The sequence below is a fragment of the Motacilla alba genome, chromosome Z (genome assembly GCF_015832195.1).
Source record: "Motacilla alba alba isolate MOTALB_02 chromosome Z, Motacilla_alba_V1.0_pri, whole genome shotgun sequence".
Lineage (NCBI taxonomy): Eukaryota > Metazoa > Chordata > Aves > Passeriformes > Motacillidae > Motacilla > Motacilla alba.
In genome coordinates this window covers 70,307,533-70,377,547 of record NC_052046.1, presented here as the reverse complement: position 1 = coordinate 70,377,547, position 70,015 = coordinate 70,307,533, and the positions used below count along the sequence as shown (strand labels likewise).

The window sequence follows — 70,015 nt, the reverse complement described above, 5'->3', positions numbered from 1 at the left end:
GAAATTAATGAAGAAAACACAAAGTGCCTTCTGAAAGCCTTCTGCTCGCTTCCAAATCCGTTTGCTGGCCAAGCACAAGCCTCGGGCTCATCCCCAATTCCCTCTGGGAGATAGGAGGTAATATTTTGCTGCAGCCAAAAGGTTATTAGAAAAAAGAATGGAAGTTTTTGGTGCTAGGTGGTGTTATATTGTTTTACATTTCTTGCAGTTAATTTGCTGGGTATTGCTGTGAGCTGGAAAAGGGGAGGGGTGGAACACCAGACCAAAGGGAAGTAGGAGAGGAGAGGAGACAGCAAAGGAGAGAATATAGGTTCCTAGTAGCCCGGGAAAGGGGACAGGGATCGCCCAAGGCTGGGAAAAGAAATAAAAAGCAGCATTTTGTTGGCATGGGTGTATGTTCGGCTCTCAGGAGAGGGAGATACAGCCTGCTCAATTGAATCCTTACTAAAAAGAAGGGTCTCTTTTGCTTTAATGACTTTGTCTCCATCGAATTGTTTCTAAGAGTTTGTTTATTTCTACTACCTCTCTCCCAGCAGCTCAGAGCTGCATTGCAGAGCGCTTGCTGTGCGCCAGAGAGCACAAAGCAGGCTGGCCTGGTGGCCCTGAATAGTTCTGCAGAACACTCTGCATCTCACCCCTTTGCTGTGGCTCAGTGCAGAAGTGCAGGATTGCAGGCGCTTCCTGCCAGAGCTGCGTGAGGCACTGGCTCCTGCAGATGTGCCCTGCCAAGCTGTCCCTGCCTGACGCTGGCCTGGGTTTCCCCGGCAGAAGTGCCGTGCCTGAAGGCTGCTGCCCTGTGCTCCAGCCTGCCGAGCAGCCAGGCTCCGTGCCCCGGTGCCCAGAGTGCTGCACACACTGCTAAGCTTTCCCAGCAGCTCCAGGGCAGGTGGCAGAAGAGCAGCAATCCTGAGCCAGGCCACCGGCCCTGGGCTGCCCTTGGCCCTTCTCTGCTCCTGGGCACGCTGCCGACGGCCAATGCCTCCAGTCTGAGCTGTGCCCAGCACGGCTTGGCTTCCCCTCGGGAGCAGCCAGCTGCCACCTGGGCTCTGAGAGCAGAGGATTCACCCGCTGCCAGCAAGAGGCACCAGGGCCCGGCGTCTGCCTCTTGCAGCTCCAAGGGCCTCCTTGCAGCCCGCCTCTGCCCAGGCTCGGGCTGCTGCGGGCTCTGCCGGGGCTCTGCTGGGGCTCCAGCCTGGGCAAGGCCGGGCCCGCTCTCACCTCACAGCCGCTGGCAGCTCTGCACCACAGGAGACCTTCCAGAGCAGCCTCTCTGGTCTTTCTGCTCTCTCACCTGAGCAAGGCTCTCCTTCCGCCAAAGAGATTGCACTTAGGGATACCAATCCAAGTGGCAGGAACCCAAATGCTCTCCAGTTACAGCTGAAGGCCTGAATCCACACAGGATGTCTTGGCTGCCCCACTGCTCCTTTGGTTTTTCCTGCAAATGCCATTGCCCTTTCTGCCTCACCTAGAAATACCACAGCTGGGCCAAAAACTGGCCAGTGGGCCATATTCCAATGGCAGTGTGGTCTGGAGAGGAAGAAGAGCCTTGCCCACTTTCAAACCATACCAAAGAAGCCATAGGTGTGACTTAGCACCAGTAAAAAACAGCTGGTAATTCAGAAGGAAACATTGTGATTTCTGAAGGGGTCAGAAGGAGGGGAATCTTCCAAATGAATTGATATTTTAGAAACTTTATTTAATGACAATCCTAATCTAAAATCCTATTCTACAAACCTATAATCCCATTCTACAAAACTATTCTTAATCTATAATCTATAATCTATAATCTATAATCCTATTCTACAAAACCATTCAACAATCCTACTCTACAATGCTACTCTAAGTTGGTGATGGAGACAAAATCTTGACGGGATCGTTTCTTGTCTCCTCCTTCAGAAAGCTGATGAGTGGTGCCAGGATGGATGTTGGCTCAGCTGATGTTACAAATGGATGATACTGTCCACAGGAAAAAAAACAAAACAACAAAGAACAGTGAATCATGACTTTCCAAGCTCAGTTCTTCACAGGCTCAATCAGGATTGCTCTGGGTCCTCAAAAGTAGAAGGACGGGACCATCTGCTCCTCAATCATCATGTGCAGGACCTTGCCATCACAGGAGAACCTGGCCCAGAATCCCACTCATCCGCTTATTGGGATGTCTTCACCTTGCTGGCATTTTTGCCCTGCCAGTGCTCTAGAAATGGTGCTTTCTGTCCCTGGGGTTTCTTCCTTTCAGGAAATTCCAATGACTCACACAGGTTCCTGCCTTTGACAGGCACTGTGCTGAATTCCACAGGAATTCAAAAAGCAGTGTCTACCTTTGCATGCCCTGCCCCTCCTGTGCTGGACGGCACCTTCCTTGCCAGCAGGGCCAGCCCAGTGGCACTGGGTGCTGCAGTTCCCTCTCTGCCAAACCACCTGGCAGTAACCCTGGCACAGTTCCCATCTGCATGAGTGTGCCAGGCAGCAGATGGGGCTGGGACAAGTCCCTCTCAGCTGTCCCTGTCTGCGTGCCAGAAACCCCTAAGAGTGGGCTGGGGGGCACAAAGCAGGGCCCCTCAGAGGCCCACAGTGAGCCCCCCACAGCCCCTCCTGCCCACAGCCAAATCTCTGACTGGGACTGGCTTCCTTGGGCTCCTCCAACACTGTTTCATGTCTCTGTACCCTGCATTGCTCTACTTCAATTCTTTTGCCATTAGAGAAAACTCAACACCCCACCAAATTACAAAAGAGGGTAACAGACAGAAACAGCCAGAAAACAGAGCACCTGTCCTCTCAGGAAATGCGGAGAGAGGTGGAATTCTTCAGTTTTGTGAAGAACAGGCCCCAGGGAGACTTCATTGCCACTTTCCAAGACTTCAGAGTGGCTTTGAAGAAAGTGGGGGACACCTTTTTAACAGGTCCAGTTACAATAGGATGTGGTGAATATTTTTAAACACAAAGAAGATCAAGTCAGAGTAGGTCGAAGGAAGAACTTGTTTACTTGGAGCATGGTGCAACACTGGCACACGTTGCCCCAAGAGCTTGCAAGTGCTCTGTCCCTGCAACCATTCCAGGTCAGGTGGCAAAGGGCTCTGAGCAGCCTGATCTCTTTAACGATGTCCCTGCTCACGGCAGGACAATTGCACCAGAGGACCTTTACAGGGCCCTGCCAGCCCAGCCCAGTCTAGGATTCCTCACCATTTTCATTTGAAGAGCACCAAGAGTGGAGGTGAGGAGGAAGAGGGCTCATCTGATGCCTTGGACTTCAGTGGAGGAGGAGCCCATCCTACAGACCCTAATTTACCTGCAGGAGCTCGTCGGCAGACCAGCGCCGCTCCTCGTCCGTCTGCAGGCAGCAGCTCAGGAAGTCACGCAGCAAAGCCGAGACGAGCTTGGGCCACCTGAGCTGTGGGGTCCCTCCTGTGGCTATCAGGCGTTTAGCCTGGAGAAAAAGGAAACACGAGGATTCACACCAGGAGGACAGGCTCTTTGGAAGAGGGACTTTACTATACTAACTAATTCCAAGGATTAGGACATGAAAGGCATCTCTGCAGTGCTTCTTGGTGCCTTAAGCACAGCTGCCGTCGAATAAAACTCATCAAGCTTTTTGCATTGTTCTTGAAAACAATGAAAATTGGATGAAAAGAAAGGCAATCCATCAGTTAATCCCCAGGTAGGGAAACAAACATGTACAATCTCTTTTTCAACACAGACACATTAAGATGCCTGCACAAATGTATTGGGATGAAAATGCCTGCTTGGGCACACAGGAGCCACCTGCAGCTCTGTCTCTCAGCAGTCTGAAAATTTCTGCTTCCACTATGCAGCTAAAGAGAAATTTTCATGGTCAAATCAGAAGGAGAGGGTGGCCATCCCTATGGTCACCCTCTGTTCATTTGGATACTCAAGTCAATGCAATAATGGTAGCCCATCCCAGAAAGTGCCAGGAAACACTGGGAGGGTTTGGCAGGCTCTCCACATCACCAGGCTCTGGCTTGGTGATGTGGAGAACATGGCTTGGGCTATGAGAGAAACACGGTCACTACATGTTTCAGCAGCACTGCACAAGAAGCAGAAGAGACTCTGGGGCCTTTACACCCTCATGCCCAGGTTTCAGGCAAGCTTCCCAGGGAGAAGAAACTGCTCAGTGGGTTAGGTTCCTCTCGAAAAACCACAGTTGTAGCAACTTTGTTGGGTTGGGTTTCCTTCCTTCATTTCTGGAAAGAGAACCGCAGTTCTAAGATGCTGGTTCCTGTTATTAGGGCCATCTACACAGACAAAAGAACTGGAAGCACTTACAACCCAAAGGAAAGTGTTGCCACTGAATGGAGGTTGTTTGCCTGTGGGAAGGCTTGAGTTCCCCCACTACAGCAGATGCTGATGTGCTGCAGGGACATTTTTAGGAGGGGACCTTGATGGAAGTGATGCTAGCAGATGGCAATGGGATTTTGTCCAATGGCACGCAGGACATGGGACAGGTGAGAAAGACAGCGGGATCAGTGAGGATTTGCTCCTTACCGAGGCAGGACTTTGGTTCCAGTGAGGAGGTTCATGTTCTACCATTTCGAAGCCCACGATTCCAAACGACCATATATCCACTTTGGGGCCATATGGTTGACGCATCACCACCTCAGGCGCCATCCACCACGGAGTCCCGGTTACTGTGCACTGTCTACTCTTCTCAGGGGTGAGCTGAGTCGAGAGGCCAAAATCACCTGAGGAGAAAGCAAAACACTGTTTTTAATTCTGTGCAATTAGGAAACCAAGCAAAAGAATTCCCCAGTAGAAGTTTGAACATGTGCAGTTGAATCTCCTGGAGAACTGTCCCTGCTCTGTTTTCTCAGGACTTTAGCCAAGGAAATATGGCACTAGTGACTTAAAAAAACCCCACATTTTTTACACTGCCTCCAGCAGTAGCTTTTGTTCTTTGGAAGCTTTAGACTTGGAGCTCCCTCCCTCTGGAAGGGTCACACACAGAGCAACACCACTCTTGGCTGCTTGTACCTTGTCCTACCTCTGTACATGTTGCAACTGCGTCACCAGCTCACAGCAGGTGTCCCTGCACTGCCGTTTTTGGGGAGCTGCTGGCAGTAACTCAAAGCAGCCCCACGCCCACATGCTTGGAATGCTTCACCTGACCAAGAATATACTGACCCAGCTTGACAGAGCCGTCGGTTCTGAGAAGGATGTTGCAGCTCTTCACATCTCGGTGGATCACGTGGTTCAAGTGAAGAAAATCCAGTCCTTGCAAGCACTGAGAGAGAAAAGAGAAAGAGGAGGGCAAAAATGAGTGATGTGATTTCATCACAGAAGAAAGGAAACAAAGAATCTAAAAGATTCCCCAGGGGAATGGAGAGTAATGGCAGACTACAGTGCCACTGAGAGGAAGAGCTTGCTGCTGCAACACTTGCAGAGCAGGACCTTTCTGAGGAAAGGCATGTCAACTTTTGAAAGAGCAACAGCACCTGCTGTGGTAGACTGTCCCCTGCAAACCAGCCAGGATGATTCCTGCTGCAGGGGATGTGCTCAGAAGTAAAGAGCATTTTGGCTGCATTCCTATCCTTTCTAGCTGAGGACTGAGAGAAACGAGTCTCTCTTTTTCCTTTGCTGTTCGTTTCAAATCCTGCCAGCAGCACCTTTGCTTTTATAGGCAAGGAATTCAGTGAAGACAGACAAAAGTTTAGGGAGGCAAGCTGGAGAACAGCAAATACAAGAGGCAGAGCAAGAGTACAACAGCAGGAGATAAGAGTGCAAGAACTGAGCACAGTGAGTGCAGGGGCACTGGGCAGGCCTTTCACTTGAGATGCTTTTACTTGCCCATAGCATACCAGCAACACCGAAACAAAGCCTGGCACATGAAAGCTCTCCTGAGCTCCTATTTCCCAGGCAATCCTGCCTAAGCCCTCGGAAGCACAGATGGGATTGCTGACCTCCCGACTGATGGCTGCCATCTGATCTTCAGACAGGTGGGTCTGGCTGATGACATCACTCAGAGTGCCTCCGTCCATGTACTCCATAACCAGCCAGAGCTCCTCACCCAGAAGGTAGCTGAAAGAAAGAGACAAGGGCATGGAGATAAACATGCATGGCTACGTTGATTTTTTCCTTCCGGGTTTCTCGTTTCCAAGTCCCTTTGTGACAAGGATGGAATCAAAGGAACAGACATTGCCTCTCGGCTGTGCATTGTTAGCAATCTGTGCAGTCTTGAGGACAAAGGCACAGCTGTGAAAAAGGAGATGTCTTCGATGGCCAGCAAGGGAAAAGTGCAGCTTCATAAGAGCCGAGATAAAAAGCCTGTCAGGCATAGTGTTTCTGGAAAGAAGCACCTAGTCTTGCTGGCAAGCATAGCAATGGCAAAGAGAAGCAAGGATTTCAGGGAAATCTACTTCAGGATGGTTCATCAGCACTTAAGAAACTTTAAAAAATCCCTCCCAAAAAATGTGGAGGCAGGGAACGTTGACGGTATTGACTTAGTAACATACAGCTGATGCAGGTTTTGAATAATTTTGGAATCATTTTCAAACTTCCCTGTGCCAGGGAAGGCACATGCAAACAAGATGCACTCTGTTCTCATCCAGTGGAGATGAGTAGAGAAGTCTTAAAAAATAAGAATTAAAAGCTCTACTTTCTGCCACTGACCAAAGTGGGTTTTTAACCTCTCATGTTTACCGTGTATAAAGGCGCATTCATGGGATAAGACCATGATCTCTCACCTGTCTAAATAATTCACAACACTGGGACTCCGACACCTCTTCATGATCATGATTTCATTAAGGGTTAGTTGCTTCCTCCTCAGTCCTTGAAGATTGATTTTCTTGATGGCCACCTGAAATGACATGGAAGATCAGTAACGTGAGAAGTTGGATGCACGAGATCATAACGCACATGGAGCGAGTGATTCTGCGATGACACAGCTGAGCTGTGCCAAACGGCCTTGTGATTAGGCAGTGCAGGAATTAGGAGCTGACATTGCAACAGCCCATTTCTCTGCTCCCTTGGGGGGCAGCTACAGGACGCTGGCATTTTGCCACTGACGTTTTGCCTTGTCCACTTGGTAACAGTGGTGTGACCACTATTACCCCCCCCCAACTTCTGACCACGCTCTCTGCTGCTTTGTATGGGATTCAGAAGAAGTAATCCATGCCTTAATCCTCTGTGGATCCATCTTGGGCTGTGGGCAGGGCTTAGGGCTTTTAGGGACGCCTTGCAGGTCTCTCCCTAGGTGCAGTTGCCAAGTGCAGCACTGCAGGTGGCTAAGGAACTACCAGTAACTTTCAGAAGTATTTGCTGGCAGGCAGAAATGAGAATTCAGGACTCTGTAGCCCCAAAGAACAGGGAGGTGCTCTAAGGCACCCCCTTTGTTTTTGCAATGGAGAGCGAGTGAGCGCGTCCTTCTCTGCAAGGAAGCGCTGCCCCTCCGTGCCTTCCTTCGGGCAGCTGAGGAGGACAAAGTCTGTCCCAAATGTGTTTTGCAGGCTGGTGCCACTCTGTGCTTCTTGTGCCTTTTCAGCACAGCTCCAGCCAAAGCTCCAGCCACAGCTCACACCAGAGGGGAAAGCCCCTCAAGAGCAGCAGAGTCTGAGGGGACTGTTGACATTTACCTCTCCTCCTGTGGCATTGTTGAGTGCTCTGACCACTTGTCCAAAACCCCTAGAAACAAAACAGAAGCAGAGAAAGGAGAAGATGTTTAGGTCTTAGAGTGAAAGCCAGCCCAGCCAGGAGATCTCTGCTGTAAATGCCAAAAACCTGCAGGATGCAGGAGGGCTCTGCCAGAAGGCAGATGATGCATTTTCCTCTCAAGGGCATGGGCACTGGGCCTGTTCCTGAAGCATTGGGCTTCAGCTTCTAAAGGGAGTTGATTCTTTCATCTTGGGTTTCAGTTTCTAAACTCTGGGGTTCCTCTCCTGACCATGGGGCATTTCCTTCCCCAAACCATGGGAAAGAAATGTTCCTGAGAACTGTTATGTGACAGCTCTGATAGGGGGTTGGTTGCTCTTTCAGGCAAGCAAGATTCTTCTTTTTTCATTCGTGGGGTAGTATGATTTTGAGACCTAGAGAAACGCTCAAGAAATTAACACAGAGCTGTCCCACACTTGAAAGACAAGGAGATCTTCCAGGTCCTGTTCCTTGATGCAGGCAAGATCTTGGCAGCATGGAGGTGTCTCTGACAATGCCTTCTGAGCCCACTCACAAGTTCTGAGCAGCACTGAGAGATGGGCCAATCTATGCCCAGGGTCTCAACATGTTTGCCTCTTGCCTGACTTCACAGGCTGGTTAGACATTGCACCAGAAAAACACCTGGCCCATGGTTGTGTAGAAGTAACTGCAGTTGGACTCACCCGCTGCCAATATTTTCCAGCTCAATGTACTTCGTCATGGGATTTTCATGGTTCACCATTCTCCCTGAGGGAAAAAAATAGAAGATGTTGACTTTAAAGCAGCCCCAGTGCCTGGAGCTCTGAGCCCTTTGGGGTCAGCTGGCTAACAACACAAGAAGCACAGCAGCAAAAGGACAGGCAGCCCTGCAGTGCAGATGGCTGGCACAGAGACTGATTTTGTCCAGTCCTTTGAAGAGTTCTCTTGACAGGAAACAAAGGCCAGGGAGATGCATTCCCAGGAGAGAAGGACATCTTCTCCACCTTTCAGCAGTTTGCCAAAAGAATTCCTTTCCATTGGTAAACCAGAGCAGCTCAAGCTATAACCAATACCGAGGGGGCTTTCAGCATCAGGAGCCTGACATGTTGATGAGCAGGCTGAGCTCAAAGATGCCCCTCTCGCAGCTGAGGAAGGCTCCAGCCTCTGCAGTCCCACCAGCCCTCAGGGACAGGGCAGCTAGCACAACAAGGCTGGCAAAGCCCAAGCATGAGCACTGACAAGCCAAGGCAAGAAGCCTCAGGCAGCCTGAGCCCCGTACAAGCTGTTGCCCCCATTCAGGACACAACAGGATGGGCTTTGAGATCAGCCACACCAAGGTGCAGAGCAGTGCCCTTTTTGTCCCAGCAGGCGATGGTAGGCACAGAATCCTCTGGGCTCTGGTCTCAGCCCCAGCAGGTCTTATCTGAGAGCACAGCACTGGCAGCTGTTAGGGGCAAGAAGCAGATTCATTGGCTTGTGCTGCACAATTGCAAAGGACTTGATGTGTTTTCCTAGAGACTGATCTGAGCAGGGCTTGGCCCAATGGGTAGGATTCAAAGACGCAGGGGAAAGAGTGGGAATCAGGTGTGAAAAAGTGCCGTGGATCTGAGGAATATACTATGTCTGGGCTGGAGGCTCTCTCCTGGGAAATGCCTGCAGTTTGGATGTGTCTCTTGGACACACCTTTAGCAACATAAAAGTAGAATATTAAAGGTTGTTCTAAAAGTATCTGGGTTTTTTTTGGGGGGCACATGGAAAACACTTCCTGCCCTGTATTTGTCCTGTAACCTGATGTTCCTTCAAAGTAGTTCCTATTGGCAAAAATATAGCATTCTCTGGAAAATAAACTGCAGATGTAGTAGTGGTAACAGTAACAGTCATAAAAATGAAATCAGTAAGACATGTGGGGCAGAAGGGCTCCTTGAGGATGGAGAAAAACAACTCCACCAAAAAACCCCACAAACCAACAAACAAAAAACCCAAAACACCACAGAAAACCCCCCACCAAAAAGAGAAAAAAACCCTCCACCAAAAATAAACAAAGCAAAACCAAACCAGTTACCCCCTGAAAAAAAAAAAAATCCCCAACGAGAAAGTCAAAACTCCAAACCCAGTCAATTTCTGTGAAGTTTCTTTGCTCTGATGACTGGTTGGAAGTCAGGAGTCTAAGGAGAATTTAGGAAGCTAAAAATTCTGTTCAGTTTGGCCACTAGCACACAGGACTTGCCTAGATCATTTGCTAGGTCACAGCCTTCTGCTGGTCCAAGAACAATCCCTGCTTCAGCCTTTAGCGGAGAGGGAAGCTCAGGCACACCCAAGCCAGTCCAAGCTGCCCTCAGAGGCAGCAGGAACACCCAGAGCGCTCTCTCGCTGCCTCGGAGCACAGCACTTCCTCTGGGGACTCCTAAATGGCCCTGTGACACCAAACTCTGGAGGAACATTTGGTACAGCTGTGCTGACACCTGCACACAATACACTGTCCCTCAGCAAGAAATACACCAGACTTACCCAGCATCTCCACGCACCACTTCTCCATCAAGGACATGAACAAACTGCCCGAGTTTGAGTTCCCAGGTTTGGCAGAAGGGATTCCTCGAGGTAATGCTGCTGCGGCAGCAGGTTTAGCGCCAGAGCCAGTGGAGATGTGCTGATCCTGCAGCACTTCTCCTGGGGACTGTTGCTGTGCCTCATGCCAGCCTTGGGGCTCTTCATGGCCAGACACTCGCTGGTAGTCTTCGCAGGCTGCACGGTGAGATGTCAACACTTGCACCTCAAGTCAAACAGAACAAAGCAGTCAGAGACTACAGCTTGTCCCTGTCAGCCAAGAGTCATCGACTGTGAGTGAAGGGAAAGAACAGATTGACAAGGGATACAGAGAGCTTGTTTCAATGCTCCATCTGGGTCACCATGTTCCCCTGTAAAAACACCTCAAGAAACAAGGAGAGCAGGAACAGGCCAGCAGGAATCAATGTGGATGACTGCTGGCCAAAAGGCCAACGGACAAGTCCCACTGTCCAGGGCAGCAGAGGAGATTCAGCACACCAGGAAATGTCCTTCCGGGTGACTGTGATACACACTGCAGCAGGATGGCACTCAGAGGCATGGCCCCACTCCCTGCTGCACTGCAGTGGAAAGGCCAGAAGGGCAGAAAGCACCAGTTTAGTGACTGCAGTGACTGCATCCCTCTTCCACTCACTTGCTTTTGTAGAGCCTGAGGGAGGGGATTAAGTTTCTCTCTGACAAGTTTCATTTCTTCTTCCAGTCTCTTCTCCCTTGCCTTGTAGCTAGCCTCAGATTCCTGCAGCTCTGCCTGGGGGTGTTCCTTGATGGTCTGTAAAGGACAAGGGAGAGGACGTTTCATGAGTGGAGTGGCTGCCACTCTTTCACTTACCTGGTTTTGTTGATCGCCCCTCTGCTGATGGAAGTTCATCTCCTCTTGAATTCTTCTCATGGCGTCCTTGTTCCTCCTCTTCACTGCCATGATGGCACTCTGAGCTTCGGGCAGCTCTGCTTGTGGCTCTGCCTTGATGTTCTGTACACACAAATGCAGAGCCAGTGACTGGCAGCTGCCATCATGCTCAGCTTGTTCCTCTTGCTCCCTCAAAATCACATTTATTCAGCCACTTCTTTCTGCTTCCCTACCCACCTCTGCTTCCATTGCAAACCTCCTGTCCCAGTGCTGTTCTCTGCAGATTCCAAGGCCCTGTGCTTCCAGTGCCTGGGGGACTCCTGGCCTCCTCAGTCCCAAGAGCTCCCTTTTATGCCCCTCTTCCTGCCCTTCTCTCTGTCCCCTGGCGAGTCAGGCTTACCTGGCCATTCTGCTGGGGCTCTTCCACCTGCTGCCTGAGCTGCTCTTCCTGCTCTCGGGCTGGGAACAGCTCTCCCTGAGTCTGGCATGGCATCTCTGATGAAGCAACCTGCTCCTGCTCTTTCTCTGGAAGGACCTGCACAGAAAGCAAGAGAAGATGGGTTTCAACTTCCCATATGACATTTGTGGGCCAAGACCCAAAGACTGATGGGCCCACACGTTCCCAAAGCACTGTGCTGCTGCTCTGCTGGGTCATTCTCTGCCTGAGGGGAGGCACAGATTCCAAAGTGACCCTGGCACTACAATCAGGGTCCATCTGGGACTGAAGCTCCAACAGCCTGTCAGGCAGCGGACAGGCAAGGTGTGGCATTTCTCAAGAGTCAGGGGAGGGCCTCCCTCTGCTTCTGCCATGTCCTGTTTGTCTTTCAGTAGTGACTGACAGCCAGCCCTGTCCCACAGCTCCATCCTGGCTCTGCAGGTGGCTTCCAGGGTGAGCTCACCCCTTGTGAGCGACATGGAGTGTCTCTGGAGTTCATGTTCTATTCACCACCTTAAACATGGAATACTTCCACATCTCTAGGACAGGCAGAAAATTAAAGAATTTACTGGGGGCTTTAGGGAAGAAGAGGCTGGAGGAGAAAAACAGCTCAGAGGGGAAAAAGCCACCATATCTGGAGGGGGAAACATCTCTGCCTGCTGAAAATCAGTCAATGGAACGTGTCTCTAATCCTTTTCTGAAAGGGATGCTTTAGGTGAGCTTTGAGCTTCCAACTGCTTTGGACCAGAGCCAGGAGGATTCAATTATGCAAATGTTACATAGCTTAGATAGATAGATAGATAGATAGATAGTAAGATAGATAGATAGATAGATAGATAGATAGATAGATAGATAGATAGATAAATCCCAATCCTATATTCTCTCTTTACTGTCCTTTCTGTTGCTACAAACATCAAGACATGGTAGCCATTGCCCCAATTAGCAGCAATCCTGAACTTGCTTTCCTGTTGCTTCAATAAAACACACTCTTGGGGGATCTGGAGCAGGTAGGTCTTTAAGGAATGTGATCCACAGTACTGCACTGGGAACTGCACCCTTTGTGCCTCTGTGCCTGGACAACTTCTTCTCTGTGACTTGACCACACAGATTGGGCATAAGGGGCTGTAATGAGAAATGCAGCCCAGCTCCTCCCAGCTCCTTTTATTTCTGAGGACCAGCTGGAATGCAAACGCATTGATCTCCAGCTCAACACCAAACACAAGGTAAACCGATTCCCTGGGCTGCAAAAAGAAACAGGAGCTGTTAACTTCAACGTGAAGTGCAACGTGCTATTGACTGGCGTGATTCAAGACAAGTTCCTTCTGCACCAAGGCTCATAACCAAAACTATGTATTCTCATCTAAAATACGGCATCAACCAGAACAGCCAACTTACAAAGTAAAATTCGAGCAGAATTCCTATTACTGAAGGAAAAGGCAAGGAAAAACGGAAGAAAATCATCACAATCACGTCTTTGCAGCTTTCCAAAAGCCAAAAGACAGCTGGCCCAAAAGACTTTGTAGAACTGAAGAATCACCCAAGAACACTGCAGACCACTTTGACAAGCCAAAGACACCTTGCCAAAAAGGGAAAAGCAACAAACAAAGGCCTGGCACCTCCAGCACTAGCACGTGTGCCCTTGGCCCTTGCGCTGCAGAAGCCAAGAGACAGAGCTTCCCTGAGCCAAGCAGCCAGATGCTCAAGTGCAGGCAGCAGCCCTTTGGGGCCTCAAGAGGCCAGCTTGAAGGCCATGTTCTGCTGTCACTGCCTGCAGGAAATGGCCAGCTCCTGGCAGGACTCCAGCACTCAGCATCCTCAGCCAGCAACAGGAAGCGCTGGCTGCTCAGCAACTTGCAGCTCTGCCTTGCACTAAAGACAGCACCAGACACAACTGGCACTTACTGGCTCGGAAGTTTCAGGTTTGGCTGTGACCAGTGATGGAGGCTTGCGGTCATGTCCCTCAATTTGCTCCTCTTGGGCTTCTTCTTCAGGAGCAGAGGGAGCCAGGGGAGAGGCGGCTCTTGCTTCAGTCATCTGTGGCAAGAGAGAAGCATGAGCGACAGGCCGTCATCAATCATTCAGAACGTCACATCTTTTCACATCTTCTATGGAGAATCCACAACATTTTGTAGCGACCTGATTCTAAGTCACACCCACCACATTCTATCGGGCCAATTCAACATGGCCATGAAGCTGATATTCCTGCCTGGCTGCTATCAGCAAGCAACGTTGTCTCTGCAAAATGGAGCTTTTAGTTCTAGAAAGCTCTGAAATGGAAAAGTGGGAAAGAGACAGCAAGGCCTTTACTGTTGCTGCTGCAGAGGTGAAAAAGGACAACTGGATCCCAATCTCAACCAGTGCTGGAAAAGGCAGGAAAGGTTGTGCAGAAACATCTTTGCTTGCTGGCAAAAGTGAAAAGGAGGAGGCCTTGCTCTCCTGGCAAAACAACAAGCCAAAACACCGCAAGATGCAAGTGTCACCCACTGCAGTGTCTAAAGCCCTTGGAGGTAGTGAGGGCATATTGGGTCGGGAAGCGGCCCTTGTGCTGAGCACTGTCAGGGAGGGATTGATGGAAGTCTGCCTGAAAGGTCCCTCACCAGCCTGCCATTGGCCAGGCTCAAGCTCCCTCAGCACCCGCTCACTGGGCTTGTGCTGCACAGCCTTGCCCAGCTGCCGTGTCCTTCTCTGCACACGCTGCAGCCCCTGCATGGCTTTCTGCTTCACAGGGGCCCTCAGCTGCACACAGCACTCCAGCTGTGGCCGCAGCGCTGCCCAGCACAGGGCCACGCTGCCTGCCCTGCTCCTGCTGCCCCACTGCTGCTGACGCAGGCCAGCAGGCCCTTGGCCTTCTTGGCCACCTGGCCACAGGCTGCCTCTTCTTCAGCTGCTCTTCACCGACAGCACCCCGGCTCCTTCTGCCCCACGCAGCTCCGCAGCCACAAAGTTGCCCATTTGACTTCAGATACAGAATCCACCATTTCAACATGTCCTTCTTTTTCTACATTCAGTGCCTCTAGAGAGATAGTATGAAATTTTTGGTGGTTTCATTCTATATCACTTCGACTAAATTTTAATGGGTTAATTCAACTCTGCGTGGAATTTCTCTTTGTTAAATATTCCTCTCTGGCTGCTGTCTGCATGTGAAATTCTCTCTGATAATCTGAGACTGTAGTTCTTCATTGCTCCTATATTTAAATTTGGAAATATCTACTTATGTCTCTGTTATTTTTGTGTAAGGCACAATTGTGGATATTCTTTCAGCCCTCCTAGCTCCCTCTCTACACTCTCCTTCTGCTGGCCAAGCTCACAGCTCGCTCTACAATTCTTAAATATCAGTAACATCAAATCTTCCCTTCTTACTCACCTCACGATCAGCACCGCTGAATACATGCTTCAGGTGACCTAGAGTGGGCAAGGGAAAATGAACCAGATTCTGTCAGAACACTGCCTGGGCTGCTGAGTCCCACAGAACAAGTCAACCCAAACAGAGATGATTTTCCATTTCACAACATCCCTCCAGGAGGCACATTTCATTCCCACAGCCAGCAAGAGAACAGGATAACATTCTCAGTTTGTGCTTGCACTTGGGCCTGTTTAGCCAGTCAATGAATACAAACATGATCCAGAAAATGCAAATTGTTCTTTAATACTCAAGGCTCCTCTTCTTCCAAACACTGAAAACTGCTTTTTAAATCCTCTCCTTCAGGTAATCTTGTTTTAAAAATCAGTTGCATGCACTAATTCTCATTAAGTTGCTGGAAAGAGTTGCCCAGAAAAGCTTGCCCAGAATCCCCCTGAGCTGTGGCAGTTCTGTTGTGAAACAGCCCAGCAGCAGCTCCAGGCTTCAGGAGCAGACACTCCGCTGCTTTGGAGTTTGCATTTCCTTGCAAAGACAATCACTATTTTAGCACTCAGTAAAAGGCCAAGTTAGACAGTGTCAAATCCTTTCACGGGAAAATGGAGAAAGAGAGAAGCTTTCCCTGAATCCTGGGGACAACTGCAGAGTTTTTAGAAGGCCTTCCAAGAAGGTCTCCCAGCCTACATTTTCAAAGCTGTCTTGCTTGTGCCAGCAAACGGAGGTAATGGCAGACTCTGCTGCCACAGACTCTTCCGTGGAGGCAAGGGAATCCCTGCAGGTTCCCTTGCAAATGCTGCCCCTGTGGCTACAGACACCCCCGTTTTGAGCTGAAGCTGCTGACAGCAGCTTTACCAAACCAGGGGCATCCTAATGCTCTTTCTCTTTCTACATTAACCCAGTCACTAAGAGCGAGCAGGAAGACATCCAAAAGCCAGCTTAGGTTACACCCAGGGAAAACCTCTACTCACGTGCCAGGTGAGTCATAAAATATGCCGAATACGTAATGCCGTAGGCAGCAAAAGCTGCCGTTGCAAACCCAGCAAACATTGCAGCACTGCTGTGCAAGCTTGCACACTATGCTGCAATGTGGGAAAAAATCAAGGCTCTTGTCAGTGTGCACCTGACAAATGCCTGAAGCTGGAGGGTTCTCCTGCTCTGAGCAAGCCCTAGGGCTGCTCTGACACTCAGGCCTTCCGTGCACCAAGGCAGCCTTCTGATGTCACCACTATGAGGTGGCAACCATTCCCTGACATCACAAAGCAAACACTCCATGCTGGTCTGTGAATTTGTGCAAAGCAATAAGCAACCTTCCCTACAGCAAACACAACATAGTCTGGGAAGTTCTCCTCTGCCAGAAAGCAGCACAAATTCCCCTCATGAGCCAAATCCTGTTTTTCAAGGGATCCAAGAGTAACTCCAAGAGTGCACCAAGCACCTCCAGCCTGTACCCCGACTGAGCACTCAGATGGGACCCAAACAAACCAAAGCAGGCCAAGAAAATGGCCCAAAGCATTGCACAGAACCAGGAGAGAAGGCACTTTCGGCATAACAGCTGAAATCATTCCTAAAAGTCTCCCCACATATTTGAAGATTTATTGGACATGCCCAGAGTTCCAGTGTATGTACATCTCTGTCTTCATTCCCCTTTGGAAGCAGTCGAGCTGGCAGCACCTGCCCGTTAGCAGCAGCTGCTCAAGGCTGGGGACGCGACTGGCGGTGCTGATTTCCAGAGGCTTCTGTGGCCCAGGTGAAGCCCAGGCACGAGCGGGTTGAACGCTGCTGCTGCTGCTGCTGCTGCTGCTGCTGCTGCTGCTGCTGCTGCTGCTGCTGGCCTGTGCCAGAGAGCCCCGGCTGGGCAGGGCACGGTGCCCACTGCGCCGCGGGCTCCTTCTCCTGCCTGAGCTGGGCACACCTGGGAACAAGGCATGACAACTCTGGGGGAAAACAAGGGGTTTTTGGGGGCTGCGTTGCTCTGCACACACCCAGGCCACCTTGGCTCCCAAAAAAACAAACCAGAGGGAAACAGCTGGAAAAGGTTTCATTTTGACCTTTCTTACCTGCAAACAGAAGCTGCCAAAATGAAAGTTCCCAAGCAGGGCCTGATCCCTGCTGCCAGCTCAGGCTTAGAGAGGAGGCATGACTGTATTTTAGTAGTCGGTGCATAGGGAATCGCTTCTCCAACACATGCACAGCCAGCAATCTCGCTTACTAGTTTGTATCAATGCAGTTAAGACATCTTCAATACTTTGCTGAAACTCACAGGCTAAACATTACCCCAAAGTATCGGTGTGATAAATAGGTGTGATTCGTGCTGACAAAATTGAAACAGTAATCCATATTGATACAGTAATTCATAGCTGGAGAGAACAAAATGGTTAAAAAAGTGTAATGCCAGGAAGAAGGGAGGGCAGGGGTCTGTTCCCCCCCTTTCTCCTGCGGATGTTCAGGACAGGAAGCAGTAAGAGATAAGTATTACTAACTTGATCTGGAAGAGAGGGAAAACTTGGGTGGAAATCAGGAACATGTGAATTTGATGTGATTAATTGCTTTCATGTTAGAACATGGTACTGCCCTATATAATGTTAGTTTTGGCTGATATTATACCAGCTTGGTATGCATGTGTAATCCAAAGGTGAAATAAAGGACACCTGAGGAAGAGGAGAAGCCTTCCTCAGACAACCCCCAAAGAGTGGTGCGACCACCTAAAAGGAATGGTGGCGCGTGCGTGATGAAGATGATGATGAGGGTGGGGATACGAATGTGACAAATCGAAAATGGGAGGAGATGGTGATGGCACACAGCATAAAAAAGGGAATTGTCACTTAATCACCTTGTACGTGAGGTAGCCGGGGTCCCGAAGCCCTTGCACTCCATACCCCACGGTAATCTTTTGCTTATGCACTATTAAAAGAACCAGATTCTACCTCATTTTAACCAATACTGCCAATATTTTGAGTGTATTCAATTTTATATATTTTAAACTACTTCATTAAATTTGCTGCTAGATTTAATTCTGTTTGGTTTTTTATTTGTGATTGGATAATTGGGCAAACATAACAATTGCTTGTCAACATAATGTTTGTTTAGCTGGGTTTGTAATGGAGAATACAGAAACTGATAAATAGCTTTTAGGAACATAAGACAATTGTGGGCCTCCTCTGTTGTGAAACCACTTGAAGACAGGGAATGGGAGTTCTACCAAGGGTTCATTTGTCCTTTTTGCATTGAAAAGTTAGAAAGGTCAGAACGAGGAAGACTTCATTTACTTCCTCATTTTGGGACCCCTTCCCATGAAAGGGACCACCAACCCATTTCAAGGAACAAACTACGCATGCTTAATAGCTTTTGAACTAACTACCATAAAAAGTGGGGAATGGGATGTACCAAAATGACGAATATGTATTTGTATTTTGGGTATTCAATACTGGTACAGATAAAAGGACTCTGTAATCACCTGTAAATTGCAGTGTGCATTTGAGAGCTATCCCCCAAGCTGCCTGGCGTGGCAATAAACATACACTTTCTAACTTTAAACTGTTAGAGAGTTTTTGTCTGTCACAGTTGGATATTGGTAGTAGAGCAATATCCATATTTTTTAATCAATCACCTGCATAGCCCAATGCCCCCCAGGGGGCAGGAGGCATCTTTTGAACTTGACCAATCACTCGACGCCCTTCCGGAATTCCAAGATTGACAGACAGTGCTTGGCAGGGGTCAGGTTGGGGAAAGGAGAGCTGATTGACACATCTGGAGAAGGGATCTTTAGGGAGAAACCCGGGGTATCTGAGGCAAACTATGACATCACTCCGCAACACTGATCTACAAACTGTATGAAAACTCTGAGGCAAAGGCTTAGGGATGCCAGATGTGAGTAACAGCCTCATTCTAGTGACTGCATCTCTGTGCAGTTTGCCAACTTGCAGAATTATTCAAGAGAACTTAAAGAATGAAACAGATTTTGTCTCTCCTATCTCCTCCCACAAAATCCTGGATGTTTCTGGTCGTTCATTGTCTTGTCTTTATGGTGAGGACAAGAGCGTGCCTAATCAACAGCCCATTGCTATGGCATTTTTCCAACAGGCAAAAATATTCCTGTCTTCTGCTGACAGATTCTAAAGAAGAAAGAAAATCAGAAAAAAACAGAGGTTTTCACAGGTGTTAGGAGCAAAAACAAATTTGTGAGATTACAGAGCTATTTGTACTGTCTTATCACTTGATCGTACATGGGTTTTGCCAGTCTGTCGGCTCGGAGAACATTCCCTTTGGGAGGCAGTTTTCAAAAGTATTCCTTGGAATTGAGGGGCACAATGTCACAATCCATGCCCTGTGATGTCACAGCCCACTGCTCTCTGACACTAGCCTCCAGCCCCTGTGACAGCACAACAGGCATTGAAACTCCTTGGAACCCCAAGACAAGCAGTGAGGGAACGTGAGGTCACAATCCAGTAGGGCCTGATGTCATCGTCCACAGGTTGGTGGCATCAGAGTCCTCTACCCTGTTGTGAGAGATGAGGTGATATTTTGCTGAAGCCAAAAGGTTATTAGGTGAAAAAATGAAAGTTGTTGGTTCTGTGTGTTGTTATTTCTGGTTTGGATTTGCTGCAGCGAATTTGTTGGGCCTTGCTGGGAGCTGGGAAAGCAGCCAGGTTAAAGACCTGACCAAAAAGGAAGTAGGATCAGAGGAGAGGGGACAGAAAAGTAGGTGGTCAGGAGAGAATAGAAATTCCCGAGTACCCAGCCAATGGGAAAGAGGACGGGGACTGCCCCTGGCCAGGAAAGGGGATAAAATGTAGTAATTTGCTTGGAGGGTGTGTGTGTTTGACTCTTGGGGGAAAAAGGGCATACCTGAAGCTCAGATGTATTGTTACTAATAAACCGATTTCTTTTCCCTCTATGACTTTTTTCCCCCATTTAATTGTATCTAAAAGGTCATTTCTATTACTGTGATGACACAGCAGGCCATCCATCCCTGCAGGCACCTGTTGTCAAAAACAAAGGGAACACTGTTTCCTAGTTTCAGTTTCTACATCTCCATGATGCTCTCTCTCAGCCACCTGCATCACATGTCTTTGGCCCTGGCTCTAATCCCTGCTCCTGACACCTTGCCATGCTTTCCAGGTTTCCAAGTCCTGGTGTCTGTTCGCAGGGCCTCTTGTCTCTCTCCCTGGGAGAGGCCATCACATCCAGGCCTTTCAGGCCAGGCCCTGTACAAAGTTTTGTGCCTTTTGGTTTAAAGGTCAGCGTTTGTCCTCTCTACAGCCCTGCTGGATCGAGGGCGATGAGCACAAGGACACTTAGCACCTGTGTTTAGGGCTGTGGGACTGTTCAGCCTTGCTTGCTCAGTAGAATGGGTCCTGTCAAGGGAGGCTCCAAACTCAGGAAGGAATTCTCTCCGCCTTTTGTTTCTGAAGTAGTTCTTTCATTTGCACAATGTCAAGGCCAGGCTTCCATGCTGGCAGCATTCCTGAGGTGGCAAGGACAGTACGTAGGCCCCTGAACAAAGGAAATCTGCAAATACACAAATGGTGTGCCAGGGCTGCAGCTCCTTGTCTCCTCCTGCCTTTGCTGAGTTGTCCTCCCCATCTGAACCCTGAAGACTGGCAAGGGCACTGTGCCAGCAAGGTGCAGTCTGACACTTCACTGCTGACCAAACACGGGCCCCTTCCTATTGTTCAACCTACGGAACTGTGGGAATAAAGGAAAAGGAGTCTGAATCAGGGCAGCCAGGCTGCCAGCAGGGTCTTGTGGGCCTCCCTGGGCTGTTGTGGGACACCTCCTGGGAACTGGCCAAGTGAGGGACAGCTGGAAGCTCGGCTGGAGGAGAAGGTTGGGATTTTTCCAAGATTGGGATGCTGCAGTTCAGTGTCCCAGTTCAAGGCTGCTGCTGATCTCACCCTGGGAGGGGCTGTTGACTCTCTTGAGGGACAAGACACCATGCAGAGAGATCCAGAGAGAGTGGAGCCTTGCATTTCCTGTGGGGAAAGGCGCTGTCCCTGTGGCCTAAGGCTTTGCCCCACAGGATATGCCCAAGGTGGGGCACAGGGGGAAGGCTGAGGAAGCAGAGCCCAGAGACTCTATGAGGGAAATAACAACAATTTCTTTCTTTTTTTTCTAAAACAAGGCGTTGAAAGAGCCTTGCTAGTGCTACTGGCAGGGGGGCCTCTTGCAGCGGTGGGGAGATGCCTCAAGAGTCCTGAGGGTCTGGGGCCTTTCTCTTTAGGGACTGCCGGGCCCCCCAGGTGAGCAGTGCCCACCATGGGTGAGAGCAGAGGGTCTGGGGCTGGTGCCCTGGGCAGAGGGACCTGCCTCCTCCTGGGGCTGGTCCTGCTCTGGGGACAGCGGCACAGCTGGGGGGTGGCTTTGACCCCTGGTGGGAGTGATCTCAGGAAGGAGCTGGAGTTGCTGGCCCTCCAGAGTGGGCTACAGGCCCAGAGGATCCCTGTCATGACTCTGGAGAGCCCAGGAGCCATCACCACGTGGGCCTTGCTGCTATCATCTGTTCTTGCCTCTGGCTGTTGTCATCCCTGAGAGTCATCAGCACAAGCACTTCTTCCGTCTCTTGGAACTAATTTCTCCTGGTTTCAGGCTTGGCAGGTGTGAGGCAAGGATGCTGTGTGCCAGCACCACGTGGCTCTGCCTCAGGCTGCAGAGATCTCTCTTCAAACCTGTGCAAATGGAGGATGTCCATTGCCATACTTTTCTGCTTCACCATCCACATGGAAAAAGATGGAAGTTTGTTCATCAGGACTACTTTGTGGTGTTGTGGGGAGGGATATTTCTCCTTGCTTGAGAAAGTGCTTCTGAAAATATGCCATTATATTCCATTTCATTTGGAATTGGACTTTTAACGGTCCAAATATGCAGGCAGCAGATGGAATGTTGGAGTACCAAGATATTCCCTTTTTCCTGGGGTAACTAAGGCCACCGAGAGTCCAGGAGATGCATTTCATGCTTGAAGATGACTCTTGCCCAAGGTGCTGATTTCATCTTGAGCTCCTTGCACGTCTGTGGCCCAGAAGATCCCCCCATGAACTCGCTGCCATGATCACCTTTCATTTCTTTTTCTCTCCTGTCCCATGTGCCCTGAAATGATGAAATGACAGAAAGGGTGAGGATGGAAGGGACCTGTAGAGATCATCTAGTCCAAGCCCCCTGCCATGGTCAGGAACACTTTCCACTAGACCACGTTCCTCTGACCCTCATCCAACCTGACCCTGAACACTACCAATGATGGGACATCCACAACATCCACAGGCATCCTGTTGCTGGCTTTCACTCCAGCAGAGGGGCAGAATTGCCTCCCCTGACCTGTTTGACGTTCCCGTTTAGACACAGGTACAGAGGGGTTTCAGGGCTGCAAGCACACAGTGCCAGCTCATATCCAATGTTTCCTTCTCAAAGATCTCTCCCACTCCTTCTCCAAAGGGCTGCTCTCAATCCATTCATCACCCCTGCTGTTTTGTTACGTTCTGGAAGATGCCTTTCTAAAGAGGAGGCATTTCACACCCTGGGGAAAACAAGTTGTAGGTCTAAGGAAAAGAGGCTGAGCCAAGTGGTGGCATTGAACTACAGGTGGGGTAGACATTCCTCCTTGAGGAGAGGAAGGCTTTGCAGGTTTGGGGTGCAGAATGTAACATTTGGGAAGGAGAAAAGGGCACAGAAATTCAGGCTTTCAGCAGCTGAGAGGTGGCAGTATTAGAACCCGCAGCAGCTGGTGAAAGCCATCTCTCTCCTTCAGGTTCTTGCTGTGTGGGAAGGTGCTGGGAGTTGTGGTGGCTGCACTCACCCTTTGCTGGGAAGATGATCTGTACCAGGGGAGAGCAGAAAGCTGCCAGGGTGAGCAGAACATGCTCAGAGCATTACAGTTCAGAGAATGATACTGCTGCCCCTGAAGTGCAAAAAGCTTGAAAGCAAATAATTCTGTGCAGAAGTATTGTACAAATTTTCATTTCTAGAACGTGCCCATTTTTGTATTCTGTAGATGAATGATCTGGTTTTATAGAATAAATGGGGGTTTTTTCTTAAGGTTTTGGAAGAACTCTCAAGTTTCTTTTTATCTGCATTTTACATCCAGCCTTTATACAGATTTAATTTATTATTATTTCCTAAATACTTAGAGAAAAAATATAAAAAAAAATTATTCCTTTGGGATATTGTGATTAATATTCTTAGAAAGAAAACCTTGTTGAGCAAGTGTGAAAACACAGAAAGAGGGAAACTACTATAAAAGTCTTTCAAAACAGGGCATGTAATGAGGACTGCAGAACTGAGTCATTCCTCCAAGGGCGATTTCTTCAAGAACTGCCAAGATACTTCCTTAAATCCAGGGAAATGTGGCCTGCAGCCACACCAAGTACAGCCAAAGCAAATGAAAACCCTTTGGATAAGAGGGAATTTTGTCAGCGCCATCAATCTGCCTGGATAACTGAGGGATGCCCATTGTCCTGGCAGCGCATTCCTCAATATTTGCGGTGTCTTTTCTCCCAATTTCTCTGAAGTGAATAAGCAGCTGCCATTGCTTTACCATTAACTTAAGCTCTTAGGGGAATTAGCAAGCACCAGAAATGTTTTTTGTAGCTGAGCAGGACTTGAGTTTCCCAAATCTTCTACAAAGCAGAAGGGAACCCTACAGTTACTTGTGCTAATGGTAAGGAAGGGTTTCATGAAAGCAGGTGAATGAGAGCATTGCAGTATGCAACTTCCACATTCAAGAAAACAGGAGTGCACTTAGAATAAAAGATATGAGGCTAGCATAACATCAGAACAGGATAAAATGAAATCACTAGACAGGAAGTTCTGTAGGGGAAAAAAAGCCATTTCTGATAGACCTGCATGCATTTGCAAGCTAAAAGAGAAAAAGAAAGGCAGAGGTAAAAGGGAATGAAGATTTTAAATTGCACTGTGCAGAAGAGACACAGGAACCAGCAGTGTAAACACAGCTGAAAGATTCAGCTTGGAGTTGGATATGAGTGGAATCCATTCACTGAAGGATTCTGGTGCACGTGAGTGCAAAGACTGAGGAAAAAAAGGAGAAAAAAATTAATTTCTGAAAGCCGTTTAGATTCCTGGAAGCATTGTGTGGAGAGCTGAAAAGCTAAAGCCTCAGAGAATCTGACCCTGAAACAGCCCCAAATGGATTGATAAGGTATTATGGGCACATCTCTGGTGTTTTCAGAGTCAATGGAACTGACAATGAGTCAGAAATTAGGAAATAAGGAATGTCAACCCAGATTTTATCTCCATTACTTTAAGAACACCTTCAAAAGGCACTTTAGGAACTGAGCACTAACATTCTCACCCTGCTCTATTTACTTGACATTTGAATTCAGGCTGGTAGAAGGAGAGGTCTTGGCCCTAATTTCTCCCCAAGTTGCCTGTTGCACTTTCAGGTTAGGAGTACATGTAAAATTCAGCTCATCACTCTCTCTATCCGTGAATATTCCTGGTGAACTGACACACAGAAATGTGGCCATTGAATCAGGGACAGAAAGAAAGACTCCAGTCTTCAGAAGGCGAACAGAAGGTGTTAATAGAAAGTAGCACGTCTTTTATAACCCGACTCACTAAGCTGAGACTTGATTGGTCTCAAAGTGAAAACCTCTCACACTATTGGTGAACTATGAAGAGCACACTCGGGAGAATCATATCTATAAACAACAGGTGCAGAAAGAGAGATAATAATTATTTGAATTCTTTTCTTTCAGTTTGCCAGGCTCAGACTGGGAGAAATTTTCTCTGTTCTTTCTTGGACTGAACTGAGAATATCCACTGAGAAACATCCTTTTTCTCTTTGTACCTTCCTAAGGGGTGCCCTAATGAACAGGAGACTTGCACAAATCCCACAGAAATTCACCACAATTGCTGAAATTACCTCTCACTTGCATGACCAAAGCTTCTGAGAAAAGGCTTGACAGGATCACTGAACAAACTCAAGCTTGGAAGAGAAACATGCATTTCAGCACTGATCAAGGGCAAAGAAAAAGAAATGCTGTACAAATTCCAGGTGGAAGATAAGGAGAAAGACAGGAAGCACAGGAAGAACAAGGCCCTGTCAGATGACCTGTGGAAGGTGACTTTGTGCCCTAGCACTGTTTAACAAGGTTCCCCGCCATTGGTGCAGGCAGCTGGAGACGTAAATCCTGATTGCCTTGGGGACCACAGTCTTGGTTAGTGCAGAGGTGGTTCAATAACGTGACATGAGGGAGTTCCCTCAGAGCAACTGGGATGCCTGGAAGAAGTGACCAGCTCAGCACAGCCCGGCCCGCTCGGCTGCTTTTTCCTTCTGACCCTCCTGGGCAGGCTCTGAGATTTCCTCTTCCCTGATGGAAGTGCAGCTGCTGCCAAGGGAAACGTCCCCATACTGACTCAATGTTCCCTTTGCTTGCCACATGTCCCATCTGCTGTCCCTGCCCAGGAGAGCTGCTCTGCACGGGAGGAAGAGACCCAGGGAGAGCCTGGGAACATCGGTGGCTGCAATCCCTCCTGATCTAGTGCTGTTCATGGATGTGTAGGCTTAGACTTGGACAGTTACAAGTATAGGGCTATTTACATCCATTGACTGGTATTTGTATAGGGATGTTATGTACGTCTATTGTTATATTGATGCATGTCTATTCATCTGTTTACATCTGTAGGTAAATTTACATACTTGTACAGCTGTGTAGCAGCTGTGTACTTCTCTTGCTGGGGTTGTATGGATTTTTTTTTTTGGCCCGTTGATATTTGTGTATTTATAGACAAGTTTGTTATGTGTGTATCATAGTGTCATGTTATATGTCATGAAATATGAAATACACATTTACATCTCAATATTGTTATGGGTATATATGTATTTACTGCCATTGAATTATCTATGGAGTTGTATAGTTCTAAAATTCTGTTTATTTAGTTCTGGATCTGAGATTCTTTAGAGAGGGATATTGATGTTTCTGTATTTGTATATGGGCTGTACGATTGTAGTAATATGTAATAAATTGAATTGTTAAACTTCATATTTGTGTAGAGGGAGTTGTTGCAGAGGGTTGCAATAAATTAATTTTTTAACTGAAGTGGATAACTGTATATATTTACATGGCACGGTTGTCACAATAAATTAGATTTTAATCTTCAATTGCTATTTGTATCAGCAGCACAGGTGTTGCAGCACAGCTGTTGCAATTTAAAGTAAATTTCATTATTTAACATAAGCTGATGTTTGCGTACTTGTACATTAGTAGTGCAGGTGTAAGTAGCTGCAGAAAATGCAATGTTTCAACTGAAGTAAGTGTCGATTTGTGCTACCCAAAGCCAGGAGCAGATGTAGATGCTGGAGGATTTTGGGCATGAACATCTCTGGCCATGGCCAGCACATGCCCCACTTGCACTCAGGCTGGGCAAGGGCAGCGCAGATTTGGGCTGGCAGCGGAGCCACACGTTGGCTCAGAACTCGCTGCAGATGCCTGCTGAGGAAACTCCAGGACTCCACTGAGCACAGAATCCAAGCAGGAGCCACCCAGGCTCACAGCAGGACAAATCCCCCCCCTGCCACAGGCAGCTCTTTAGGAAGCGCTCCAAGTGTCCCTCTGAAGCTCATCCCAAAGGCCAGAAGCCAACAGGGATCCTGAGCCAGCTGCGCTGCCTTTGTCAGCACTTTGGCAAATGAGCTGCAGCAAGGGGGAGGCAAGAGTGACTGTAACTGCTGCAGGCTAGGCATGAAGGAAGGGCCATGGACACAAGTGCGGAGATGCCCCCAAATCCAGAAGGAGGCTGGAGAAGTGGGAATCAGCAAGTTCTCACAGGCGCTGACATGATGGAAGCCCTTTGTGTTGAAGTTCCCTGGAGGAACTGCCAGGGGAGTTGCTGCTAGGATCAGCAGTAGCAGAAAGCAAAAATTTGCAAACACTAGGAGATGATCTATATGCCCCACAAGCAATGGCTTCAAAGCTGATCTCATCTATTCCTTATATTATATTATATTACATTACATTAATCAAAATATACATTATATATTATGCATGAATTTAATGCACATGTATTTTTGGACAATTTTATTTTTTGATATATATTTTCATTTAGGATATATATTTGAAATAGTCTTCCAGCTGGGGAGAGTGAAGATGTAACAGCAGTCCAAAACCTTCTGCCCACACAGCAGTCAGCCCCTGGGTGTCTGCATGCACACCCACCCACTGTGCTTGCTCTTCTCAGCATCTCAGGGCTGCTGTTTGCACAGAATTGGGATGAATTTAAGTCGACAGCGCCACGGGTGGGGTGTCCAGCTTGTCATGAACACTCGTGTGGCAAGGCACAACACAGAGCTCTCCAATCACATTACCACAGGTCCTTTCATTCCTGCTTGGCACTGAGGAACTCTTAAAAGCACCAAAGACACAGAAAAGAGGTGGGGAAAATGGGCATCATGCTACTGCTGGAATCCTCATGGACGAAAATCTTTTGGGTTTCTTAAGGTTGTATCTTGCCAAAAGCTAGGAAAAAACCCTACTGCTCAGCACCCAGTAGCACAATTGTGAATGGTTCCCGTGACTTGGCAAAACTGGGGTGTTAACAGTGGACTCCGTCCTTGGTTCAAATCACCTGCCCTCACCTGCAGACAAAAGCCCTACCAGCAGCAGAAGCTACATCAGTCAATTTTCTCAAAAAAGCTGTGTTCAATTTGGGAGAGGAAAGGAAAACACCTCAGACACTGTGGATCAGTGGCAAGACTCTGAGAAACCCTTCCAAAGCAAAGGGCAGCAGCTTCTCTCTAGGACACTCCTTGTGCTCCAAGGCAGCCGGGCTGCCCTGGCTGCCCAGGACCCTGCGCTCCGCGGGCTCTGCAGAGCTGCACAGCGGGGAGGCAGCTCCGGGCACCTCAGCCGCCGGGCAGGAGTGGCTTCTTGCTCTGGAGGGCTGCCAGTGGGCAAATGCAGGGTGCGTGCCTTCTGCTCTTGGCCCTAGCCCAGCCTTGCAGGGCTAATCCTGTTCCCTGTCTCAAATGTGCTAACGACCGACTTGTTGGTTTCCAGCTCTGCACAGGTGGGAGTTGCACCACAAACTACTGAAGGACTAAGGCCTGAACAACAGAGCCTGACTGAAGCCTCAACAACAGGACCTGAGCCAAAGCTGCCCTTTAGATGACCTTTCCAACCAAATGTTCTATGTATCTGCTCCTTAACCAAGTATTACTATCCAAAGCATCGATGGAAGGCGTCTTGGCCTTTCTGCATTAGGAAAGTGGACAAGGCCACAGCTGGCCTTGGTTCCTCCTGGAGCCCTGGGCAGGCTGGGGCAGAAAACCAAGAGGAGAATGAAACCAGGTGTCCCCCCAGCAGAAGCTCTGGCACGTTGCTTGTCCAGCTCAATCAAAGCCGGGCTACTCTCACAGCGCAGTCGGAAGCCTCGTGGCCGGCAAAGGCGGAGGCACCGCAGGATTTCCCGGTTCCTGGCCCTGGCTCTCCAGGGCTTGGCTGGGACAGCTTCCCCCAGAGCTGGTGTGCGGCTCTGGATGAAGGGGAAAGCATAGGGGTATGTGGTGATGTATCTTTCCTCATCACTAGAGGCAACCTTTTGCTGAGGTGCATTGCTTAGCTTATCCTTTCCTGACTCCTTTTTGTGCTTTTGCATTACAGTACATTACACTCTTCCTTCTGTTGGTGTCTGTGTCTGCATCTCTGACCCTCCCCACCATCAAAAGAAACACACAGCCTGAGACCTGCCTCTCTGCCAGCCCACCTCTTGGAAAACACCCGTGATGGCCATCTCTGCAAAGGAAATTCCCACTTTGCAACTTCCTTTTCTGCAGGCAGGTGAGAAAAGGAGCCACTCCCAGCTCTGGACACCTCTGGAAACCAGCTGCTTTCAGCAGTCACAACCCTGAAATACCAACCTCCTTCCTTAAGCTGCCACTGGCAGCTCACACCAAGAGGCCTTTTGTCCAAGGATCGCCACAGAAGAGCTCGAGGAGGGAGCAGTTTGAAACACAACTCCTTCCGCCTTTAAACCTCCCTTTATCAAATGAACAAACACCAACCTGTCTCAAAGGGAAAGCAAGCAGAAAAGGGAAGCTCCACTCTCACAACAGCAAACTCTGTGCTTCCTTCTGTTCCAGCTGCAGGATGGAGCCCATGGGCTATTCTGCGGTTTGGGAAGAAACCCTGGGAATTGGCCTGATCTGGGAGGGCAGCAGTGGGAAGTTTCTTAAAGACATGGAAAAGATTCTCTGGAAGCAAAAGAGTATTTCTGCAGGGGAAAAAAAAAAAAAAAAGAAAAAAGAATACTTGAAGCATTTCAAAAAGTTCCCAGAATTTGTGTCCCACTTTGACAGCCTCTAAGTCTCTGTGGTGTGTCCGGAAGGTCAGGAATGAGCCTGCAAGGCTTGGATAAACATCATCAGTGTCTGTCCCCCAGAGCACAAGCAGCGCCCCGACAAGACTTCAAGACTAAAGGACAAAGCTTCCCCCTTCAGCTCTCCACAGCAGCTCCAGGGATGCTCTCTCCATTGCAAGATCTCCTTTGTCAGCCTACAGTGACAAGAGTTGGCTGCAGGAGGCATCTGCATGGGTATTCTCTCCAGATGGGGGAAGAAAAGAAGCAGTGATTCCTGAGGAAAGAAAAAGGCAACACCATTTGGGAAGACACCAGTGTGAGTTCGCTACAACTCTAGGCCATTAATTGATGCCCGAAAAGTTGGCAATAAAACAGTGCTGCGTAGTGTGGGGCCCACAGAGCAGGTATTTGTTTATTTGACACCAGCAGTGAGGGGGACAGCTCCAGCACAAAGTCACTCGCCCATTTTCACACAGTAGTACTTTTTTTGTTTTTTTTTTACTTAATGTGCACATTATACTTTCCTAACTTTCATCTTGTAAGATATCTTCTAATTACAGGATTACAGAAGCCCTGGTGGCACAGGTGCAGTTTCTGCACCAGGTGGTTCTCACCCTCCTGCTGGTCATCTTGGATGAAGGCTCAGAAGGCTTCCTCGGCCTTGAACTTCTCACCTCTCATTTCTGCACACGCTCTACAAGATTCTCTGCTCAAATAATCAGTGGTCAGCTTTTGCAGTTAGCTTGTTCTGCTCAATTTGCTGATTTCTCGAAAGCGCTTCATTCCCATCCCCTGTTACAAGGGAACTGCTTCTTTCTGCACAGCTACAGCTTTTGGCACCGCTCAAGCATTACCTCATTGCCTCAGCACCAAAAAGAAGCCAAGTAGGAGGGGGCAAACCAGGGAGGGTGAAGGGGCAACATTATCTTGTTGCCCAGACATGAGAATTCCTTGGCTAAAGCAACATGCATCCATGAGGCAGCACTTTAGCTTTGATGACAATGCTGAGAAAATTGCTGCCCTTTCCTGCTGCCGTAGCTGACTCCAAATCACGAGAAATGTGCCAGCTCTGCCAAAGACAGGCAGACATGGTGAGATAAAACCAGCTCGTGTGCTGGAAAAAAAGCCAAAACAATGTTTTCTAATCCCACCTTTGCATCCTTTCCCCAGCCAAGACAGAGCAATGCCCTTTCCTGTTGTAGTGCACTAAATAGTTAGTTGTTGTATTGCACTGGGTGATTTGGAATGTTACGTCACATGGATTGCACCCTTTTCCCCTCATATGGTGTGTTCCTCATTCTCCCCCCTGGTGGTCTGTGCCCTTGTAACCCCTCTCCTTGCCCCTCCTCAGTGGTGTCCCACTGGCTGTGGCCCTCTGTCCCTGCCCCCTTTCCCTCGGGTATAAATGTTCTCTGGGCTTGGACCACTTCCTCTTTTTCCACCTGGATGGTCTACCACACGGATGTCCCTTTCCAGCCAATAAAACAGGACACTAGAACCACGTGGAGAAAGAGCGCTTCTCGTCTTTCGCTTCGTCTGTGTAGTATCTGTGCGGGCCAGAGTCCAAGCTAGCCGGCGCGGATTTTACAGCCCAAAACCCACGGATATTACACTTTCCCTCTGTCACCAATAGTTGACTAGGCCAATGTTCAAGCAGCAATCAATTTATTAATTAATATGGTAAAGTATGAGCAAAACAGCGCTGGGTACAGTGGGGGAAGTTTTCCCTCCAGCTGCACACCGATGGTTGAGGCTTACAGGTATTTCTAGGGGTACACACACACGTTCTAGCAGTTTCTATTCCCAATTTTTACATCACAATTCTATACACTCTTGTGAGTTAGTTTTTCTCAGGATGTACCCCAGAAAGGAGTATCCCCAGATGGTGAGGTCTGACTTCCGACTTCTAAGAAGTCTCCCCAGCTGGTGCGGTCCAGACTCCAGATGTGGGTCCACCTTTTAATTGCAAAGACTATAAATCTCATAGCAGTGATGTCCAGCTTCCCTTGGTCGAAGCCATCAATCGTTGGGTTGATGTTCATCTTCCTTTCTCAAGCTGCTTTTTACTGTTTTGCTAAGGTGTTGCCATAAGCATGTTTCCTTTACACATATTCTAAAGCTCTAGTTTCAAAGCTCCTTCCTACCAGCAATATTCTAAAATTATACTTTGAGATGTGTTGAATCAAAGAAAGGAAAAGGTAAGGAAAAGAAAGTAAGAAGAGAAGAAAGAGGGAAGTTGAAGTAGCGGGGTGGTTAGTGGACTCTGAGATGTTGGAATGTGGAATGGTGATGTTTTGGTGCTAGAAGAGAGCAGAAGTGTGAATGAAGTTTCTGCATAAAGGGCAGGGAAGGGTCTTAACACATGGTTGTTAGGAGACTGCTCAATGACGAACTGGGGTCCGGAAAAGGTTTAGCAGAATGTGCCCTCCTTGAAAGGAAAAGAGGATATGCAGACTAAAGAAAGAAAAGAATGTCAGGAGCTCCCAGGACACCAAATTTGGGATTGTCAAGGTTGGGAGGTGTTTGACCGCTCCCGTCTGAGCGGCGGGGTCTCGGGGGCTGCGGCAGGGACCGATTCACGGAGGTGATCAGGCGGTGGTGCTGGGCGCAGATTAAACAGGTCTGCGGGCCGGGAGCGGGCTGGCTCAGTGGCACAGCTGCCGGGGTGTCTCCCAGACTGTCAGGGTCCCGAGTCCAGGATGGCAGCTTTGGCCCTAGCAAGTGGGGAGAGAGAGAGAAAAAGGAAGAGAGAGAAAAAGAGAAAGAGAGAGAGAAAAAGAGAAAGAGAGGGAACAGCAAGGAAAAGCTTTGACAGCAATGTTGTGAAAAAGAGGGGGAGGAAGACCAGCACTAAAAGGGATAAAATCAAGGCAGAGATTGCTGACTCTCCAAACCTCACAAAGTGGTTTATTTTTTTTTTGAGTAAGTTTTTTTTTGTTTGTATGTTTTGTTTGCTGTTAAAAAGAGGAGGCTTTTGTTCTGAGGAATGGGTCTGTACAGGTAAAAGAAGTAAATGGTGCCCAAAAAGTAAAAAGCAATAGATGTGATACATCTTGCATTAAAATCGGCCTGGCCTTTCTTGTTTAACTGATTGTGACTCAGAAAAAGAAGAATTTGCCTCTGCAGCTGTTAGCACAGCTAGGTACAAGAAGAAGAGGCGTCTGTGGAGAAAGCTTTTAGCTAAACCCAGAAAGTTTTGAAGAAAGTTAATGGTAAAAGTTAACGCAGTATTGTTTTTCTTTCAACACTGTGCTATTAAGAAGTCTTGTCCAGGTACTACTGAAACAGCAATCGAATCATGGAAAGAGGGTGGATTTATGCCAGCAAAATGAAAGGACTTGTGAAGGAACCTGAAGAATGGACTATCACATCTAAACCGCGTGATACTGAATTGACTTTCAAACCGGGATTGAGTGGTAATGGTTTGGGAAAACCCAAATGATCCAAGAAATGTATGAGGAATAACACTTAATTAAGAAATAAGGCAAAGCTTACATCACTGGTTTACTTTATTTGGTTCATCCTGATACTGGACATGCTAGCTGGGTTATAAATAAATGTGTGAATTGTGGGAATAATTAGTATTGTGGTTCACAAAATTTGTGCTCTTATTGCAAGCAGTGTTAAAGGAAGAACTTTGGTGGATGGGAATTATTAGTGTCTGTTGAATGGGAGATCCCTGAGGAATGGTGAGAAACCACAGTTAAGGGGTGGCAAGAACGATTTGCCTGGAAATTAGCTAAGAGAAAGTGACAAGGAAATAGAGGGCAAGACCAGATTGGCCTCTGTATTTTGCCACCAAGAAGATCAAATACACCTGCTGTGGATTGCAACTCCACAGGCGTGGGAGGTGGGAGTATAAGCCATACTGGACCTCTGTTATTCCTGTTTCTGTCCCTCAATTGTTGTCTTTTCCCTTTTGGGATACCAGCAAGATCATGTCACAAATGCTACAGAAAGCATCACATAGAAAGAAACCAAAGTTCCTCTTTTATTACACACACCCATGTCAACAGCCACTGTTGTAACCCATCCAAATTAAGAACCTGTAGGCAAAACGGAGAAAATTATTGGATTGCAAGAAACTTAGGAAAAAGTGGTAATAGACAGGGAATTGAATGTCCAAAAGGAGAGAGATAGATTTGTTTTCAATAGATCAGATTGTTGAAAATTGATAGCCACAGAAAAGTCATTCTAGAAAAATAGTAAATTATATATATATATATATATATATATATATATATATATATATATATAAAACCCACAATGTTAAACCTAGCTGGTGGAGTAATGTGTTAGAGATGAGATGATAAAAGAAATTAAGATTTTTTCCTTTTATGTGTTACAACTGTTTTGATATTTCTTCCTTGTGTAATGGCCTTGTTTTATTTTGCCAGCATAGTCCAGAAGATGCAAGTAAAGAAGAAATATTGCTCAAGCCAAATGATTTACAAAGAATAAGAGGGGGAACTTGGTGGAAGAAAATAGGGTTCATGATATTGTGTTCATTAGCTGGGCTATTGTTTCTACCTTGCCTTATTCCATGTTTTATTCCACTAATCCACTTAGTTATACAAAGCACACAGGTTACTGTGCTGCCTGTAGACCCAGAACTGGCTACAGGAGAAGTTGGCCAATTGGAGAGAGCAGCTAAGATATCCAAAATAATGAAACTAAAGAAAGAAGACAAAAAAGGAAAAGTTTCCAAAGTTTTGGCCAGATTTGAAGCCCAGACACAAATGAGTAAGATAAATGAAAATGTATACAAGCAGAGGGGGGACTGTGAGATACAAAGCTGTGTTTTGTGTCAGGTACATACAGGCAGCGTGTTTACTTGTGATTGTGATATGTGTGGAAACTGATCATGGGACAATTAAAGGATGAATTCTAATAAATAACTGAGGGAGTAAAGTATGGAAGAAGGCCCTTGAACTTATCCTTTTGTTACAATTAACCTTTTTAGCATCTGAATTAAAGCATAAAGGATGTTGCTTACTGCACATAGCTGGGCATTGAACAGCTTTGCAATAAAAACCTTTTGAAGTATAATTTTAGGATATTGCTCCTAGGAAGGAGCTTTGAAAATAAGGCTTTAGAATATGTGTAAAGGAAACATGCTTATCTCAACACCTTAGCAAAACAGTAAAAAGCAGCTTGAGAAAGGAAGATGAACATCAACTCAAGGATTGATGGCTTCGACCAAGGGAAGCTGGACATCACTGCTATGAGATTTATAGTCTTTGCAATTAAAAGGTGGACCCACATCTGGAGTCTGGACCACACCTGCTGGGAGACTTCTTTCTTCTTTTGGAAGTCGGACCCCACCATCTGGGGATACTCCTTTCTGGGGTACATCCTGAGAAAAACTAACTCACAAGAGTGACAATTCCCCTTTTTAGGCTGTGTGCCATCACCATCTCCTCCCATTTTCCATTTGTCACATTCGTATCCCCACCCTCATCATCATCTTCATCACACACGCGCCACCATTCCTTTTAGGTGGTCGCACCACTCTTTGGGGGTTATCTGAGGAAAGCTTCTCCTCTTCCTCAGGTGTCCTTTATTTCACCTTTGGATTACACATGCATACCAAGCTGGTACAATATCAGCCAAAACTAACATTTTATAAGGCAGTACCATGTTCTAACATTAAAGCAATAAATCTCATCAAATTCACATATTCCTGATTTCCACCCAAGTTTTCCCTCTCTTCCAGATAGAGTTAGTAATACTTATCTCTTACTGCTTCCTGTCCTGAACAACCGTAGGAGAAAGAGGGGGAACAGACCCCTCCCCTCCCTTCTTCCTGGCATTACACTTTTTTAACCATTTTGTTCTCTCCAGCTATGAATTACTGTATCAATATGGATTAGTGTTTCAATTTTGTCAGCACGAATCACACCTATTTATCACACCGATACTTTGGGGTAATGTTTAGCCTGTGAGTTTCAGCAAAGTATTGAAGATGTCTTAATTGCATTGATACAAACTAGTAAGCGAGATTGCTGGCTGTGCATGCGCTAGAGAAGCGATTCCCTATGCACTGACTACTAAAATACAGTCATGCCTCCTCTCTAAGCCTGAGCTGGCAGCAGGGATCAGGCCCTGCTTGGGAACTTTCATTTTGGCAGCTTCTGTTAGCAGGTAAGAAAGGTCAAAATGAAACCTTTTCCAGCTGTTTCCCTCTGGTTTGTTTTTTTTGGGAGCCAAGGTGGCCTGGGTGTGTGCAGAGCAACGCAGCCCCCAAAAACCCCCTGTTTTCCCCCAGAGTTGTCATGCCTTGTTCCCAGGTGTGCCCAGCTCGGGCAGAAGAAGGAGCCTGCCGAGCAGTGGGCACCGTGCCCTGCCCAGCCGGGGCTCTCTGGCACAGGCCAGAAGCAGCAGCAGCAGCAGCAGCAGCAGCAGCGTTCAACCTGCTCCTGCCTGGGCTTCACCTGGGCCACAGAAGCCTCTGGAAATCAGCACCGCCAGTCGTGTTCCCAGTCAGTTGTCAGCTTTCTCTCCTGGTTCTGTGTAATGCTTTGGGCCATTTTCTTGGCCTGCTTTGCTTTGCTTGGGTCCCCTCTGAGTGCTCAGTCGGGGTACAGGCTGGAGGTGCTTGGTGCACTCTTGGAGTTACTCTTGGATCCCTTGAAAAACAGGATTTGGCTCATGAGGGGAATTTGTGCTGCTTTGTGGCAGAGGAGAACCTCCCAGGCTATGTTGTGTTTGCTGTAGGGAAGGTTGCTTATTGCTTTGCACAAATTCACAGACCAGCATGGAGCATTTGCTTTGTGATGTCAAGGCATGGTTGCCACCTCATAGTGGTGACATCAGAAGGCTGCCTTGGTGCACAGAAGGCCTGAGCGTCAGAGCAACCCTAGGGTGCTCATGGACAAGACCCTTATTTTTTTCTCGCATTGCAGCACAGTGTGCAGGATTGCACACCAGTGCTGCAATGTTTTCAGTAGTTGCCAGAGCAGCTTTTGCTGCCTATGGCATTACCTATTCGGCATATTTCTGTACACACCTTGCACGTAAGTAGAGGTTTTCCCTGGGTGTAACCTAAGCTGGCTTTTGGATGTCTTCCTGCTCGCTCTTAGTGACTGGGTTGATGTAGAAAGAGAAAGAGCATTAGGATGCCCCTGGTTTGGTAAAGCTGCTGTCAGCAGCTTCAGCTCAAAACGGGGGTGTCTGTAGCCACAGGGGCAGCATTTGCAAGGGAACCTGCAGGGATTCCCTTGCCTCCACGGAAGAGTCTGTGGCAGCAGAGTCTGCCATTACCTCCGTTTGCTGGCACAAGCAAGACAGCTTTGAAAATGTAGGCTGGGAGACCTTCTTGGAAGGCTTTCTAAAAACTCTGCAGTTGTCCCCAGGATTCAGGGAAAGCTTCTCTCTTTCTCCATTTTCCCATGAAAGGATTTGACACTGTCTAACTTGACCTTTTACTGAGTGCTAAAATAGTGATTGTCTTTGCAAGGAAATGCAAACTCCAAAGCAGTGAGTGTCGGCTCCTGAAGCCTGCAGCTGCTGCTGGGCTGTTTCACAACAAAACTGCCACAGCTCAGGGGGATTCTGGGCAAGCTTTTCTGGGCAACTCTTTCCAGCAACTTAATGAGAATTAGTGCATGCAACTGATTTTTAAAACAAGATTACCTGAAGGAGAGGATTTAGAAAGCAGTTTGATGTGTTTGGTAGAAGAGGAGCCTTGAGTATTAAAGATCAATTTGCATTTTCTGGATCATGTTTGTATTCATTTACTGGATAAAGAGGCCCAAGTGCAAGCACAAACTGAGAATGTTGTCCTGTTCTCTTGCTGGCTGTGGGAATGAAATGTGCCTCCTGGAGGGATGTTGTGAAATGGAAAATCATCTCTGTTTGGGTTGACTTGTTCTGTGGGATTCAGCAGCTCAGGCAGTGTTCTGACAGCATCTGGTTCATTTTCCCTTGCCCACTCTAGGTCACCTGAAGCATGTATTCAGCGGTGCTGATCATGAGGTGAGTGAGAAAGGCAGATTTGATGTTGCTGATATTTAAGAATTGTAGAGCGAGCTGTGAGCTTGGCCAGCAGAAGTAGAATGTAGAGGGCAAGTTAGGAGGGCGGAAAGAATATCCACATTCGTGCCTTACGAAAAAAATAACAGAGACATAAGTAGATATTTCAAAATTGACATATCAGAAAACTGAAGGACAACAAACTCAGATTAGAAGAGAGAATTTTACATGCTGACAGCAGCAAGACAAGAATATTTAACAAAGAGAAATTTCCCGCAGAGTTGAATTTGCCGATTAAAATTTAGTCAAACCCATATAGAATGCAATTCCCAGAAATTACATAATATATTCCTAGAAGCAGTGATTGTAGAAAATGAAGGACATCTTGAAATGGCATATGCTGTATCTGAAGTCAAACGGTCAACTTTGTGGCTGTGGAGTGGCAGGGGCCAAAAGGAGCAGAGTGGCTGTCGGTGAAGAGCAGCTAAAAAAGAGGCAGCCTGTGGCCAGGTGGCCAAGAAGGCCAAGGGCCTGCTGGCCTGTGTCAGCAGCAGTGGGGCAGCAGGAGCAGGGCAGGCAGCGTGGCCCTGTGCTGGGCAGTGCTGCGGCCACAGCTGGAGTGCTGTGTGCAGCTGAGGGCCCCTGTGAAGCAGAAAGCCATGCAGGGGCTGCAGCGTGTGCAGAGAAGGACATGGCAGCTGGGCAAGGCTGTGCAGCACAAGCCCAGTGAGCGGGTGCTGAGGGAGCTTGAGCCTGGCCAATGGCAGGCTGGTGAGGGACCTTTCAGGCAGACTTCCATCAATCCCTCCCTGACAGTGCTCAGCACAAGGGCCGCTTCCCAACCAAATATGCCCTCACTGCCTCCAAGGGCTTTAGACACTGCAGTGGGTGACACTTGCATCTTGCGGTGTTTTGGCTTGTTGTTTTGCTAGGAGAGCAAGGCCTGCTCCTTTTCACTTTTGCCAGCAAGCAGAGATGCTTCTGCACAACGTTTCTTGCCTTTTCCAGCACTGGTTGAGTTTGGGATCCAGTTGTCCTTTTCTACCTCTGCAGCAGCAACAGTAAAGGCCTTGCTGTCTCTTTCCCACTTTTCTATTTCAGAGTTTTCTAGAACTAAAAGCTCCATTTTGCAGAGACACTGTTGCTTGCTGATAGCAGCCAGGCAGGAATATCAGCTTCATGGCCATGTTGAATTGGCCCATTAGAATGTGGTGGGAGTGACTTAGAATCAGGTCGCTACGAAATGTTGTGATTTCTCCTTAGAAGATGTGGTGGTAGATGTGAAAAGAAATGAGGTTCTGAATGATAGGTGACGGCCTGTCGCTCATGCTTCTCTCTTGCCACAGATGACTGAAGCAAGAGCCGCCTCTCCCCAGGCTCCCTCTGCTCCTGAAGAAGAAGCCCAAGAGGAGCAAATTGAGGGACATGACCGCAAGCCTCCGTCACTGGTCACAGCCAAACCTGAATCTTCCGAGCCAGTAAGTGCCAGTTGCGGCTGGTGCTGTCTTTAGTGCAAGGCAGAGCTGCAAGTTGCTGAGCAGCCAGCGCTTCCTGTTGCTGGCTGAGGATGCTGAGTGCTGGAGTCCTGTCAGGAGCTGGCCATTTCCTGCAGGCAGTGACAGCAGAACATGGCCTTCAAGCTGGCCTCTTGAGGCCCCAAAGGGCTGCTGCCTGCGCTTGAGCATCTGGCTGCTTGGCTCAGGGAAGCTCTGTCTCTTGGCTTCTGCAGCGCAAGGGCCAAGGGCACATGTGCTAGTGCTGGAGGTGCCAGGCCTTTGTTTGTTGCTTTTCCCTTTTTGGCAAGGTGTCTTTGGCTTGTGAAATTGGTCTGCAGTCTTCTTGGGTAATGCTTCAGTTCTTCAGTCTTTTGGGCCAGCTGTCTTTTGGCTTTTGGCAAGCTGCAAAGAGGTGATTGTGTTGTCCACAAAGCGGGGTGGGTGGGGGGGGAGTGTGGGCCATTCTTGTCCCGTGTGGCCAAAGAAATAAAAGGCGTAGTTGTGAAGCCTTCTTGTGAGGCAAAAAGCAGAAGGGGCAAGATTGTGTGGATGCGTTTTGCCATGAAGCCTGCAGCTTTGGCAAGTGCCTTGGAGCCTGGAGTGGGGGTGAAGCTGCAAGTGCTTGAGTGCTGTCTTGTGTTGCTCAGAAGAGCAAGGACATGTTGAAATGGCGCATGCTGTATTTGAAGTCAAATGGGCAACTTTGTGGCTGGGGAGCTGCGTGGGTCAGAAGGAGCCAGGGGTGCTGCCGGTGAAGAGCAGCTGAAGAAGAGGCAGCCTGTGGCCAGGTGGCCAAGAAGGCCAAGGGCCTGCTGGCTTGCGTCAGCAGCAGTGGGGCAGAAGGAGCAGGGCAGGCAGCATGGCCCTGTGCTGGGCAGCGCTGCGGCCACAGCTGGAGTGCTGTGTGCAGCTGAGGGCCCCTGTGAAGCAGAAAGCCATGCAGGGGCTGCAGCATGTGCAGAGAAGGACACGGCAGCTGGGCAAGGCTGTGCAGCACAAGCCCAGTGAGCGGGTGCTGAGGGAGCTTGAGCCTGGCCAATGGCAGGCTGGTGAGGGACCTTTCAGGCAGACTTCCATCAATCCCTCCCTGACAGTGCTCAGCACAAGGGCCGCTTCCCCACCAAATATGCCCTCACTGCCTCCAAGGGCTTTAGACACTGCAGTGGGTGACACTTGCATCTTGCGGTGTTTTGGCTTGTTGTTTTGCTAGGAGAGCAAGGCCCACTCCTTTTCTCTTTTGCCAGCAAGCAAAGATGCTTCTGCACAAGGTTTCCTGCCTTTTCCAGCGCCGGTTGAGATTGGGATCCAGTTGTCCTTTTCCACCTCTGCAGCAGCAACAGTAAAGGCCTTGCTGTCTCTTTCCCACTTTTCCATTTCAGAGCTTTCTAGAACTAAAAGCTCCGTTTTGCAGAGACAACGTTGCTTGCTGATAGCAGCCAGGCAGGAATATCAGCTTCACGGCCATGTTGCATTGGCTCATTAGAATGTGGTGGGAGTGACTTAGAATCAGGTCGCTACGAAATGTTATGATTTCTCCCTAGAAGATGTGGTGGTAGATGTGAAAAGAAATGAGGTTCTGAATGATAGTGACGGCCTGTCCCTCATGCTTCTCTCTTGCCACAGATGACTGAAGCAAGAGCCGCCTCTCCCCTGGCTCCCTCTGCTCCTGAAGAAGAAGCCCAAGAGGAGCAAATTGAGGGACATGACCGCAAGCTTCCGTCACTGGTCACAGCCAAACCTGAATCTTCCGAGCCAGTAAGTGCCAGTTGCGGCTGGTGCTGTCTTTAGTGCAAGGCAGAGCTGCAAGTTGCTGAGCAGCCAGCGCTTCCTGTTGCTGGCTGAGGATGCTGAGTGCTGGAGTCCTGCCAGGAGCTGGCCATTTCCTGCAGGCAGTGACAGCAGAACATGGCCTTCAAGCTGGCCTCTTGAGGCCCCAAAGGGCTGCTGCCTGCACTTGAGCATCTGGCTGCTTGGCTCAGGGAAGCTCTGTCTCTTGGCTTCTGCAGCGCTAGGGCCAAGGGCACACGTGCTAGTGCTGGAGGTGCCAGGCCTTTGTTTGTTGCTTTTCCCTTTTTGGCAAGGTGTCTTTGGCTTGTGAAATTGGTCTGCAGTGTTCTTGGGTAATGCTTCAGTTCTATAAAGTCTTTTGGGCCAGCTGTCTTTTGGCTTTTGGCAAGCTGCAAAGACGTGATTGTGATGATTTTCTTCCGTTTTTCCGGGCCTTTTCTTTCAGTAATATGAATTCTGCTCGAATTTTACTTTGTAAGTTGGCTGTTCTGGTTGATGCCATATTTTCGATGAGAATACATTGTTTGTGGCACGAGTCTTGGTGCAGCAGGAACTTGTCTTGCATCATGCCACTCAATAGCACCTTGCACTTCACGTTGATGTTAACAGCTCTTGTGTCTTTTTGCAGCCCAGGGATTCGGTTTACCTTCTGTTTGGGTATTTAGCAGGGGATCAATGCATTTGCGTTCTAGCTGCTCCTCAGAAATAAAAGGAGCTGGGAGGAGCTGGGCTGCATTTCTCATTACAGCCCCTTCTGCCCAATCTGTGTGGTCTAGTCACAGAGAAGAAGTTGTCCAAGCACAGATGCACAAAGTGTGCAGTTCCCAGTGCAGTGCTCTGGATCACAGTCCTTAAAGACCTACCTGCTCCAGATCCCCCAAGAGTGTGGTTTATTGAAGCAACAGGAAAGCAAGTTAAAGATTGCTGCTAATTGGGGCAATGGCTACCAAGTCTTGATGTTTGTAGCAACAGAAAGGACAGTAAAGAGAGAATATAGGATTGGGATTTATCTATCTGTATTTCTGTCTATCTATCTATCTATCTATCTATCTATCTATCTATCTAAGCTATGTAACATTTGCATAATTGAATCCTCCTGTCTCTGGTCCAAAGCAGTTGGAAGCTCAAAGCTCACCTAAAGCATCCCTTTCAGAAAAGGATTAGAGACACGTTCCATTGACTGATTTTCAGCAGGCAGAGATGTTTCCCCCTCCAGATATGGTGTTTTTTTCCCCTCTGAGCTGTTTTTCTCCTCCAGCCGCTTCTTCCCTAAAGCCCCCAGTAAATTCTTTAATTTTCTGCCTGTCCTAGAGATGTGGAAGTATTCCATGTTTAAGGTGGTGAATAGAACATGAACTCCAGAGACACTCCATGTCGCTCACAAGGGGTGAGCTCACCCTGGAAGCCACCTGCAGAGCCAGGATGGAGCTGTGGGACAGGGCTGGCTGTCAGTCACTACTGAAAGACAAACAGGACATGGCAGAAGCAGAGGGAGGCCCTCACCCGACCCTTGAGAAATGCCAAACCTTCCCTGTCCGCTGCCTGACAGGCTGTTGGAGCTTCAGTCCCAGATGGACCCTGATTGTAGTGCCAGGGTCTCTTTGGAATCTGTGCCTCCCCTTGGGCAGAGAATGACCCAGCAGAGCAGCAGCACAGTGCTTTGGGAACGTGTGGGCCCATCAGTCTTTGGGTCTTGGCCCACAAATGTCGTATGGGAAGTTGAAACCCATCTTCTCTTGCTTTCTGTGCAGGTCCTTCCAGAGAAAGAGCAGGAGCAGATTGCTTCATCAGAGATGCCATGCCAGACTCAGGGAGAGCTGTTCCCAGCCCGAGAGCAGGAAGAGCAGCTCAGGCAGCAGGTGGAAGAGCCCCAGCAGAATGGCCAGGTAAGCCTGACTCACCAGGGGACAGAGGGAAGGGCAGGAAGAGGGGCATAAAAGGGAGCTCTTGGGACTGAGGAGGCCAGGAGTCCCCCAGGCACTGGAAGCACAGAGCCTTGGAATCTGCAGAGATCAGCACTGGGACAGGCGGTTTGCAATGGAAGCAGAGGTGGGTAGGGAAGCAGAAAGAAGTGGCTGAATAAATGTGATTTTGAGGGAGCAAGAGGAACAAGCTGAGCATGATGGCAGCTGCCAGTCACTGGCTCTGCATTTGTGTGTACAGAACATCAAGGCAGAGCCACAAGCAGAGCTGCCCGAAGCTCAGAGTGCCATCATGGCAGTGAAGAGGAGGAACAAGGACGCCATGAGAAGAATTCAAGAGGAGATGAACTTCCATCAGCAGAGGGGCGATCAACAAAACCAGGTAAGTGAAAGAGTGGCAGCCACTCCACTCATGAAACGTCCTCTCCCTTGTCCTTTACAGATCATCAAGGAACACCCGCAGGCAGAGCTGCAGGAATCTGAGGCTAGCAACAAGGCAAGGGAGAAGAGGCTGGAAGAAGAAATGAAACTTGTCAGAGAGAAACTTAGTCGCCTGCCTCAGGCTCTACAAAAGCAAGTGAGTGGAAGAGGGATGCAGTCACTGCAGTCACCAAACTGGTGCTTTCTGCCCTTCTTGCCTTTCCACTGCAGAGCAGCAGGGAGTGGGGCCATGCCTCTGAGTGCCATCCTGCTGCAGTGTGTATCACAGTCACCCGGAAGGACATTTCCTGGTGTGCTGAATCTCCTCTGCTGCCCTGGACAGTGGGACTTGTCCGTTGGCCTTTTGGCCAGCAGTCATCCACATTGATTCCTGCTGGCCTGTTCCTGCTCTCCTTGTTTCTTGAGGTGTTTTTACAGGGGAACATGGTGACCCAGATGGAGCATTGAAACAAGCTCTCTGTATCCCTTGTCAATCTGTTCTTTCCCTTCACTCACAGTCGATGACTCTTGGCTGACAGGGACAAGCTGTAGTCTCTGACTGCTTTGCTCTGTTTGACTTGAGGTGCAAGTGTTGACATCTCACCGTGCAGCCTGCGAAGACTACCAGCGAGTGTCTGGCCATGAAGAGCCCCAAGGCTGGCATGAGGCACAGCAACAGTCCCCAGGAGAAGGGCTGCAGGATCAGCACATCTCCACGGGCTCTGGTGCTAGACCTGCTGCTGCAGCAGCATTACCTCGAGGAATGTGTAGTGTCAAACCTGGGAACTCGAGCTCGGAAAGTTTGTTCATCTCTCCGATTGAGAGGAAGTACCTGGAGATGCTGGGTAAGTCTGGTGTATTTCTTGCTGAGGGACAGTGTATTGTGTGCAGGTGTCAGCACAGCTGTACCAAATGTTCCTCCAGAGTTTGGTGTCACAGGGCCATTTAGGAGTCCCCAGAGGAAGTGCTGTGCTCCGAGGCAGCGAGAGAGCGCTCTGGGTGTTCCTGCTGCCTCTGAGGGCAGCTTGGACTGGCTTGGGTGTGCCTGAGCTTCCCTCTCCGCTAAAGGCTGAAGCAGGGATTGTTCTTGGACCAGCAGAAGGCTGTGACCTAGCAAATGATCTAGGCAAGTCCTGTGTGCTAGTGGCCAAACTGAACAGAATTTTTAGCTTCCTAAATTCTCCTTAGACTCCTGACTTCCAACCAGTTATCAGAGCAAAGAAACTTCACAGAAATTGACTGGTTTTGGAGTTTTGACTTTCTCGTTGGGGATTTTTTTTTTTTTCAGGGGGTAATTGGTTTGGTTTTGCTTTGTTTATTTTTGGTGGAGGGTTTTTTTCTGTATTTGTGGGGGGGTTTTCTGTTGTATTTTGGGTTTTTTGTTTGTTGGTTTGTGGGGTTTTTTGGTGGAGTTGGTTTTTCTCCATCCTGAAGGACCCCTTCTGCCCCACATGTCTTACTGATTTCATTTTTATGACTGTTACTGTTACCACTACTACATCTGCAGTTTACTTTTAAGAGAATGCTATATTTTTGCCAATAAAAACTACTTTGAAAGAACATCAGGTTACAAGACAAATACAGGCCAGGAAGTGTTTTCCATGTGCCCCCAAAGAAAAAACAGATACTTTTAGAACAACCTTTAATATTCTACTTTTATGTTGCTAAAGGTTTGTCCAAGAGACACATCCAAACTGCAGGCATTTCCCAGGAAAGAGCCTCCAGCCCAGACATAGTATATTCCTCAGATCCATGGCTCTTTTTCACACCTGATTCCCACTCTTTCCCCTGAGTCTTTGAATCCTACCCATTGGGCCAAGCCCTGCTCAGATCAGTCTCTAGGAAAACACATCAAGTCCTTTGCAATTGTGCAGCACAAGTCAATGAATCTGCTTCTTGCCCGTAACAGCTGCCAGTGCTGTGCTCTCAGATAAGACCTGCTGGGGCTGAGACCAGAGCCCAGAGGATTCTGTGCCTACCATCGCCTGCTGGGACAAAAAGGGCACTGCTCTGCACCTTGGTGTGCTGATCTCAAAGCCCATCCTGTTGTGTCCTGAATGGGGGCAACAGCTTGTACGGGGCTCAGGCTGCCTGTGGCTTCTTGCCTTGGCTTGTCAGTGCTCATGCTTGGGCTTTGCCAGCCTTCTTGTGCTAGCTGCCCTGTCCCTGAGGGCTGGTGGGACTGCAGAGGCTGGAGCCTTCCTCAGCTGCGAGAGGGGCATCTTTGAGCTCAGCCTGCTCATCAACAGGTCAGGCTCCTGATGCTGAAAGCCCCCTCGGCATTGGTTATAGCTTGAGCTGCTCTGGTTTACCAATGGAAAGGAATTCTTTTGGCAAACTGCTGAAAGGTGGAGAAGATGTCCTTCTCTTCTGGGAATGCAACTCCCTGGCCTTTGTTTCCTGTCAAGAGAACTCTTCCAATGACTGGACAAAATCAGTCTCTGTGCCAGCCATCTGCACTGCAGGGCTGCCTGTCCTGTTGCTGCTGTGCTTCTTGTGTTGTTACCCAGCTGACCGCAAAGGGCTCAGAGCTCCAGGCACTGGGGCTGCCTTTTCTATCTCCTGCAACCTGGGATTTCTGCTTTAAAGTCAGCATCTTCTATTTTGTTTCCCTCAGGGAGAATGGTGAGCCATGAAAATCCCACGACGAAGTACATAGAGCTGGAAAATATTGGCAGCGGGTGAGTCCAACCGCAGTTGCTTCTACACAACCATGGGCCAGGTGTTTTTCTGGTGCAACGTGTAACCAGCCTGTGAAGTCAGGCCAGCGGCAAACATGTTGAGACCCTGGGCATAGATTGGCCCATGTCTCAGTGCTGCTCAGAACTTGTGAGTGGGCTCAGAAGGCATTGTCAGAGACACCTCCATGCTGCCGAGGTCTTGCCTGCATCAAGGAACAGGACCTGGAAGATCTCCTTGTCTTTCAAGTGTGGGACAGCTCTGTGTTAATTTCTTGAGCGTTTCTCTAGGTCTCAAAATCATCCTGCCCCACGAATGAAAAAAGAAGAATCTTGCTTGCCTGAAAGAGCAACCGACCCCCTGTCAGAGCTGTCACGTAACAGTTCTCAGGAACATTTCTTTCCCATGGTTTGGGGAAGGAAATGCCCCGTGGTCAGGAGAGGAACCCCAGAGTTTAGAAACTGAAACCCAAGATGAAAGAATCAACTCCCTTTAGAAGCTGAAGCCCAATGCTTCAGGAACAGGCCCAGTGCCCATGCCCTTGAGAGGAAAATGCATCATCTGCCTTCTGGCAGAGCCCTCCTGCATCCTGCAGGGTTTTGGCATTTACAGCAGAGATCTCCTGGCTGGGCTGGCTTTCACTCGAAGAGCTAAACATCTTCTCCTTTCTCTGCTTCTGTTTTGTTTCTAGGGGTTTTGGACAAGTGGTCAGAGCACTCAACAATGCCACAGGAGGAGAGGTAAATGTCAACAGTCCCCTCAGACTCTGCTGCTCTTGAGGGGCTTTCCCCTCTGCTGTGAGCTGTGGCTGGAGCTTTGGCTGGAGCTGTGCTGAAAAGGCACAAAAAGCACAGAGTGGCACCAGCCTGCAAAACACATTTGGGACAGACTTTGTCCTCCTCAGCTGCCCGAAGGAAGGCACGCAGGGCAGCGCTTCCTTGCAGAGAAGGACGCGCTCACTCGCTCTCCATTGCTAAAACAAAGGGGGTGCCTTAGAGCACCTCCCTGCTCTTTGGGTCTACAGAGTCCTGAATTCTCATTTCTGCCTGCCAGCAAACACATCTGAAAGCTACTGGTAGTTCCTTAGCCACCTGCAGTGCTGCACTTGGCAACTGCACCTAGGGAGAGACCTGCAAGGCGTCCCTAAAAGCCCTAAGCCCTGCCCACAGCCCAGGATGGATCCACAGAGGATTAAGGCATGGATTACTTCTTCTGAATATCATACAAAGCAGCAGAGAGCGTGGTCAGAAGTTGGGGGCTGATAGTTGAGACACCACTGTTACCAAGTGGACAAGGCAAAACGTCAGTGGCAAAATGCCAGCGTCCTGTAACTGCCCCCCAAGGGAGCAGAGAAATGGGCTGTTGCAATGTCAGCTCCTAATTCCTGCACTGCCTAATCACAAGGCCGTTTGGCACAGCTCAGCTGTGTCATCACAGAATCACTCGCTCCATGTGCGTTATGATCTCGTGCATCCAACATCTCACGTTACTGATCTTCCATGTCATTTCAGGTGGCCATCAAGAAAATAAATATTCAAGGACGGAGGAGGAAGCGACTAACCCTTAATGAAATCATGATCATGAAGAGGTGTCGGAGTCCCAATATTGTGTATTATTTAGACAGGTGAGAGGTCATGGTCTTATCCCATGAATGTGCATTTACATACAGCAAACATGAGAGGTTAAAAACCCACTTTGTTTAGCAGCAGAAAGTGAAGCTGTTAATTATTATTTATTCATATTTCTCTACTCATCTCCAATGGATGAGAAGAGAGTGCATCTTGTCTGCATGTGCCTTCCCTGGCACAGGGAAGTTTGAAAATGATTCCAAAATTATTCAAAACCTGCATCAGCTGTATCTTACTTAGTCAAAACCCTCAAAGTTCCCTGCCTCCACATTTTTTGGGAGGGATTTTTTAAAGTTTCTTAAGTGCTGATGAACCATCCTGAAGTAGATTTCCCTTAAATCCTTGCTTCTCTTTGCCATTGCTATGCATGCCAGCAAGACCAGGTTCTTCTTTCCAGAAACACAATGCCCGACAGGCTTTTTATCTCGGCGCTTATGAAGCTGCACTTTTCCCTTGCTGGCCATCAAAGACATCTCCTTTTTCACAGCTGTGCCTTTCTCCTCAAGACTGCACAGATTGCTAACAATGCACAGCCGAGAGGGAATGTCTGTTCCTTTGATTCTATCCTTGTCACAAAGGGACTTGGAAACGAGAAACCCGGAAGGAAAAAATCAACGTAGCCATGCATGTTTATCTCCATGCCCTTGTCTCTTTCTTTCAGCTACCTTCTGGGTGAGGAGCTCTGGCTGGTTATGGAGTACATGGACGGAGGCACTCTGAGTGATGTCATCAGCCAGACCCACCTGTCTGAAGATGAGATGGCAGCCATCAGTCGGGAGGTCAGCAATCCCATCTGTGCTTCCGAGGGCTTAGGCAGGATTGTCTGGGAAATAGGGGCTCAGGAGAGGTTTCATGTGCCAGGTTTTGTTTTGGGGTTGCTGGTATGCTATGGGCAAGTAAAAGCATCTCAAGTGAAAGGCCTGCCCAGTGCCCCTGCACTCACTGTGCTCAGTTCTTGCACTCTTATCTCCTGCTGTTGTACTCTTGCTCTGCCTCTTGTATTTGCTGTTCTCCAGCTTGCCTCCCTAAACCTTTGTCTGTCTTCACTGCACTCCTTGCCTGTGAAAGCAAAGGTGCTGCTGGCAGGATTTGAAATGAACAGCAAAGGAAAAAGAGAGACTCGTTTCTCTCAGTCCTCAGCTAAAAAGGATAGGGATGCAGCCAAAATGCTCTTTGCTTCTGCGTGCATCCCCTGCAGCAGGAGTCATCCTGGCTGGTTTGCAGGGGACAGTCTACCACAGCTGGTGCTGTTGCTCTTTCAAAAGGTGACATGCCTTTCCTCAGAAAGGTCCTGCTCTGCAAGTGTTGCAGCAGCAAGCTCTTCCTCTCAGTGGCACTGTAGTCTGCCATTACTCTCCATTCCCCTGGGGAATCTTTTAGATTCTTTGTTTCCTTTCTTCTGTGATGAAATCACATCACTCATTTTTGCCCCCCTCTTTCTGTTTTCTCTCTCAGTGCTTGCAAGGACTGGATTTTCTTCACTGGAACCACATGATCCACCGAGATGTGAAGAGCGAGAACATCCTTCTCAGAACCGACGGCTCTGTCAAGCTGGGTCAGTATATTCTTGGTCAGGTGCAGTGTTCCAGGCATGTGGGTGTGGGGCTGCTTTGAGTGACTGCCAGCAGCTCCCCAAAAGTGGTGCTGGTGGCAGTGCAGGGACACCTGCTGTGAGCTGGTGACACAGTTGCCACATGCACAGAGGTATGACAAGGAACCACAAGCAGTCAAGAGTGGCGTTGCTCTGTGTGTGTCCCTTCCAGAGGGAGGGAGCTTCAAGTCTAAACTTCCAAAGAACAAAAGCCACTGCTGGAGGCAGTGTAAAAAATGTGGGGATTTTTTAAGTTACTAGTGCCATATTTCCTTGGCTAAAGTCCTGAGAAAACAGAGCAGGGACAGTTCTCCAGGAGATTCAACTGCACATGTTCAAACTTCTACTGGGGAATTCTTTTGCTTGGTTTCCTAATTGCAGAGAATAAAATAAAAACAGTGTTTTGCTTTTTCCTCAGCTGATTTTGGCCTCTCGACTCAGCTCACCCCTGAGAAGAGTAGACGGCGCATGGTAGCCGGGACTCCTTGGTGGATGGCGCCTGAAGTGGTGAAAGGTCAACCATATGGCCCCAAAGTGGATATATGGTCTTTTGGAATCGTGGGCTTCGAAATGGTAGAACATGAACCTCCTCACTGGAACCAAAGTCCTGCCTCGGTAAGGAGCAAATCCTCACTGATCCCGCTGTCTTTCTCACCTGTCCCATGTCCTGCGTGCCATTGGACAAAATCCCATTGCCATCTGCTAGCATCACTTCCATCAAGGTCCCCTCCTAAAAATGTCCCTGCAGCACATCAGCATCTGCTGTAGTTTTGGTTGCCTCAGTGCGGGAACTCAAGCCTTACCACATGCAAACAACTTCCATTCAGTGGCAACACTTTCCTATGGGTTGTAAGTGCTTCCAGTTCTTTTGTCTGTGTAGATGGCCCTAATAACAGGAACCAGCATCTTAGAACTGCTGTTCTCTTTCCAGAAATGAAGGAAGGAAACCCAACCCAACAAAGTTGCTACAACTGTGGTTTTTCGAGAGGAACCTAACCCACTGAGCAGTTTCTTCTCCCTGGGAAGCTTGCCTGAAACCTGGGCATGAGGGTGTAAAGGCCCCAGAGTCTCTTCTGCTTCTTGTGCAGTGCTGCTGAAACATGTAGTGACCGTGTTTCTCTCATAGCCCAAGCCATGTTCTCCACATCACCAAGCCAGAGCCTGGTGATGTGGAGAGCCTGCCAAACCCTCCCAGTGTTTCCTGGCACTTTCAGGGATGGGCCTACCATTATTGCATTGACTTGAGTATCCAAATGAACAGAGGGTGACCATAGGGATGGCCACCCTCTCCTTCTGATTTGACCATGAAAATTTCTCTTTAGCTGCATAAGGGAAGCAGAAATTTCCAGACTGCTGAGAGACAGAGCTGCAGGTGGCTCCTGTGTGCCCAAGCAGGCATTTTCATCCCAATACATTTGTGCAGGCATCTTAATGTGTCTGTGTTGAAAAAGAGATTGTACATGTTTGTTTCCCTACCTGGGGATTAACTGATGGATTGCCTTTCTTTTCTTCCCATTATCATTGTTTTCAAGAACAAAGCAAAAAGCTTGATGAGTTTTATTCGATGGCAGCTGTGCTTAAGGCACCAAGAAGCACTGCAGAGATGCCTTTCATGTACTAATCCTTGGAATTAGTTAGTATAGCAAAGTCCCTCTTCCAAAGAGCCTGTCATCCTGGTGTGAATCCTCAGGGAAGGAAATGTGCTTTTGGTGATGTAGTTCCCACTCAGTAGGTCAGTCAATGAAATCAGCTGCCAAGGCAAGATCTGCTGGATGTTGGAAGAGCTGTGGCTGCATTGGGGTTTGGGTCACTGGTTGGTAAAGGAAAGTCATCTCTGGGTCTCTGCCAGGGCAGAAATTGCCTCTGCAGAACAGAGGTTAAGCAAAGGGATCTGGGAGAGCAGTTCAAGATGGGAAAGAAGCAGGTGGAGCCTCGTGTTTCCTTTTTCTCCAGGCTAAACACCTGATAGCCACAGGAGGGACCCCAGAGCTCAGGTGGCCCAAGCTCGTCTCGGCTTTGCTGCGTGACTTCCTGAGCTGCTGCCTGCAGACGGACGAGGAGCGGCGCTGGTCTGCCGACGAGCTCCTGCAGGTAAATTAGGGTCTGTAGGATGGGCTCCTCCTCCACTGAAGTCCAAGGCATCAGATGAGCCCTCTTCCTCCTCACCTCCATTCTTGGTGCTCTTCAAATGAAAATGGTGAGGAATCCTAGACTGGGCTGGGCTGGCAGGGCCCTGTAAAGGTCCTCTGGTGCAAGTGTCCTGCCGTGAGCAGGGACATCGTTAAAGAGATCAGGCTGCTCAGAGCCCTTTGCCACCTGACCTGGAATGGTTGCAGGGATGGGGCACCTACAAGCTCTTGGGGCAACCTGTGCCAGGGTGGCACCATGTTTCAAGTAAACAAGTTCTTCCTTTGACCTACTCTGATTAGATCTCCCTTGTGTTTAAAAATATTTGCTCACATCCTATTGTAACTGGCCCTGTTAAAAAGCTGTCCCCCACTTTCTTCAAAGCCACTCTGAAGTCTTGGAAAGTGGCAATGAAGTCTCCCTGGGGCCTGTTCTTCACAAAACTGAAAAACTCCACCTCTCTCCGCATTTCCTGAGAGGACAGGTGCTCTGTTTTCTGGCTGTTTCTGTCTGTTACCCTCTTTTGTAATTTGGTGGGGTGTTGAGTTTTCTCTAATGGCAAAAGAATTGAAGTAGAGCAATGCAGGGTACAGAGACATGAAACAGTGTTGGAGGAGCCCAAGGAAGCCAGTCCCAGTCAGAGATTTGGCTGTGGGCAGGAGGGGCTGTGGGGGGCTCACTGTGGGCCTCTGAGGGGCCCTGCTTTGTGCCCCCCAGCCCACCCTTAGGGGTTTCTGGCACGCAGACAGGGACAGCTGAGAGGGACTTGTCCCAGCCCCATCTGCTGCCTGGCACACTCAAGCAGACGGGAACTGTGCCAGGGTTACTGCCAGGTGGTGTGGCAGAGAGGCAACTGCAGCACCCAGTGCCACTGGGCTGGCCCTGCTGGCAAGGAAGGTGCCGTCCAGCACAGGAGGGGCAGGGCATGCAAAGGTAGACACTGCTTTCTGAATTCCCTCTGGAATTCAGCACAGTGCCTGTCAAAGGCAGGAACCTGTGTGAGTCATTGGAATTTCCTGAAAGGAAGAAACACCAGGGACAGAAAGCACCATTTCTAGAGCACTGGCAGGGCAAAAATGCCAGCAAGGTGAAGACATCCCAATAAGCGGATGAGTGGGATTCTGGGCCAGCTTTGCCTGTGATGGCAAGGTCCTGCACATGATGATTGAGGAGCAGATGGTCCCATCCTTCTACTTTCTAGGACCCAGAGCAATCCTGATTGAGCCTGTGAAGCACTGAGCTTGGAAAGTCATGATTCACTGTTCTTTGTTGTTTTGTTTTTTTTCCTGTGGACAGTATCATCCATTTGTAACATCAGCTGAGCCAACATCCATCCTGGCACCACTCATCAGCCTTCTGAAGGAGGAGACAAGAAACGATCCCGTCAAGATTTTGTCTCCATCACCAACTTAGAGTAGCATTGTAGAGTAGGATTGTTGAATGGTTTTGTAGAATAGGATTATAGATTATAGATTATAGATTAAGAATAGTTTTGTAGAATGGGATTATAGGTTTGTAGAATAGGATTTTAGATTAGGATTGTCATTAAATAAAGTTTCTAAAATATCAATTCATTTGGAAGATTCCCCTCCTTCTGACCCCTTCAGAAATCACAATGTTTCCTTCTGAATTACCAGCTGTTTTTTACTGGTGCTAAGTCACACCTATGGCTTCTTTGGTATGGTTTGAAAGTGGGCAAGGCTCTTCTTCCTTCATCCTCTCCAGACCACACTGCCTTTGGAATACGGCCCACTGGCCAGTTTTTGGCCCAGCTGTGGTATTTCTAGGTGAGGCAGAAAGGGCAATGGCATTTGCAGGAAAAACCAAAGGAGGAGTGGGGCAGCCAAGACATCCTGTGTGGATTCAGGCCTTCAGCTGTAACTGGAGAGCATTTGGGTTCCTGCCACTTGGATTGGTATCCCTAAGTGCAATCTCTTTGGCGGAAGGAGAGCCTTGCTCAGGTGAGAGAGCAGAAAGACCAGAGAGGCTGCTCTGGAAGGTCTCCTGTGGCGCAGAGCTGCCAGCGGCTGTGAGGTGAGAGCGGGCCCGGCCTTGCCCAGGCTGGAGCCCCAGCAGAGCCCCGGCAGAGCCCGCAGCAGCCCGAGCCTGGGCAGAGGCGGGCTGCAAGGAGGCCCTTGGAGCTGCAAGAGGCAGCAGCCGGGCCCTGGTGCCTCTTGCTGGCAGCGGGTGAATCCTCTGCTCTCAGAGCCCAGGTGGCAGCTGGCTGCTCCCGAGGGGAAGCCAAGCCGTGCTGGGCACAGCTCAGACTGGAGGCATTGGCCGTCGGCAGCGTGCCCAGGAGCAGAGAAGGGCCAAGGGCAGCCCAGGGCCGGTGGCCTGGCTCAGGATTGCTGCTCTTCTGCCACCTGCCCTGCAGCTGCTGGGAAAGCTTAGCAGTGTGTGCAGCACTCTGGGCACCGGGGCACGGAGCCTGGCTGCTCGGCAGGCTGGAGCACAGGGCAGCGGCCTTCAGGCACGGCACTTCTGCCGGGGAAACCCAGGCCAGCGTCAGGCAGGGACAGCTTGGCAGGGCACATCTGCAGGAGCCAGTGCCTCACGCAGCTCTGGCAGGAAGCGCCTGCAATCCTGCACTTCTGCACTGAGCCACAGCAAAGGGGTGAGATGCAGAGTGTTCTGCAGAAATATTCAGGGCCACCAGGCCAGCCTGCTTTGTGCTCTCTGGCGCACAGCAAGCGCTCTGCAATGCAGCTCTGAGCTGCTGGGAGAGAGGTAGTAGAAATAAACAAACTCTTAGAAACAATTCGATGGAGACAAAGTCATTAAAGCAAAAGAGACCCTTCTTTTTAGTAAGGATTCAATTGAGCAGGCTGTATCTCCCTCTCCTGAGAGCCGAACATACACACATGCCAACAAAATGCTGCTTTTTATTTCTTTTCCCAGCCTTGGGCGATCCCTGTCCCCTTTGCCGGGCTACTAGGAACCTATATTCTCTCCTTTGCTGTCTCCTCTCCTCTCCTACTTCCCTTTGGTCTGGTGTTCCACCCCTCCCCTTTTCCAGCTCACAGCAATACCCAGCAAATTAACTGCAAGAAATGTAAAACAATAGAACACCACCTAGCACCAACAACTTCCATTCTTTTTTCTAATAACCTTTTGGCTGCAGCAAAATATTACCTCCTATCTCCCAGAGGGAATTGGGGATGAGCCCGAGGCTTGTGCTTGGCCAGCAAACGGATTTGGAAGCGAGCAGAAGGCTTTCAGAAGGCACTTTGTGTTTTCTTCATTAATTTCTGAAGGAAAGACGCAATGTGGCTTCAGTCAGCAAAAGCATTTGCAAGGTGCATTGACCAAATGCTTGTGAGCTGTTGAAACCCAGGACGTTCCTCTGACTGCTCAGGATGGCTGGAGCCCCAGGCAGGGGGCTCTGAAGCCCTGGCATGAAGCCGAAGGCACCTGTGACGTGATGTTGACCCACGGAACAAATCACCAACTCTGAATGAAGAATTACAAGTCACAAAAGTTTAAGTAGCATAACAGGAGTTGTCACAGGGTGAAAAGTAGAATTTTGGGGGTTTTTAGGATGGAGGTTCAGGGTCCCAAGATGGAGGGAATTGGGCATGTCCTGACCTTCTTCTTTCTTCTTTCTAACATCCATGATTTGGGTGATGCTGGCACTTTTCAATTGGTCGAGAGTAGAAACTGACTGTCTAACACAGGTGATAGGTATTGGAACACAAGTATAAATACAGTACATGTAATTTTTAGGATCAAGAACAACACCAGCCTGGGAGGCGGGCAGCGTGCCTCTGGCTGACCTGCTGAACAGATCCCTGCAGGCCAGAAAAAGAATGTAAGAGATAAGAAACAATAAACAACCTTGAGAACTGCAGCCAAAGAGTCCTGACTCCTTCTTCGACAGCTGGGCTGGGAAAAGAGAATTTCTCCTGCATCTGAGGGTCATCCTGCTAGCGGAGACTGCCAGAGTGAGCAATTCCCAGAGAAGGACAGGGTTGAGAAAAGGCTGAATTGTAACAAATCCTGAATTCCTCTGGCTGTAGCAGACAGCGTTGAGCCCTCTATTCCCCCAGTGCGGGGATTAATGGGTGCAAATGGCTATCTTAGCCTTGAGAATGTGAGATACAAAGCTGTGTTTCGTGTCAGGTACACACAGGCAGCATGTGTACTTGTGATTGTAATATGTGTGGAAACTGATCATGGGACAATTAAAGGATGAATTCCAAAAAAATAACGGAGGGAGTAAAGCATGGAAGAAGGCCCTTGAACTTATCCATTGTTTGCAATTAACTTTTATAGCATCTGAATTAAAGCTTTAAGGATGTTGCTGCTGGACAGGAACTTTTTGCACCTAGCTAAGCATTAAACAGCTTTGCAATAATAACCTTTTGAAGTATAATTTTAGAATATTGCTCCTAGGAAGGAGCTTTGAAAATATAAGTTTAGAATATATGTAAAGGAAACATGCTTATCTCAACACCTTAGCAAAACAGTAAAAAGCAGCTTGAGAAAGGAAGATGAACATCAACCCAAGGATTGATGGCTTCGACCAAGGGAAGCTGGACATCACTGTTATGAGGTTTATAGTCTTTGCAATTAAAAGGTGGGCCCACATCTGGAGTCTGGACCGCACCAGCTGGAAGACCTCTTTCTTCTTTCGGAAGTCAGACCCCACCATCTGGGAATACTCTTTTCTGGGGTACATCCTGAGAAAAACTAACTCACAATAGTGTATAGAATTGTGACGTAACAATTTGAAATAGAAACTGCTGAAAAAAGCTCATGTGCACCCCTATAAATATTTGTACGCCCCAAGCATCGATGTGCAGTTGGAGGGAAAACTTCCCCCACTGTACCCAGCGCTGTTTTGCTCATACTTTACCACATTAATTAATAAATTGATTGCTGCTTGAATATTGGCCTAGTCAAGCTTCTTATTTATAACAAGAATAAAGAGAGTGATCCTCCTAAGCAGGTTTCTGTCCTTTGGTTTGCACTGCGGCAGGCTCTTTTTGGCCAGGCAGGCAAAGTCTGTCGCTGGCCGTGCCAAGGTGGCGCTGGCTGCGTGGGCTCTGGTGGCCCTGGCCGCTCTCAGTTTTGGCCGTGGTGGCCTCCCCTGGCAGCGGTCACAGGGCTGCTCCCGGCACAGGCAGCGGGACCGTTCCTGGCGCTGCCCCCAGGGCTGCTCCTGGCTTCGGCCGCAGCTGCTCGCGGCGCTGGGATGAGCCCCGGCAGCGTGGCCCGGCGGCCCTGATGGGAGAGAGCCCCCAGCCCCGCCGGCAAGGGGCTCAGCTGTGCCCGCAGCCCCCCTCGGCAGGCAGAAAGAAAGAGAGCTTCCTGTGCTTTTTTCCTCTCTTAAAGATGTTGACCCAGGGGCGTCACCAGCTTTTCTAATTGCCTTAGCAGTGGGCTTATTTTCAGAGCCAGACAGGGATTGGTTTTGCCTGGACTGAGAAAGCTTCCAGCAGCTCCTCAGAGAAATGCCACTTTCGTGGCTGCCTTCTGTCCTCCTCTCCAAATTTAACCCATGCAAAACCAACAAAAGCGGCCAGTGGTGGTCCTGGGCCTGGGGAAACTGCAGACTCAGAGAAAACTTGAAAAACTTGTGTGAAGCCATCCAAAAATCTCATGTGGCTTCATATGCAGACACACAGCTAAAGGCCAGCTACTTCTCTATTCTTGTGAACTGAGAAAGGAAATCACAGGTGATGGGGTCTCTACTCCACATCTATTGGATGTGCATAGAGAGCTCTTTCCATTAAGTGCTGCACTACTTAAGATTGTCAAATCAGCACTTCTGTGAGCATTCGTTTTGCAAAACTCAATTTTGAGTAACAGTTGTAGACTAAAACAATACCATATCTCTGTATAAAAATTCAATCCTATTTTAAGGAAATGAGTAGCCTAGGAGTTATCTACAAAAGAAACCAACAAGCATTGTTGAAATCAAAGATGTTACTGCTACTCCTGCTGTCTGAAATACCTTTGAAATAAATTTAACAAGACCCTTAGGACATATTTGCCGGTGTACAAGTTAAGTTTCAGAAAAATCAAATTGTGTCAAAGAAAATTCTATATGGCGGTGAAAAGCATATCTGCATTTTCCTTATAACCTTGGACTTTTACTCCTTTAAAATGGCTAAGTTTCTAGATCAGTCTATTTGCAAAGGAACTGTTTATCCTAATATGTTTAGATACATTTCCCCTTTGATTACAAATGAAACATTGCACCTACAAGGCATAGAGTCTTCAACCATGGTGCCCGCTACGCACAGGTGACGTTGCGCTCATTGCCTCAAACAAGGTGAGCGCAACCATAGAAATCCCCCCAGACACGTCAGCATGCAAGCTGCTATCCAACTGCACAAACACCTTCTCTCCTAAACCAAATTAGTGCCTCTATGGTTGCTTTCAGGAACTTAGAATGCTCTTTCTTTAAAACAAGTAGTGTCTTTGGATTTTAAAAGGCCACCAGTATTAAGAAAGTCTGTGTTGCAGGGAAGTTGCCTTCTGTCTGATGCAGGAAGCTAGCAGGAGGCTGTCACACAGGGATTGGCAGTACTACGTACAGAGGCCTATGCCTTGGGTCTTCCTCTGCATGCTATATTTTTTCCTTGAAAGATTGATGATTTGAAATTGAATCAGAGGTAGTCAATGAAAATGAAAAGGAAGGTGCTAATTGACATGGGCTAATCCACAGTTCCAATCAATTTAAACATGTTTTTGGGATGATGATGCAACTGGAATGAATAGGTTTTCTTTTAGGAAGGGTCTAAGGACATGACCTCAAGGCTGCAGGACAAACCATTCTTTGTTAGTTAGAAGTTCCTGGTATTACCTTCCCATGCATAGTTTTTCACCTTGCTGTAATCTCAAATGACCTCAATTCTGTGATTATTGCATCTGCATACTTAGCTGCCATGGTCGTATTTTGGTTCAAAGAAAAGAAAACATGCAAATTAGTATTTCAGTGATAGCAGTGGCAGACCTTAATGGCATTTTCTTTTTCCAGCAAACACCTTTGATTTAATCTTCTTGCAATCTAGGTCTATTTTTCAAAGCTCTGTTTGCTTTTGTTATCAAATCTCTTATGTTAACCAGGTCCAAAGTCCATCATCTCCCTTGTGTCCCTCAACATTCCAACAGACCTTTTAGGTTTAATCCTATTCCTGCTCTATTCAGAAACCTGTTCTTGATTTCAACCAGAGTTGGCAGGAGTGCTTAGCCATGAATAAATATGGAAGGTAATTGTTAGTGATTTTCAGCACAAAAATGATTTCACAGACACTGTAAACAGAAGGGACAGGTGGCAAATCCTCAGAAAACTCTGCAACTGAAATCTGCCAATGAAACACCTCTCTTTCTTACAGACCTAGCCTTCAAACACCTCTCTGAGATCTGTGGAGTTCATGGGAACCTCTAGTACCTTTCTTTATAGTACCTTTAGTACCTTTTTTATAAAGGTAAAATATAATTTAAAGCTGTGAACACAAAGGCAATATTTAACCACATGCAGTGTCTTTAGACGCTGCAATCAATGTTTTCTTTTGTTCTACCGTACTCCAGTGTATTGGGAAAATAATATTTATGACAGCCTGTGTGTCAGTGTAGGTAATCCCAGTGCTATTGTGTGGATGGATATATGTACAAAGCCTTGAGATAGAAAACATAAGTTCCGACTTTGTTAATTCTTACTAATAGATTAGGAGTGCTTTGGTTGATCTGATTTTGTGGGGTTGCAGTATCTCTTATTTTAAGGCAATCTGTAAGATAGAACTCTCTACCCCACTCATAAGGTATTCTGTCAAATAAAACCAAACTCCTTGAGACAATTCTAAGGTTTTGGAGCATTATAGCCCATGCTTTCTTGATGCATAGTGACTGTTTATTGAATTAGCACTCCCAAAAGGCAGATTTGCATGCAGCGCTGGGGAACAAAGCGACACGGAGCCCCTCATGCATCCAAAGGAGATCCCTTTATTGTAAAAATCACACCCTTTTTATGCCTTTGATCTCAACCTGACATAACTGAAACCAAAGGCAGACCTAACAGAACTGAACAGAAAGAAGGCACCCATTGGCTGGTGTTCCCGAATGTCATAGATGAGCTTGCTACCAAGCCCCAGGACTGACTGCCAGCGGCTTCTCCCAGTCCGATCTCTTAGGGAGCTGCAAGCATTTCACTGGCCAGATCCCGAGGGGGCAAGGAGTTCAGGCTGTTAGCGTTCAGAAACACATAATCACAAGATGATTCTATGCAGGTGCTTTTATTGAAGAGCTCTGGGTGTCAAAGGTACAAACCCACATCTGACTCCGACATGTCTTCGGGATGAACATGCTTTTTATATTCTACTGTTCTATAACTCTCATGTTAATTAATAAACTAATACTGTTCTATTGTATACATAGATTTCATCCAAGCATGGCTTCTCATGGTCCCCCTCAAACTTCTAGCATAGTTTTCTCATGATTCTTCTTACGATTAAACAAAAATTATATTTAATTACTACACAATCATCACATCTAACAATTATATCATTTATCATGTACCGCTTAGGCAGGTGCGATTTCACATGATCTGGCACACACAAAGCCTAACATTTTCTGAGTCTATTTCTAACATTTTTCCAGGGTCCCACTAAGTCTAGCTTCCTTCTAACTCCCCAAATTTTATGATTTTAAAACCTTTTACTATCAAGACCAATGAGAATATGCTGACCGGGTCTTTCAAATGCTCTGTGTAAGGGGTAGCCGGGCAAATAAATGCTCTCTGTGCCACACGAACCTCAAGGCTGAGCAATCTCTGTCTCCTGCACCCGCAACCCCCACATGGGACATAACACATGGTGAACCCCAAAGTGATAAGAACTCAGAAGCAGACAGCAAAGGAGACACACGGCGTTAGAGCTGGAAATCGGTGTAGAACCAGATTACAAACAGCGTAAGAGCTGGGAAACGGTGTGGGAACCAGATATCATCGGCGTCAGAGCCTGGATTGCTGTTTGGAACAGGAGAAATACAGCCTGGGAGCTGGGAACAATGACAGAGCCGATATGGTGAAAACACGGCACTTTGCTAAGTAGCGTAAAGTGCTATGAGGTTTCTAGCCTTGTTCTTCTGACTGGAATCACTTAGGAGAACATGGGAGCTTGGATGTCAGGACCAGAAAACTCTGTCATGAAGGTACTGATTTTCTTCTTTCGAAGAAGAGGGATAAACCACCATGAACGAGCTCTACAAGCTTTATTCACGTGGTGCGAAAACCATGAGCTGCACGTATCAGCAGCGGACGTTTTAGATTTGCCCTTTTGGGAGAGGGTTGGACAAAATATATTTGAGGCAGTCTCCTTTGGCAATGATGCAGCCATGGGTAATATAGAACCATGAATGCTCCTTCTGGACTTACTAAAAAACCAAATTATGAAAGGCAGAGGGGGAAGGGCAGCAGTGCAGCCGCCTCTTCGTTCCACCCTCTGCATGAGCTGGCATTGCTGCGGGAGCCGGTGGGCTCTGGCCACTGTGCAAACGTGCCCTACTACAATGGGACTGTGGCTGACCGATGTGGAGCGGTCGTGGGAAGCAGCGCAGCCCCGGGGAGTGGGGGAATCCTGGAAAACAGAGACCATCTGGAGGCTGTCCGAGCCGAGGACACTGACGTTGTCCAGTGACCTGGCAGCACCAATTGCACCATCCAGACACGTGCAGAGATGGCGGCCGCCACAGCTCCAGGCGGGCACACCACACTGCCCTGCTGTGGGGGAGCAGACCAAATGGTGGGCGCTTCTGCTTGGCTGGGGACACCATGCCATGCAGCGGCTTTGAGCCCTCCCAGGTTGAAGGACAATTCTGCAGCCATTACACCATGCCACGTGGCTGCTGAGATCGCCCCCCGCCATTTGCACAGGGTCCACCCTCTCTTCCCATCAGTATGGAAAGCGAGTGGGCTGGCTCCAGTGTCACACTACCGTGGAGCCTAGCCGTGTCTGCATCGGGAGTGGCCCTGCGCCCGAGCCTTCCTCCAAGGATGGATCTGAGAAGAGCTGCAGACACCAACCTCAGAAGCAGAGTGTGGGAAAAGCCCCTGCGGGGGGCCCAACCAGCCAAAAAAAAAGTGGAAAGAAACGTGCCAGGGTGTGGGGCCATGCGAGCAATAGCAACCACGCCATCCTGAAAAGATGGTGCTGGCCACACGCCACAGCCATTTCCCAGCAGCTAAGATAGAGCCACTCTCTCACCAAGTCCAACAGGAAGCCAACATTGCCTTACAAAGCTTTTCAAAACCTCACAACCACCTCAGCTCCTGAAAAATCAAGGTTATCATGTTCCAAAAACTCTAATAAACACACTGAAGTGTTATCATACAAAAGTCAGAAAAATATGCAACTGTTTGTAAAATATGCCTTAGAGTTCCTAGTACAATATTCATTGTGGGGGTTTGCAATTGTTAGCACCAAAATTAATAAGCCTATGATTCAGAAAATGTTCTATTTCTGTCTCGGGCAATTACCGCTGTGCATCAAGGAAGCCTTAGTGTGTGTATTAATATGTGTTTTCTTAATACTCCTACTCTCTCACCTCCACCCCATCTATCCCTGTGGGCAGAGCCATCCCTGCCCTGCTCAACCCCTGCCTGCTGCCCGCTGCCTCTGTCCGCCCCCATGCCCACTCCTCCTCAGGCCGAGCCAAGTCCAAAGCCCCCCCACCTGCTGTAACCAGAGGCTGGGGAGCTACAAGTGCTGAAAATCCTGGAAGAGTCTTGCCAGAGGAATGTATATGAAAAGAGTCCTCAGTGCTGCAAAGCAAACTGCCCGCCTGAGCCCGATGTGAGGAGGTGACTTCCTGGGAAGGGGGAACCGTGGCAGGGGTGACCCCCGCAGCCCCTTGGCAAAGCAGAATGGATCCAGAGCCCCCCTTGGCAGACCCCGCCTGCAGAACTTCAGGACAAGATCTGGCGGCTTCTTGTTCGGAAGAGGAGCAGGGCACAGAAACAGCAGCCCCTGTTTTGCAAAGCTTTCCCAAACTCTCATCTCCTGGACCCATTTGTCTCCCATCGTCCCCTGTCTCCATCTCTCTGGAAGCCTCTCAGGATTCCCGGCCAGCCCCGGGTCGGCAGACAACGGGGGGGGGGGGCAGCCCCGAAGCGGCCGACAGTGGGGGGACACTCTCTTGTGCCCCGAGGGTACTGATGGCTATTCGGCTAGTCGCCTTTGCAGCAGAAGAGACACTGGAGACAGCCGCAGAGGATAAAAGGCCGACTCTCAGCAGGGGCCAGTCCAAGGTTGATTTAGAGCTCCCGAGGGGGCCCCTCTCCTCAGTGGGCCTCTTGCTCAGAGTGCCTGGGAGGAATGCTAAGGTCACATTTAAAGGGTGGGAGGAAACCAAAGGTAGATACATTTGCTAACCAATAAAGACCCTCCAGGGATGAAACCTGAGGGAATGGACATTTGGATAGCGTATAGGATAATACTTGGGCGGCTGACTCCTGGCCTCGGACTAATCACTCGACGACTTGGACCGAAAGTTCTAGATAGAAAGGATGGGATGCTGAGTGACAGAGAGAGAGCCAGGGCAGGGATTTGGGGATGAGCTCAGCAAAGGAGAATGATTACATAGGTAGACAGAGGGGGTATGATCTGGGGTAAACCACTTGGGAAAAAGGAGGGGATATAAAAACAAAGCTATTACAAAGTATTACAAAATATAAAAGCCCATTAGAACACTTATCAATCCATTTGGGAATAGTTGAGGTTCAGATTCTCTGAGGCTTTAGCTTTTCAGATCTCCACACAATGCTTCCAGAAATCTAAATGGCTTCCAGAAATTAAATTTTTCTCCTTTTTTCCTCAGTCTTTGCACTCACGTGCACCAGAATCCTTCAGTGAATGGATTCAACTCATATCCAACTCCAAGCTGAATCTCTCAGCTGTGTTTACACTGCTGGTTCCTGTGTCTCTTCTGCACAGTGCAATTTAAAATCTTCATTCCCTTTTACCTCTGCCTTTCTTTTTCTCTTTTAGCTTGCAAATGCATGCAGGTCTATCAGAAATGGCTTTTTTTTCCCTACACAACTTCCTGTCTAGTGGTTTCATTTTATCCTGTTCTGCTGTTATGCTAGCCTCATATCTTTTATTCTAAGTGCACTCCTGTTTTCTTGAATGTGGAAGTTGCATACTGCAATGCTCTCATTCACCTGCTTTCATGAAACCCTTCCTTACCATTAGCACAAGTAACTGTGGGGTTCCCTTCTGCTTTGTAGAAGATTTGGGAAACTCAAGTCCTGCTCAGCTACAAAAAACATTTCTGGTGCTTGCTAATTCCCCTAAGAGCTTAAATTAATGGTAAAGCAACAGCAGCTGCTTATTCACTTCAGAGAAATTGAGAGAAAAGACACTGCAAATATTGAGGAATGCACTGCCTGGACAATGGGCATCCCTCAGTTATCCAGGCAGACTGACGGCGCTGACAAAATTCACTCTTATCCAAAGGGTTTTCATTTGCTTTGGCTGTACTTGGTGTGGCTGCAGGCCACATTTCCCTGGATTTAAGGAAGTATCTTGGCAGTTATTCTTGGTAATATATCTTGCTAAATCTGCCCTGGGAAGATTTACTCAGTTCTGCAGTCCTCATTACATGCCCTGTTTTGAAAGACTTTTATGCTATTTTCCCTCTCTCTGTGTTTTCTCACTTGCTCCACAAGGTTTTCTTTCTAAGAATATTAATCACAATATCCCAAAGGAATAAAAATGGCTTGGGTATTTGTTCCCTAAGTACTTACAAAAGAACAATTAAAAATAATAATCTGTAGACATGCTGGATGTAAAATGCAAATAAAAAGAAAATTGAGAGTTCTCCCAAAAACCTTAAGAAAAAAACCCACGTATTCTATAAATCCCAGATCATTCATCTACAGAATAAAAAAATGGGCACATTCTAGAAGAGAAATTTTTTGCAATGGTTCCACACAGATTTATATGCTTTCAAGCTTTTTGCACTTCAGGGCCAGTATCATTCTCTGAACTGTAATGCTCTGAGTTGTAATGCTCACCACGGCAGCTTTCTGCTCTCCCCTGGTACAGATCATCCTCCCAGCAAAGGGTGAGTGCAGCCACCACAACTCCCCGCACCTTCCCACACAGCAAGAACCTGAAGGAGAGAGATGGCTTTCACCAGCTACTGTGGGTTCTAATACTGCCACCTCTCAGCAGCTGAAAGCCTGAATTTCTGTGTTGCGGTGTGTTAGTTTATTGAGTCAAATGTTCCGTCATCTCGTGGTGTGTTCAAGTGTTCCCTGAAGTATTACAGTTAGTTTCTCCCCTGCCTTATGCCCTCCTGCCCAACTGGCCCTCAAGGAATCTCCTCCCTCCTCACCAGATTTTTCCCTGTCTCTCAAGACAACCCCGCCCCTTTGCCCTGTCTATCAGCCCAAACCCTACCCTTTGTTCCAGAAAGTTCCCTGTCCCTCACCCTAAGATCCAATCCCTATCCCAACCCTCTCTCCTCCCCTTGTTCTGATTTATTGCAGCCCTCAAAACCACACCCTGAGAGTTGCTTATTGATTACTATATGCTGCCCACCCCCTGTTTTGAAAGATTTTAAAAACCCATGCACGGGGTGGGGGGGTTGGGGCTCTTTTTGCTTGTGTTCCCCTTTAGCTGCTGTCTTCTATGTACCTTCCCCAGCCTCTTCCAATAAATTTGCTCTGCTTATCACCGCAGAAGAGTCTCCTCTGCCTCCTTCACTCGGTCCTTGTTGCTCCTCCATGGGTCTCTACTGCTAGGCAACTGGCCTAGAGGTTCTGGCTCAGGCAAAACCCTAGTCTAGCCAGTTCCCCACTGTCGCTATTGGCCCCGGAACATCACCGAGCTAGCCAGGGCTGCGGAGGACAGTGACAGTGACCCGTGCCCTGGCATGTCACAGCCCCCAGAGCCACACCTGCCAGGCCACAAGCCCCAGCCTTGCTCCCCACTGCCGGCCCCAGCGGCTCCTGGGCATCCTCACCCTGAGTGCAAAGCCAGCCACAAGAGCCCCCCAGGGCGCTCTGGATCCAGGCTGCAGACACCCTAAAGCCATCCCTCAAAGGGACACGGATGGGGACTGCAGCTGGATCTTCCAGTGCTCACCACCCCGACTGTTCTCTAGGTGAACCCAAACCTCACCTGCAGCACCTTGAGCACATTTACCCTTCTCACCCATCCTGGAAGGTGGTGTTCCCAAATGGTACACAAGCCCTTTGCAGGGAGTGACCAGTTCCCAGCTGATCTGCTGGCCTGGCCTTACTTTCTGTTTCCCAGCAATGAAGTGACCGGATACACTCATAAGAATCCCAGCAGAACATTTGCTTCTCAGGAACTCTTAAGGCAAAAAACCTCCACTAATCACTAGTGTTATAAATAAGAAGCTTGACTAGGCCAATATTCAAGCAGCAATCAATTTATTATTTAATGTGGTAAAGCATGAGCAAAACAGCGCTGGGTACAGTGGGGGAAGTTTTCCCTCCAATTGCACACCGATGGTTGGAGCGTACAGATATATATATAGGGGTACACGTAAGCTTTTCTCAGCAGTTTCTATTCCCGATTTTTATGTCACAATTCTATACACTCTTGTGAGTTAGTTTTTCTCAGGATGTACCCCAGAAAGGAGTATTCCCAGATGGTGGGGTCCGACTTCCGAAAGAAGAAAGAGGTCTTCCAGCTGGTGCGGTCCAGACTCCAGATGTGAGCCCACCTTGTAATAACAAAGACTATAAATCTTGTAACAGTGATGTCCAGCTTCCCTTGGTCAAAGCCATCAATCCTTGGGTTGATGTTCATCTTCCTTTCTCAAGCTGCTTTTTACTGTTTTGCTAAGGTGTTGAGATAAGCATGTTTCCTTTACATATATTCTAAACTTACATTTTCAAAGCTCCTTCCTAGGAGCAATATCCTAAAATTATACTTCAAAAGGTTTTTATTGCAAAGCTGTTCAATGCCCAGCTACGTGCAGTAAGCAACATCCTTTATGCTTTAATTCAGATGCTAAAAAGGTTAATTGCAACAAAAGGATAGGTTCAAAGGCCTTCTTCCATACTTTACTCCCTCAGTTCTTTATTAGAATTTGTCCTTTAATTGTCCCATGATCAGTTTCCACACATATCACAATCACAAGTACACATGCTGCCTGTATGTACCTGACACGAAACACAGCTTTGTATCTCACACTAGTTTTTGCACAGAGAAGGAGGTGCTGACAAGCATAAGGCACAGGCAGGGCTCTGCCAGAAGAATTCCTGAGCCACAGCATTCCACCCATTGCTGTTCCCAGCTGCTTTGCTGCTATTTTCTAGCCACTTGTGGACAGGGGCTGCTGCTGACAGGGTAGGAAAATGTGGAGAAATTAAGGTGCAGGAGACAAGCAAACCAAGAGGGAAGACACTTAGAAATCCAGAGCAGAACAGAAGTCCTCGGAGATGGTTCAATAGAAAATGCCACCAGCAGTGACCAGAGGCCGGAGCTGCTCACTGTCACCACGGGGGCTCCTCAGGCCTCTGCTGCTTTGTGTCTGATCCCTGCTGCGCTCCCTCTGCCCCTTCAGCAGACACAGCCCTGCCTGGAAAGGGCTCCATGCTCTGGTGTTCCCAGCTTGCTCCAGGCGACATTCTTAGCAGCACTGAAAGAAGAGGTGAAACACCAAGAGCCATTTTCTGTCCTGCCTGCAAACTCTTCTCCTTCAGTGCCACTGCCAGAGGTCATCCCTGTGTCAGCTTGGCCCTGCGCCTGCTGCATCCTCATCCCTGTCCCTTCCATCAGCTGGAACTGCTGCGCATCAGCACTCGCTGGCCCACATCATGAAGAGAGAGAGCTGTGTCGGAAGAGCAGAGATTGCATTTTCTCGGCATTTCTAACAGACACAAGAAACATGAGTCCAAATAACTTTGTGGTTTGTTCCTGCCCTCCTTTTAGAGAACTCTTTTCTGCATTACTGCAGAAGTGGACTGAATGATCTGGAATTGGCAGTTGCTTCAGGCTGTCAGACACCATGGGAGATTTTCCTCTGAGGAGGATTTGGTGAATTTTCCACTGGTCCCTTGCTCTTGTCACCATGGGCCGAGCCTGCTGTCGGCAGGGGAAGCATTGGGACGCCAAGCCCCTCAGGGCTCGAATTCGGGCGGGGCGGGCTGCGAGCGCCCGGAGCCCGGGCCCGTGCAGAGCTGCTGGTGGCGCTCGCTGCGCTCCGCCCGCCGTGCCGCGCAGCCGCGGCCATGGAGACAGCGGCGGGAGCTGTGCCCGAGGCCGGCGGGCGGCCAGGGCCGGCTGGCAGCTGCGAGCGGCCGGCAGCCTGTGCCCTGAGGCCGAGGCGGTGGCGGGGCGTGGCGGGCAGGGCTTTTGCGAGCCGGCCGGCATGTGCTGCCTCCCGCGTGGGCCCGGCTGCGCCAGAGGCAGGCGGCAGCGCGGCGGGGCCGGCAGCGGCGGGCAGAGGCCGCAGAGAGCAGCAGCCCGGCCGGGCCCGCTGCGGAGCGGCAGGGAGCTCCCGGGCAGCCCTCGGCCGTGTCTGTGCCCGCAGGGCAGGAGCAGAGCCTGGAGCAGAGGCAGGAGGCGCGGCAGGAGCCGGCGCTAGCGGCAGCTGGCCGTGGCAGGGCCGCAGCCGCAGCTCTCCCCTGCCGGCCACAGCAGCAGCCGCTCGCCTCCGGGGCTCCGGCGCTTGCCGAAGAGGAGGGGCCCGGCCCCCGGGACGCCCTGGAGCCCCGCAGCGACAGGAGCCGCCGGCGCCGCACACGGCAGCGCAGATGGCGCAGGTTGAGGAGGAGGAGATGAGGCTCGCTCTGGGCCGCGCTGGCACAGCTCTGCCCTGCTGGCAAAGAGCCTTGAGCTCTTGGCTTCTATTCCATCAGGCCTGATCCCCGTCCTTGGCCGAGGGCCCCCGGAGCCCTTTGCAGGGCTGAAGGAAAAGCTCCCTCAGGCACAGAATCCCTGGCTTGGAAGAGACCTTCAAGATCATTGAGTCCAAGCCGTGCCCTAACACCTGCACTAAACTACAGCACCGAGTGCCACATCCAGTCTTCTTTCCAACACTTGCAGGGATGGTGAGTCCACCAGCTCCCCAGAGGCTTCTGTCCCAGGAAGAAGCAAGATAACACTGGGGCCTTCTACCCCCCCAGCACTTGGAGCTCTGGAAGTTGTTCTTCCTGCTTCGGGAAAGGCCATGGAAAAGTACTGGGAAAACTAGTCACGATTAGAGTAGCCTACAGAGCTCGAAATGAATGTGCAAAGCATACAGAAAACATAGAGAAGAAAAAAAAAGGCAAAAGGCAAATGGCATCAGCAAGGTCTTGGGCGTGGACACGTAGATCCAGAGAGTCTTCTCAGCTCTATTTATGTGCATTTCTGGGAAGCAGAGGAATCCTGCTTGAGCCTGTGGGGAGATGGCTTTGGGAGGTAGAAGTTCATTTCTTTTTTTCTCCTTGGGGCAGTTCCTGTTCCTAACATAGGCCCAGCCTCTTTCCAGCCTGATGCCTCTGATTGTTGCAGCAAAACAGTTCATGGCAGACAGAAGACACTGATGCTTGCAGAGACATGACTTTTTCCAGTGCTAGCTGTGAGTGGGAGTCAGAATAAAAAATCCAGGAACCACAAGTCCAGTAGAAGATTCCCTTCCTTCTCATTCTGTAAAGAAGCTCTACATCCAGTTCTGAACTGTCAGTTGTTTGTTAAGGATAGGAAGTTCTCTTTTATCATTTTTTTCATGTGGTTTGGAATTGGACAAGGGTCTCCTTCATTCACAAACTCCAGAGCAAACTGCCTTTGGAAAATGGCCCACTGGGCAGGTTTTGCCCAGCCATGGTACTTGTGGATAGGAGAGCAAGGGCAATGGTATTTGCAGGCAAAACCCAAGAAAGCTTGGCTCAGCCGAAAGATCCTGTGGCGATACAGTCCTCCAGCTGTTGCCAGACGTCAGCAGAGTTCCAGCCAAGTGGTTCTGTATCACTAAGTGCCTGGATCAGAACCTTGCTCAACTGAAAAAGCAGAAAGATCAGCAAGGAGTTCCCAAAGGCCAATCACATCATTTTATTTTGCTCATCTTGTTGAAGGTTGGAACTAAACGTGTGATTGCAGTTGAGCAGATGAGCAAAAAAAAAAAAAAAAAAAAAAAAAAGAGGCTTATGACAGGGCCATACCATTCCACAAGTGGAATCAGTTGGGTGCATTTCATGGACTTCTCTCAATCCTATCAAAGTATTGTAGCCCTGATGTAAAAGAGCTGGTATGAAACGACTTTGAGAGACAGAGACTAAACTGGCTTGTGGCTTTTTTTAAGGGTGAGGAAAACTACCCAAAGGGCATTGTTTTGTGACATTTGAAACTATACTACATAAAAATGACCTACTGCAATAAATCAAGAGTTTAAAAAGAATTCTTTTGGAATATGAATAATTAGAAAGACAAAATTGTGAAGAAATGAATGCATGTTTTCATAAAAGTCATGAAGTTACAGACAAGGAAGTACACACCCTGAACTCCAATGCAAAAGCAGTAAAACTGTCATTGAATTAGCTCTTTTGACATTGCTGGAGTATTTTCCTTGAGAAGAGGAGCTGGGATATTGCTAAAGAAAACTGACACAAGCAGGAGAGAGCAGCGTACCGTGCTCCGTGCAGACGGCTGCAAGGGGCTGCCCGAAGAGCGCCCTGCTGCAGCCAGAGAAAAACAGAAACAGCTGTGCAAGCTTGCAGGTTGTGCTCCAACACTAGAGAAAAACAAGCCCCCTGTCAGTGTGCATGCTAGGTCTGCTTTGACACTCAGGACTTCCGTGCACCAAGGCAGCCTTCTGATGTCACCACTATGAGGTGGCAACCATGCCCTGACATCACAAAGCAAACGCTCCATGTTGGTCTGTGAATTTGTGCAAAGCAATAAGCAACCTTCCCTATGGCAAACACAGCATAGCCTGGGAAGTTCTCCTCTGTCACAGAGCAGCACAAATTCCCCTCATGAGCCAAATCCTGTTTTTCAAGGGATCCAAGAGTAACTCCCAGAGTGCACCAAGCACCTCCAGCCTGTACGCCGCCTGAGCACTCAGAGGGGACCCAAGCAAAGGAAAGCAGGCCAAGAAAATGGCCCAAAGCATTGCACCTGTGAGAAACAACTCTCTCTTTTAAAATCTTAAGGGTTTATTAAACCTTAACAAAGGACTGGATAAGGAAAACTGTCAGTATTGGGAGTCTCCGAGACTAGCAGCCACACACTTATCTACCAAAGGGATGCTCTGCCTTTTACAGCCTTAGCCGCTGCAAAAGTTTTGTCAGTCGACTCT

The 70,015-nt window shown here is 48.5% G+C and overlaps 2 protein-coding genes across 2 annotated transcripts in view; one reads left to right on the top strand and one right to left on the bottom strand.

Annotated features, from left to right (window-relative positions):
* LOC119696080 (serine/threonine-protein kinase PAK 3-like) overlaps positions 1–8,380 on the bottom strand; it is a 53,440-nt gene extending 45,060 nt beyond the window's left edge. The window contains exons 1-7 of the mRNA XM_038125598.1: positions 8,322–8,380; positions 7,584–7,632; positions 6,696–6,808; positions 5,913–6,030; positions 5,137–5,236; positions 4,501–4,697; positions 3,287–3,424 (exon numbers count right to left, since the gene is read on the bottom strand). Coding sequence (XP_037981526.1) covers positions 3,287–3,424; positions 4,501–4,697; positions 5,137–5,236; positions 5,913–6,030; positions 6,696–6,808; positions 7,584–7,632; positions 8,322–8,380 — 774 coding nt within the window. The remainder of the gene's footprint in view (positions 1–3,286; positions 3,425–4,500; positions 4,698–5,136; positions 5,237–5,912; positions 6,031–6,695; positions 6,809–7,583; positions 7,633–8,321) is intronic.
* Positions 8,381–28,549: 20,169 nt separating this feature from the next.
* LOC119696079 (serine/threonine-protein kinase CLA4-like) lies at positions 28,550–52,162 on the top strand. The gene is made up of 15 exons (XM_038125597.1): positions 28,550–28,604; positions 37,064–37,101; positions 38,445–38,576; positions 40,218–40,349; positions 42,011–42,268; positions 42,546–42,881; positions 43,308–43,569; positions 44,880–44,973; positions 46,095–46,143; positions 46,915–47,027; positions 47,693–47,810; positions 48,487–48,586; positions 49,041–49,237; positions 50,576–50,713; positions 52,046–52,162. The coding sequence occupies exons 1-15, from the start codon at positions 28,550–28,552 to the stop codon at positions 52,160–52,162; spliced, it is 2,139 nt and encodes a 712-aa protein (XP_037981525.1).
* Positions 52,163–70,015: the final 17,853 nt, after the last annotated feature.

What these genes read in the sequence shown, in the direction of transcription:
- LOC119696079 (XM_038125597.1), top strand. Translation starts at nt 28,550, where the DNA reads ATGGCCATCTCTGCAAAGGAAATTCCCACTTTGCAACTTCCTTTTCTG. An exon ending in ATTGTGTATTATTTAGACAG is followed by an intron (nt 47,028 to 47,692) that starts GTGAGAGGTCAT and finishes TCTTTCTTTCAG; the next exon opens with CTACCTTCTGGGTGAGGAGC. An exon ending in TGGCAGCCATCAGTCGGGAG is followed by an intron (nt 47,811 to 48,486) that starts GTCAGCAATCCC and finishes TTTCTCTCTCAG; the next exon opens with TGCTTGCAAGGACTGGATTT.